This window comes from Buteo buteo, chromosome 16 (genome assembly GCF_964188355.1).
Source record: "Buteo buteo chromosome 16, bButBut1.hap1.1, whole genome shotgun sequence".
Lineage (NCBI taxonomy): Eukaryota > Metazoa > Chordata > Aves > Accipitriformes > Accipitridae > Buteo > Buteo buteo.
In genome coordinates, this window is record NC_134186.1 from 17,308,580 (window position 1) to 17,379,838 (window position 71,259).

Sequence of the window (71,259 nt, forward strand, 5' to 3'; positions counted from 1 at the left end):
TCGAGGAAGGGAATTGTTGCACCGCACGCCGGCATCCCAAAAGGCTCGCTGCTCCGCTGTGAGTTAGAGGGGCGCCGGGGAGGAGCAGCGGCCGGCAGGGCAGCCCCGGGGACTCGCCGCCTCCCGCCGGCTTCCGACCGCCGGGGCCCCGCCGCCTGGCCGCGGGCCCCGCCTGGGCGACGACCGCGCATGCGCCGCCGCGGTGGGGCGGGGCGAGCGGCCGTGCGCTCGATCGATGACTCGAGGGGCGACTAGCGCTGCTTGGCCGCTTCCAGTCCGGAGCGATCGCTGCCCGAGCGGTGTCCCCCCTCCCCCTCGCTGCCCCGGAGCCCGCGCCGCCGTCGGGGGAAGGAGGATGGTGAGGGGCGGCCGGGCCGGGCCGGTTCGGGACAGGGCACCCCCGCGCCGCCCGCCCGGGCTGCGGAGCCAGCCGGGGGGGGCGGGAGGGGGCAAGGGGGAGGGCGAGAAAGCGGGGAGCGGGCCCGTGAGTAAGCAGTTCCCGGGCCATCCGGCGCCGGGCCTGGGCCTCGCCGCCGGGGCCCGGGGCTGCCCGGGGAGGGGGGCGGCCGTGCTCCCCTCGGCGGGGCGCGGGGGCGGCGGTGGGGCGCGACCCCTTCGGCCCGGCCCGGCCCGGCGTGACGCCGCAGAGGGGGAGAGGCGGCTCGTGGCTGCCCTCGAAACCGGCCGGGCGGGCGCGGCGGCGGCCCCGGCGAGGGCTCGGCAGGGCTTCCCGCCGGCCGGGCACGGGCAGCGGGACCTCGCCGTCCCGCTCTCGGGGCTCTCCCGCCGGGCGTGGGGGGCTGGCTGCTCGGAGACTTCGAGGCGGTGCTGGCCGGCAGGCGGGCGCGCTCGCTCCGGCCCGGAAAGAACCGTGGCCGGAGAAGGGGCCCCGGTGGCCGGCCTGGGACCGAACCCTTCGCCTAAATGCCCTGTCAAGACACCGACCAGAACTTCGCTCGGGAGTCCTCTTTCTGCCTGCTTGTTAGTTGTACTAATGGACTTTGGTTTGTTCGTTCTAGTTTCGCAACCAGTATGACAACGATGTCACGGTTTGGAGCCCGCAGGTAAAATCTTTGTACGCTTGCTAACTGGCTCTTGACCTGCTTTTTGGTCTTCCTTCACTCTGGCAGCAGCGGTATCACGGCAGCGTAGACTGTATTCAGGTGCCTAAAGCTTACTGCTGTCTGCTCCCTTCTTGTTTTGTAGGCTGTAGGTTTCTAGAAAGCCATTAGCACATCTCTAAGCTTCTGGTGTATGAACCTGAGTGGTGCTTAGGTGGGCCTTGTTACCTCAAAGTACTTTAATTCAAAGTTGCTTTCTGAATGTACCTGCGAGATGTGAAGTAGATGCTGTCGCCCTTGGGGGTTGGACTAGATGATCTTTAAAGGTCCCTTCCAACCCAAACCATTCTATCATCGATTTACAGACCTATAATAAAAAGTAAGGTATGGAAGTGCATGAAACTGAGTTTAAATCTCCCCAGTGTTAGGCTACTGCTAGGTCACTCTCTCTTTTATTCACTAGCAAATGTTGGAAAGGAACTATTTGGTTTACAATTGGGAAGAACTTCTTTTTTTAATTAAGAGCTCTACTGTATTCAAATTGTTCAGAAAAAAATCGAATTATTAAAAGTTATTATTTAGTGCTTAAATGAGAATATGCTGACTTCTTCAAGTATGTGTGTACAAAAAGAGAAACGGGTGCTGTTATGCCATACTTGAAGACAACCTTGAATATTTGAATATTCTTTAGTCAATACCATGATAGCTGTAGATGGCTTTGAACTGTTCTCATCCTTCTTAATGATTGCGTTTCTCTGGAGGACTCTGTATCAGGACCTTTAGTTTTAAAAATTTTAATCTATCTGTTACTTCAAAAATTACTTTTAAAACTACAACATTCTCTTGAGACTTTTAGTAGATAATGTGAAGTCATCGACAGCACTGTTTTCTTTTTTTTTCATAAATTGCCTTGAAAATATGAATAGTGCTGATGTCTTTTTTATAAAAGACATTTAAAGTAGCTACTGTGTTGCAGTTAGCACTCCATACGTTCCTGTAGGTGAGGCAGTGGTATAATACCGTAATAATTCTTGGCATTGTTAATATAGGAGCAAAGAGTAATCATATTTTATTGGGGCATGTTTTCCAATATTGTTGTAAAGGAAAGGAAATACAAGATTAAAGGCTAGAAAGGGTTTCACACTTTTACAGCCTTGCAAGTCATTCATGAAAGTCGATAAAAGCATGTTGGAGAGGTCACAGTGATTCCATACTGCTCTTGGGCAGGAAATATCCTATGTTAGTGAAATTCCATTTATAACTTAGTCGATGGAATGGAACATTAGGGTCTTTTATGCATCTAGTGGACTTTGCATTTTTCTAGATAAATCAAATCAAAAACCTTTTAGCAGAAAAACCCCCAACAACCTAATAGAAGGTGATTTCCTGTAGATTATCCCCAGTACATTTCACTGTAACAGCTACTACGTTCCGCTCCATCACAACTGGTAGGATGCAACTGTATGCTTGAGTTAGTAATTCCAGTATTTGCACAGTAGCAGTGAACTGACTGACTGTGAATGCTGACTACTTGACATAAGCTGGCCAGGTAGAGTGCAGAAAATTAGCTACTTTGCCCTCAGTGGTTGCATGAAAAGGACATTGTCTCATTTTCCTGTAAAGCTCCTGGCCGCCTTTGCAGAACATGTGGGGACTTAATTGTCTTTGAGACCTTTACTCCTCTTTCAGACTTTACTGCAGTTGACTAAATAACTTGTTCAGAAGTTATTAGGGAATTGATGGTGAGGCACAACAATTGCATAAGACTCATTTCTTCAGGAAACTCGATTAAAAGTTAAGTGTCCAACTTCAGCTATAAGTTCTGTCTTTGAATTACATTGGGTCAAATACTGATTCCTCTGAAGACAGTGACAAGAGTCTTGTGATTCTTATAATGTCAAGGTTATTCACCCTTTCTTTTTAGTTTTCCTGTTTCTTTGTATGCAGTAGTGAGTGGCTCAGAGATGGATGGATTTTTGTGGGTTAATGGTGAGGCGTTTGCAGAGGATAATTGAGGAATTCTATCGGTTGTAGGTTTAAACTGTTACGCAGTAAGTGTACCGATTGGGGTGGGGGACTCGAAAGGTCTGAAATTCGAAAACAATTGAAAATTGATACAGAGGATTAACTTTAGAATGATTACATTTGATTTTATTCTGTAGGGCCGAATTCATCAAATAGAATATGCCATGGAAGCTGTGAAACAAGGCTCAGCTACTGTGGGGCTGAAGTCGAAAACGCATGCTGTTCTGGTTGCTCTCAAGGTAAATTCAAAACTGTGTTCTTGGGACAATAATATTAGTAGAAAAGTTTTAGTTTGGCAAATTAGTTTTGTGCAGTCTAAACTTTTGTGTGTAATGTAAATGTAATCCCAGTTTCGTTTTGCTTGAGTACCAGTATAGAACTGTAAATATTTTCAGTACCTATATAAAGCAGATTTTCACAAAATGGTGAAGGAAATGAGTGAAAGATTTTTTTTTTCCCTTTAAAAGATGTGTTTGGTTTTTTTGTTTGTTTTTCATCAGTTATTAAGGAGTAAAACTATTTATTTCTTTTCCCAAAGCTTGAGTGAGTGTCTGTTCTTTTTTTTGTTCTGATAGTTTCCTACTGAAGTGGAATTAGGTTTTTCTTGTCTTGTGTTGCAAGTTTATAAATATTTTTTTTATTGTTTCACGATCACATTCAGTTCTTGCTATAAATGTTAGCAGATTTCTCCACGGTGCTTGGCAAACTGTTCAGTTTCCCACATAGCTTTCTCCTTTTATGCATAGAGAGCACAGTCTGAGCTGGCAGCTCATCAGAAAAAAATCCTGTACGTTGACAACCATATTGGTATCTCAATTGCTGGACTTACAGCTGATGCAAGACTCTTGTGGTGAGTATCTTAGTTGTTGACATACACAGTTCTGCAATAATGAGTGAAAGGTCATTTGTAGACTCTTGCAAATGAAATTTTCTGGTCAACTAAGGATTAGTCTTGAGTTACTGCTCTGTTGTACTATGCCAAAGACCTCAGCGTGAAATTCTGGCAGATTTTTAACTAGTTGGCAGAAATCTCATTTGTTTGGCCCAAAATTTTGCTCTTTGGTTTTGTTACTAGCAAGACAGTCCTGTCTGGTTTCCTCAGTGTGATGGGGTTTCCAAGCAGTCAGAGAAAGTGCAGCACTTATTTCCCTCTAGCAGCTGCTTCTTTGTACACACATTTAAGAAACTTACTAAAAATACACACTGCTGTATGTGTTGGCTTCAGAGGGGCTTGCTTTTTACCTGCTGGCCACATAGTTTCATCAGTTGAGGTAAATGTACACAGAAGGAGGAGTGTTCCTCAGTTTGATAGGAAAGGAAAAAGAAGGCAGAGGAAGAATTGCTAAAATAAATCTTAATTCCTGTAATGTTAAAAAGAAATGTTACCATTTAATGGTGGCTTTTTTCCAGATGATCCATCTGTTGCCTGCATGAACTTCTACCTTCTTTGCATTTGTATGGCTGAAATGCTATAATACTCTTTCAAACGTGTGGTCAACTTTCTAAATAACAATTATAGGTCATGATGAAATTAAATTATGTAATGCCTTTGACCCTTTTTCTCAACAGGCAGAGCTGAAACAAAAGTTCTTACCTTAACAGACAAGTATTGAGACAAAAACTCATTGTGACTTTGATCTATGCATTGGTTTGATTTTTTTTTCTTATCTTTTTTCTTTTTTTTTTTTTTTTTTTTTCTTTTTTCCTCCTAGCAATTTCATGCGTCAGGAGTGTCTGGATTCTAGATTTGTGTTTGATAGACCTCTTCCAGTTTCTCGCCTGGTGTCACTAATTGGAAGCAGTATCCTTTTTTTTTATACTTCTAACACTTTTATATTTTTTTACTTGTTCATACTTGTTCATAAAATGATCACAGCTTAAAAGTCATATTAAATTGAAAAAGTTAATTATTCTTTATTCACATTGCTTGTGTATTCTTTCAGAGAATATCCCATAACATGCACTGAACTGGTAGAGAAGCAATAAAGTGCTATGCAACCTTTAACATGGCACTGTTTTTCTGTTACACAGCCTCATGCCTTTGGAGGTGGGGGAGGAAAAATGACTGCACTATTCAAAATATGATAACTTACTGGATTGTAGCTGCTCGCTCAGTTTTGGGTTTTTTTTTTTCCTCTCGCAGCTTCTATCTCTGCATGGAACACAGTGGAGGGCTTGTATTCTGTTATCAGGTGCCTGGAAAAAGTTCAAAGGGCTAGGAAAATAAATGATGCTGTGCAGCGTTAGGTGAACTGTTTGTATAGTTGGTTGAATGCACCCTTCAGTTATTTCAGGAAAGCTAATGGCTAAATTTTCTTTTGGTGAAAAAGAAGTTGGTATTCCAAGTAAGCCGTGAAATCCGTTTCATTTGAACATAGTCTTTACTCCTGCAGAAAGGTTTACAAAGACTATATAATGATTTTGGTGCATCTCTGCTTGGCTTAGGAAAACATTTTGGGTAATTAACATGTTATTTTGAGATTGTTTCCTTAGCTTACTTAAGAAACCCAGATACCAACACAGCGTTATGGCAGAAGACCGTATGGCGTAGGACTGCTCATTGCAGGTTATGATGTAAGCAAGCTGCACTAGTCACTATCGATCTAAAAGAAAATGTGCTTAACGCAATTTTATACAATAAATAGATGTTAAGAGGGGAATATGGAAGAGGTGGACTCATCAAAATTCTCTGAATAAGGAAATTATTTTCTGTATCTTACCTTGAAACATAACTTTAAAAAATGTTATTTAATAGCTTATGAAGTGTACGTTTGCAAAAATGAAGACCTAATTATTTTAAGGTGCAAAATGAGATACTGCAAAAATTAGATTTGTTTGTGTTTTAAGGGATCAAAATGTTGATCCCACGATGACAGTAATTATTTTACTATTGATTATGGAGCTCTACAAACTATTATTTTAAATACTTTTTGTAAAAAAAATGGATGTGGAAATCATCACTGGCCTCTCTTACTTCTTTAGCAGCAACAGTTTGCTTAATGCAGCACACACAGAATGTCTGCCCTCAAAAGTTTTGACATGAGGAAGGTTGAAGGAAATTGTCTTGCCTGAAATCTTGCATGGCATGGCTAAGTCTACAGCAGGTTTTTACTTCTGTGCAGATAAGGTGGAATGTGTGTAAAATATCTACTGTGAGCTATGAAGTAGGAAGCGTACATGAGCACAGTACAGCTTATGGAACAGAGAAAGAAACACTTTTGGTGCTAGCTATCCTGCCCACATAAAAACTGCATTTTAATGAACAAAGTGTAAAGAAAGAATTTTTTTATTATTATTACTGTTTGGTTTTTTTTACAGTAGTTTTGAAGGAATTGTATAAGAACAATGATATGACAAGCAATATAAAATACATTTATGTGTGTACATACAAGCTATGAGATGTACCATGAAACAAAACTGTTTTAGAAAATATCACATGTTCCAGAAGCAGACTTGGTATGAATTTATACATTTGTTTTACATTCTGTGGGCTTTTTTTCTCTCTTTGTAGGATATGGGTCCTCACATCTTCCAGACTTGTCCCTCTGCAAACTATTTTGACTGCAAAGCAATGTCCATTGGTGCTCGTTCGCAGTCAGCACGAACTTATTTGGAGAGACATATGACTGAATTTACTGACTGTGAGTAATGAAACTCTGTCTAATGGTATTCATCAATTATTCAGTTTATTTTCTGCTACTGCTCTATTCTTTTGCATTTAGCAAGGTAGGAAGATAAATTTGGGGAGCCAAGTTTGGCATAAGTGTAAATCTGCATGAAGACAAAAATTGTAAGGAAAATATTACAAATCTTCATGTCCAACATCTGGGTGCTTATTACATCTAATGAAAAGAGAATTTGTGCTCAGAAAAGCAGAGGAAAAAAAAAAAAGGCCTCTGCCCTGTTTAAAACAGGGAAAGAACAGTTCTGTCCATATCAGAGAGGGATAGTATGTCAGGGCAAGTATTTAGGTGGTGCACTTAAAATGATGAATTTATTTTTACATGAAATGGTCATGAGGAAGCTACTAAATGGCTTCTTGGGCAAAAAAAAAGTGTGATTATTACTGCACTGGAGGCAGGGCAGGTGCCAAAACCAGATGCATTTGACCTCAAATGTAGGGAAGGGCTGGTTTCTTAAGGTATACCTTTATAACCAGCTCTGTGATCAGTATCAGGAGTACCTAAGGAGAGCAGTTCTGTAAGTCAAGCTAGCCAAAGTGGTTTTTGAGTTGTCAGCTGGAGTGGGAAGGAGGGGAAATGAGTGTCTAGATATAATACCATATATTTAGTAAATGTCTTTCTGGTTTTATTTTAAGGTAATCTAAATGAGCTAGTTAAACATGGACTACGTGCCCTGAGAGAGACTCTTCCTGCTGAACAGGATCTGACCACCAAGGTAAATACAAGGTTTTCTTAACAAGAAATTTTACTGCCATTGTTATTAGAAATTACCACGAAAAAGATTTTGTAGGGTGTGGCTGGCACTGAAATTTGGAAGCTGAACAATGGTAGATGGTATCATCTTCATTTCACATGTCACCATTTTATCTACAGTTTCCTTAATTATCTCAGATTTAATTTTCTTAAAAAAAATTATACCTTCTTTAAATAAGACATTGTTTCCCTGGTTGCTTCATTCTATTTTAGACTTTGATCAGTGTTTAAGTTACATTACATGCAACTAGAATCACAGCCTTGCATTGTAAGCACAGGCAGTAATTCACCCAGGAGGTGAGGGAAGGTAATGCACAAACAGTTGATTGAGTATCTACAGCAGCAAAAAGTTGCAGAAACTTCTGACAATGAATTGAGGAGTCATTGAACAAGAAAATTCTAGGGATATCCACTAGTTGGTGTTCTGCTTGTGGCTGATCTGCCATTTTCCATGTTTAATTTTTTTCTTCTTAGCTCACCTTGGTTTTTAGAACTCTTAAAATAATGAAAATGCAAAATAAGATTAAAATAAGTGGTTTTGAAAAATCATGTAAGTTATTAAAAAGAAAACAAAAAATTGAAAGAAATTGAAATACTTGAAAAGTAGTTTTACTTACAAGATTTTGAAACATGATAGCTTTTGTAGGGAGTAAATCTGCCTACCTTTCCTTTTTTAGTACAATCTACCAAAGAGGAGTCTCAAAATTTCCTTTTTTCGTTAAGCAGACACAAACAGCAAAATGAGTCTCTTTGTCATGGGAGGAAACTTTCATCTGTTTCACAGGCGAAAGCTATAAAGCCACAGAGTTAGTAGCAGAAAAATGCTTCTCACTTCTTTCAAAACTTTGCTTAACAGAATGTTTCCATTGGAATTGTTGGCAAAGACATGGAGTTTACCATCTATGACGATGATGACGTAGCACCATTCCTAGAAGGTCTTGAGGAGAGACCACAGAGAAAGGTATGTGTTTTAGATATAAATAAATAGGCTTTGCTGAAAGACAACGTTACGTGATGAATGACCTATCACATTTGTGTTCACAGCATTTAACAGTGTACTATTCTAGTAGAGTTTTAGGAACGTGACTTTAAAATCTGAAGTTAGTACGTGAAAACCATATAATCTTAGCCACAGACTAAGATGCTTATTAAATCAGTTTATGCTGAACTGGTGATGGGCCTTCCAAAGTCATCTTTCCTTATCTATGATCAAGTACTGCCTTTCATTTTTTTGCAACTGAAGTGGCTACATGTTTCTCATGCCTGCCCCAGGATGCCTCCTTAGTCTCCTGGTTACCAGCTCTGTCCTGCTCTGTGCTTAATTTGGATAATGCTACTTTGTAAGCTGTTTGCTGACATGAGCTGCATTGATGCATTAGTGATGCTCAATCCAGGATAAAGCTGATACGTCATGTGTTGTTTTTTGCCCTTCTATAATATATATTTTTTTTCTCTCTTTAAGCCTGCTCCGCCTGCTGATGAACCTGCAGAAAAAGCAGAGGAGCCCATGGAGCACTAGTTGGTGGATGAGTTCCTCTGTGTTAATGTATGTCTAATTATACAGGAACGTTTATCCATTTGCTGGTAACTTTACCCTCACCTATATGCGTTTTCTGCTGATACATTCTGAGGATTACTCTTAAAAAAGAAAGAAACCAACCCACCTATCCTTAAAAGATAGACAGGAGGTCATAACTGGTTGTATTTTCTTTGACAAGAAAGGTGTAATCATTTTCTAAATAGTACATGATACTGTTTTTTAATGAAAAGCATACTGTCTTTAACTTGTAAGGACAAGTGGAAATAAATCACTTTCTTGGAATCTGCTGTGGGTTTGGTTTTTTTAATCTGAACAAACACCTGTTCAAATACTTCTGTCATATCAAGGTGCCAGCATGTGTTTGACCATTTGTCAATGTGAGCTTTTACTTATGGTATATAAACATGGTGCTCTTGGAAACCGTTGAACTGAGAGGACTTTAACATGCCTACAAAACTACAACATAGCTGTGGAACAAATAGGATGCAGCGTGTTTCCCCATGTTGTCTAATCATTGTCTCAAACTCAGCTTGAAAAGACATCATTTCTGGTTATGAGTGTTTACCAGAAACATCATATGCTGAATAAGCGTGAAGCTGCCAACCAGCTTGTGTTTTGGTTTTTTGAGTCCTCCGCTTTAGTAAACCCCAGCTCCTGTGGAACCAAAATGAATCACTTTCTTCCTTTAGAGCCATCAGCCAGCTGTGGGGTAGCAAAGGGCTTTTAGCTGACTAATGGCCTAAATTGAAGTAACGAGGGAAGCATGTAACATTCCTATTACAGGTCCCCTGAGCTATGGAGTTTCTGCATTGCTGCTGAACAAACGGGCTCTCCGGGCTTTGGTCCCGGCAGGTTGTTCTGCACGCTCTGACTGAGGGGTGCCTCATGCCCGACGGGATTCAAGCTGAATGCCCCAAAATTGGAGACCAACAGCGACTTCTGTAGGGATGTCTGGGAGGGAAGCCCGGTGAGTTGGTGCTTCCCAGGTGCAAAATGGGTGTGATGCTGTATTTTAAGCAAAATGAGTTCAGCGTTATATTTTTCATTTTCCATGTTGGATCATTCTGTTTAATTGTTGTCACTAATGAATACATTGCAAAGGACAAGAAACAAATTTTTGTGGTGGACTCGGATAGCGGCTTGATACCCTGCTCAATGTACTTAAAAAAAGGCCTAAAACTTGAATCTTGTATTTATTAATAAATAAAGCATGGTGCTGTTTTGAACAGGCTTTAAATGCTGTATTGACTCCGTGTAAATAGTTCAGTCTTGGAAGTATCAAAATAATATCATCAGGGCTGTGTATTTGGTTTTAAGCACTAGATAAGCTGGTTTTAATTTTTTCTATTTTTTCTATTTTTTTCTATTCTAGTATTATTTTCTCCCTATTCTTTTTCCATTTAATTTTTTCCCCTATTCTTTTTCCATTTAATTTTTTCCCTATTCTTTTTCCATTTAATTTTTTCCCCTATTCTTTTTCTATTTATTTCCCCCCTCCCTTTATTTATTTACTTATTTATTTGGGGGGGGTGTATTTTCTTCCTATCACTATTTTTACCGAAGCTGTCCCCAGGGTTCCTGAGCCCACCCTCCCGCCTGCGCGGGAAAAACCCGCCCCGCCGCAGCGCTGACGTTGCTTCTCACGGGGCCGTGACGTCAGAGGCGGAAGCCCCTCCCCCCGCCCTCGTGGCGGTCCGGCGCGCAGCCTTTTTCCCCCGCCCGCAACGGCAACGCGAAAGGGGCGGGGCCGCCGGTGGCGGCCCCGCCCCTTTCGCGTTGCCGTTGCGGGCGAGAGGCGTGTCCCGCCAGGGCCGCCGTACTATCGATGTGGCCTGGGGAAGGAGCGGCTCCACGTCAGCCATCGCCGGAGCGCCGCGGGCAGAGCTCCGCAGCGGGCCCGACTCGACCGGGCCGGGCCGCCACGCCACCGAGTACGGAGCCTTGCGCCGGGGGAGCAGCGGCCTCGCTGGGGTGGGGGGGGGAGCGTGGGGTGGGGGGGCCGCGGGGGTGCCGCCGCCGCCGCCCCGGTGGGGCCCGCAGGCCCGAGGCCTCACGGCCCCGCCGGCCAATTCCTGGGGGCTCTCCCCTGCGGGAGCCCCCAGCACCGCTACCGGGGAGCCGCGGGCCGCCTCGCCGTTTGGGGTGCCTTTGTGGCGGGGCCTCCCCGAGAGGTGCTGTGGTGTTGCGGTGTAGCTCCCAGAATTTGCATTCGGGGGAATGGCAGGCGAACGGTGGCATCTAAATATTTCAGGTTTTAACTCGTAGCTAAAAATGGCAGGCGTTTTAAGCGAAAAGTAGTCAGCTGGAAAATTAAGAGGAAAATCTCCCTAAACTGGCTATACATTTATTCGAAATTTTTTAATAAACGTTGGTACGTTTTGTGGTGTAGGTCGTGCATCAATAAAACTGTGCTTTCTGAGGGTTTTGGTTCCTAAGGTACCCCAGTTCATAAGGCTCCCCAAGGATGTAGCTGGAGAGCAGGTGTGGCCTTCTGTCTTCCTGCGTTGTATAAACTGTGTAACTTTCAATTTCCTGTACAGGTTCTCAGAAATCTTACTGCTGAAGAAGCAGAGTAGCACCTACTTCTGTGTCTGTGGGAATTCTCCGTAAGATTAAACTCTGATTTCAAGGCTTGGTGCCTTGCGAGGAGGAAGACCCGGTGGTGGTTCTCCCTGCCAAGTCTCCCAGCTCTGCATTTTAGGAGAGTTGTTTTTCACTGCTGCTTTTCAGAGCCTAAAATACACTCCATGTTTTCATGCTTCGGAGACCTGTGTGGCTGTGATTTTTGAGAGAATTGGAGCAGTTGAGATCTTTGTGTGAGTAAAGATACCTGGTCTACTTTTTGCAAAGATCTCCTTTATGGTCTGTGTAAGTCACTATTGGAGATGAAGCTGCTAGCTGCAGGGCGTTGAGGCAGGAGTTCTGGCCAACAGTATGGAAAAAGTATGCAAAAAGCTGCTGCTGAGGCAAGAAAATAGTTATATTTCTAAAAATGAGCAGGAGTTGTTTATGTAGATATTTGTAAGCAACGAGCTTGAAGGATCTGATCCTTAAATATAGAATTCATAACAGAAAGAGGTGTTTTTAAAAAAAAAATGTATTGCAATTATTTTTTCGGGTAGTAGTTCTGCTACTGTTTTAGTTGTGGTGTTCTCTTGTGTAGAAAGAGGCTGCAGCCCCTGTTAGCACAACTTACCTGCTCAGTGTTCAGCCTCAGGTTCTCTAGGTGCCTGTTGGATGAGAAAAGGGACTTTGGACCCAGGACCAGCTTGTGTAGTGTCTCACGTTTCCTTCAAATGCTGCAACTCCATGTACCGCCTTCCCTCTCTTTCCTCAGAGCTATTTGTGGGGTGGTGCTTTTAACCAGGCTGGGAATGGCTGTTTGTTGGTCGGTTGGATTTTGTTTGTTTTTCTTACTGCTTCAAAAATAAGGTAGGAGTGGAGAGTTTACAGGATTTGCATTTCAAAATTTGTTTGTGCAGATAACTTCTTAAACTGGCGTGTTATTGAAGGCTTTATGTCACAGAGGTATGGCTCTGCTTAAGATCATTGAATGTAGAGGAAAAGTGATCAGTGGTGAAAGCATAGCCTTGAGTTGGAGAGTTTAGTGTTTTCATCTTTATGTAAATCATGACCTTTGACGGGGATAACTTTTTTCAGTTCTGTTCGTTCTGTTATTAGTTAGTAATATAAAACAAGTGTGCTTTTACACGATATTTGACTGATGTGTACTATCATACTTTAAAGTAATAAAGCATCTTCCTTGTTTTAATGATTTGTTAAACTCAGTCGAAGACTTCCAGAAAATGAATAGCAATAAAAGCACAGAGAAAGTAATTTTTCTGTAAATTTTTTGACACATTTTCTGTAGAAAATACAGAATTGCTCATGTAACAGAGAGTAACAATTTTCTATACTGTGCTTGTCAGTATGGTATCATAGTATTAACTGAGCAAGCTCAAACTTGAGCGTTTTTCCTTACTTAAGAAATGGAGTAAAAAGATTGATTTGATCTTAGATGCCTATTATGTAAGGAACAAGCAAACATGAGAATGAGGATTGAGCTTAATTGCTAATTTCATTATTGGAACTGTCAGCCACACAGCAGCTTTGATAGAACTGTAGCTTTCTTGTACTTTTTATTATAAAAATACTGACTTTCCTCACTAGTGTTTAGTGGAGCAGTTAGACGCTAGAGTTGATCTGGTCTGAGCATCCTTGGCAAGTAAAAGTGCAGTCCTGCCTCCCTCTCCACCATGTTGTCTTTTCTCCCATCCTTGGGTTTCTGCTCTGTTGGATCTCATGCTCATCTTCAAAGCTTCCTTCATAGGCTGATTCAACTTGTTAAACAGGTCAAATACTCTTCCCTTTTTTTTTGCTGATTTTGCAGCTCTGGTCAGTTCAGCTGGAGGGAGGCACAGAACTGCAGGGAAGATAGTGGGAATATATAGCCAGGATCAGGAGCGGGGGTTAGTAGATGAGGGAAAAGCTGCTGCATCTATTGCGCTACAGTCAGGTGCCCATACATTTCAGTTATTTCTGATTGTGCCTAAGTAGTGGAAAGATTTCTTTAATTTACTTTTTTTTTTTGTCTTTGGGAAATTTCATGCTCTTAATTTTTTGGTACTAACAGGAATATTTTAGTGTAACAGAAAACGGAGAAGGCTTCTCAAGAAACCCAGCAATCCTTTCAAATCATTAAGTCAGTTTAGAAAACATTTTTGTGTTGTTTGTTAATAAAATCTGTTAACTTTGGGATAGCTTGCTTTGCTTGTTTTTTAGGTTGTCTGATATTTGTGTCAAAATAATTCTTCCACTGAGAAAACTTTTGTAACCAAGAACCATGACAGCTGCAGAGAATGTGTGTTACACGTTAATCAATGTTCCGATGGATTCAGAACCACCTTCTGAAATCAGCTTAAAAAATGACCTAGGCAAGTAATGGACAATGATTTGAAGGATACTCCATCTTACCTGAATTATTCTCATATTCTCTTATTGTGCCTTTCCTAGAATGTTATTTACATTTTATAAACTCAATCAAGTCAATTTGATGTTTATTTTGTTCTGCTTATTTTTAAAATGTGTACATTCCTCTGCTGTGTTTTGAGAAACTTCATGATATTTATCTTATGTGGTTTGGTTTCCTCCCCTCCCCCTCCCAGTCTGTGCTAAAATTTGAAATCTTTTTCTGTCTTTCTGTTTGAAGTAATATCTGTTTGGGCTCAGGCAGATTTAAGTGATGCAGTGATAAGCAACAAGTTGTCTTATCACTTGTTCAGTGCACTGCTGTATCTTGCTGGCAGAAATGTCAGTGTTAGTAATTAATATACATATGACATCAGAGTGCATTGTAGTATCCTGGTATAAAAGGCTGTTTAAATTTAAGCATTGAAACAGTCGTGATATTTGTTGAACTCAGTTAATTACAATACGTTGATCCTAGAATTAAGTCTGAACTCTGTGCTTATTCTTTCAATATCTCTTACTTCTTCTTTATCCTTTTAGTAGAAGTAAGGGTGTGAATTTTATTGATATGCTCTGTTGCACTCCTTCAGAGGGGGGTTGTATCTTCTGGCACTGAAGATCAGTACTCCTGTTAAACTAACTGTGACATGTTAGCCTTCCTGATTTCATTTCCTCCTCCTCTAGAAAAAGGAGATGTCAAGTTGAAGACGGAGGCCTTGAAGAAAGTGATCATTATGATTCTGAATGGTGAAAAGCTACCTGGGCTTCTGATGACCATTATACGTTTTGTACTGCCTCTGCAAGATCATACCATCAAAAAACTGCTGCTTGTCTTTTGGGAGATAGTGCCAAAGACCACTCCAGATGGCAGGCTTTTGCAAGAAATGATCCTTGTATGCGACGCATACAGAAAGGTAGCCCATTGTTTATTTCATTGCTTATATTACTATACTGGATCTTTCTAAAAAGTATATAATTTTGCATTATTTAATAAATCTGAAAATGGTTTATGCTCAGCATTTCCTTCCTAACCATTATGTCTCACTGCTTCAGAGCTGGATAATTGTAGATAACCAGCAGACCTACTACCAAGGAATTTCTATGTGTTCTTTTACTATTACGACTTAACAAAAATTTAGTGCTCTTTGTTTCCAAGTCAGTGGACCTCAAAGGTGAGGGGTAACCTAACTACCATCTTCATAGTGTCTTGGGACAAGCCATGGGTCATAAAAGGATGCTATTTTGGGGATGACTTCATTGTGGTGTATTTGGGACACTCCTTCACAAAGATAATAAGGCCCTTCAACTTCTTTGGGAATGGGTAGGAAGCAAATGAACTAATATACACCAGAGGTTAGTATCCAGTGTGCAGGAATGCCTGCAGGGTGACCTTTCACAGCCCTAGTAATCAGAGAAAACCCATACAATGCAGGAAAAAAAAATCCTTTGTAAGTTTTACTACACAGAAATAGAAGTTTTTAAGTATTGTGGGACAGCGGTGTTTTAAGAAGGTATTTCATAAGAAGACAGGGAGGTGTCATTGTGGATGTTGGGAACTGGTACCATGGGAAAGCTGAGTGTGGGAGAAGGCTAGCAAGTGCATTCATCTGAGCTTAACAATTAGGCTGAAGAGTCTGGCATTTCAAATATGTTTCTTGTTGATTTTAGGATCTTCAGCACCCAAATGAATTTATCCGAGGCTCTACTCTCCGTTTTCTTTGTAAGCTGAAAGAAGCAGAACTGTTGGAGCCTTTGATGCCAGCCATTCGTGCATGTCTAGAACATCGTCACAGCTATGTGCGCAGAAATGCAGTTCTTGCAATTTACACGATTTATAGGTAAATGCCAGAAACTACTTAAAGTTGTGAATGCAGAAGACCATGGCTTGCTTTAGTTATCTGGATAGTTTTTGAGGTCTCATAAACATTTATCAATCACTGGTGTGGTGTTTGGGGTTTTTTTGTTTGTTTGCTTTTCTCCTCATATCTAACGGACTTCTTTGGAAAAGCAAAAGGTACTGCTGCTGCATTCTTAAATATGACTGAGGCCCTTATATTGCAGGTTAATTTTTATGGGCAGATGCCTTTCTTAATGATCTAAACATTATTAATAATAATCATTGTCCACAACCATAAATACAGAAGAATCCCTGCAGGAATATGCATATATAAATTTATTTGAAGCAAGAGGTTCTTCATGTACTGCAATTATATGCTAAACATTATTGCAGTTGTTACCTGAACAGTGTGGCTGAATGTTACTGTTAAACAGAAATCATTGATGGGGTAATGTCTTAGCTGTCATGATAAGAAGTGATTTTTTTAAAGCTCCTTGAGTCTGTTCACAATTTCAAATAGCTACACAAAAGCTACGTATCACTGTTTTGCTCTTTTTGAATTTTTGTAAATGCTTGTCTTTAGGATATGGGCTTAAACCTTAGGTTCTACTCCTTACCAGTAGTTCTTTTAATTATGTGGTTTGGTTTTTTTTTTAAAGAAATTTTGAACATCTTATACCTGATGCTCCTGAACTGATCCATGATTTCTTGGTGAATGAGAAAGATGCAAGCTGCAAAAGAAATGCATTTATGATGCTAATTCATGCAGATCAGGTAAGGATACTTGTCCTCAAACTCGTTTAGTTTAAATACTTGAAAATGTGCCAGGTAACTAGCTGGTAGTTTGTTGGTAGTATAAACTATTTATATTCATAAAAAAAATATGTGGTAGTGTTAACCCATTTGTGGAATATTTGGTAACTGTAAAAGTTAACGTAGGTCTTTAGTGCTGCTTTCATATTAAAGGAGAATTTCTGTATTTGGTGAAGGCATGTGTTGGTGCTGAAAACTGTAGTTAGTTTTGCCAAATGAGCTTAACCAGACTGAGAAGTGCTCCATTACCTACTGTTTTATAGCTTTTGTAGTCATATGAGAAAGAAATGGCAATCTCTGTTTAGCATTTTGGATTATTTGCTCTACAGTCAATTGCCTTTTGTGCCTGATTACCGTTAGTTTTGTCTCTCTTTTTGCTATCTATAGACAGAATGGATTAATTTGTTCTTCATGTTTACAATGTTTTTGTAAATTATTTAAAATTTCAAGTTGAAGGGTTGAATATATGCTTGTTTGTATTTTGATTTTTAAAATGTGTTTTGAATTAAAATATAGCTGAGTGAGCAGACTCAGAATAATTTAGAATAATTTATCTTTTGTTTTTATAGGATCGAGCTTTGGATTATTTGAGTACCTGTATTGACCAAGTCCAGACGTTTGGTGACATACTGCAGTTGGTTATTGTTGAACTCATCTATAAGGTAAAAGGGAAATGTTGTGGCACATTTAAAATAAACGTACATGTTAGATTATATTAGACTGCTTTTTAAAAGGGATAGAATGTTGCTGGAAAAGCGTTACAGCTAGCATTTAGTCCATGTCAGGAATATGTCATTGTTTAGTAGAGCTGAATAAGATTTGTCTCTTGAAACAATAAACCGTTCAAGTGTGCACAGTATAGAGCAATATGTCTCACCTGATTTGCTGCAATGTGGACTGTGTATTATCAGACTGTTCTTCATGGGCATGAGCAGGGCATCTGTTACAGAAGCTAGTAGAGGCTATGCCCTTCCTTTTGATCTGAGATTTTAAGACCTTGTAGTATTGCATAGAATCCTCAATAATAGCTTTTTAATAGCTTTTGTAATTAGATTCTTACAACTGTGAATGACACTTCCTATCCTTAGAAAAGGTTGTCACCTTTTGCTTAATTTTCTCCTTGTTGTAAGATAATGGAGCAGTTAAGCTATATGATTGTTATTTTCTTGGTTTTTTTTAATGTGCCAACTATGCGTTGTTCTTACCTAGGTCTGTCATGCGAATCCATCAGAGAGAGCTCGGTTTATTCGTTGCATCTACAACTTACTGCAGTCATCGAGTCCTGCAGTGAAGTATGAAGCTGCAGGTACTCTAGTTACGCTCTCCAGTGCACCAACAGCAATCAAGGTATAAAAGTGATGTTTTCAGATGTTTCAGTAGCTTTTAGTGCTCTAGAATGAATACTGTATACTGTATGTTCATACTTCGAAAGAGTGAAGGCTTTAGTAATATGGAGTGTTTAACACTTCACATGTGAAACACTGTCTTAAAATATCTCTTAAAACTGGTCACAAAAAAAAGACTTGAGACTATATTTTGCAGACCTTCGGCTAGTGGACTTCATGTCGCTTTGGTGGGAGACAAGCTTGAATACTGTGCAAATTGTTGTACAATAGTTGGTACCAACCTGCAATCTTTTGGGCATACTTAAAGCAGACTAAAGCTGAAGATTTGCAGAGATTAAGTGACTTTCTTTACTCATAGATATTACTCTTTTCAGACCAGGGTGGAAACAGAAAGCAGTGAAGATTTACGTTGATTACTGATTGATCTTGGCTTCCTAGATTTATGTTTATACAGCTGATTATTTGAGATTACACAGAAATTTTGAACTTGTATGGAAATTTCAAAAATAGAATATGCAAGTCTAGATTTAAAGTAAAAGCAATGTAAATAGTAGTGTCAAAAGATCAGGAGGACTATTAATTCCAACATTCTTGCTTTAGTGTAGTCATTTTTGTTGAGTAGGAATATTGTTCACAGAAGCTGTTATTAAAACCATATCTAGATAGGCTAACGCTGGTAACTATTTTAAATTGGTTTTCATGCCCTGTTGTGTACTTAAGAGCTGACCCAAAGCATGCCAGGAAATTTATCTCTTTATGACTTTCTTTGAATTTGAAATCAAGTCTGTGTATTGTAAGTTGATGCCATTGTGAGCCTTCCTGTGTCATTTTTATAATGTGGTGGAATTGATGTCTACAGTGGACCAGAAAGCTTTGAAGTCTGTTCTCAGGTTCATTTCCGTGCCAACTCTGAGTAGTTGCTTTATTAGTAACGTAGAAGGTGTCTTTTCGTGAATTTCTCTGAAAATTTGCCAGTTTCTCCTCTTCATTTCTTAAAAAATGTTTTTGATCCTTTTAATTTTAGGCAGCTGCCCAATGCTACATAGATTTGATTATTAAAGAAAGTGATAATAATGTGAAACTGATTGTTTTGGATCGGTTGATTGAATTAAAGGAGCATCCCTCTCATGAACGAGTGTTACAGGTACGTGAGCTATCTCTTTTCCTGCAAGCTTATTGAAGCCTTTTCTTTCCTAAATGAAACTTTTGGGTGTTGTGATGTATGGAAAAATGTACTTCTGAAGTTTAAATCTTCTGTTGGTACATTTTTAGTAAAAACATATTGGATGGACTTTTATGTTTATGACTTGCTACTTCTATTGTGTGTATAAGAATTAACAATGGCAAGTGCTGCCTTAATTATAAGGCTAAATGATGTAGCTTGCATGGTAGACTTTCATGTAAATGTAGAATGTATTAAATGAACACTGTGAAGTTCCTATGCCTAGGATATTGTGCTTGTTTGTCAGTAGATCATATATTATGTATCTAGAAAGTCTTTGAAAATCATTGAGGACTGAAAATTAGAATTGTATGAAAAGGCAGTCATTTAAAGCAACAAAGTAGTTACCATTTTGTTGTTGTTTCAGGATCTAGTTATGGACATCCTCAGAGTGTTGAGTACCCCAGATCTAGAAGTGCGCAAAAAAACCCTTCAACTGGCTTTGGATCTTGTCTCTTCAAGAAATGTGGAGGAGGTAAAATATATATTACTTTTGTTTCATTACACTGTTTTTTATTCTTTGGGAAAATATGAGACTTTCTTCAAATTTATTTGATCTTTTCTGCAGCTTGTGATTGTTCTGAAGAAGGAAGTGATTAAAACTAATAATGTGACAGAGCATGAAGATACAGACAAGTATAGACAGCTGCTTGTTCGTACATTGCATTCCTGTAGTGTTCGGTTTCCAGATATGGCTGCGAATGTTATTCCAGTGGTATGCAAATGTTTAATTATATTGTCATTAAATATGTTCTGGCTATACCCAAAACTTGGAGAATAACTGAAGCTGAGGTGTTTCTAACAGTGGCCTCACATGAAGCAGTACAATTTTTAATCCCTAAAGAAATATAGGACTTTTGATGCTGTAGTTTTTTGTCTTCTGAGACTTTATTTTTAAATGTTTTTGAAGAACACGAGCTGAAGAGTACCTTTATTTAAAAGTGCAATAATTTGTATTGTTAGAAAACAACTTTGGGATTATGATAATTGGTAATTGTTTGGTGTGTACTTAACGTTGATTGACTTCAGCTTTGTTTAATGGGAGATATATGTGCAGTTTTATTTTTCTGAATGTAGAAGGAAAATACTATTGTACAAACTTAGCCGTGCTGCTGTTTGTCCTCATGTTCACTCTTTTGTGCTAGCTGATGGAGTTCCTTAGCGATAATAATGAAGCGGCAGCTGCTGATGTCTTGGAGTTTGTGCGGGAAGCGATCCAGCGATTTGATAACCTCAGACCTCTTATTGTTGAGAAGATGCTTGAAGTCTTTCATGCTATTAAATCTGTCAAGTGAGTCCGAAATATGATATGAAACAGACATTGGAGCACCCTGTGGCTTACTTGCATTGAATGTATATTCTCATTAAATATGTACCAAAATCCTTGCAACCCACATGCAAAGAAGAACTGAAGCTGAGATATTTTGGGGGTAGATGATTTCTAGGTACCGCTTCCTTCTTGCCTCCTTGTGCAAAAGATATATTGGGTGCTTGTTGCATTGAATGAAGAAAATAAATTCAAATTTCACTTTTATGGTGCAATTGATAATTGTATTTCTACTTGCTAGAAGCATTGTTGATGAAGTCCAACTCTAAAGTGATATATTTGTTAAAACAGAGTTACTAAGGGATTATTGCAGCAGGAATTTGCACTCGTAGGCAACTGGAAGTAGTTACTGTACATTTATTAGAAAACCTGTTCTGACATAGACTGCAATCTGCAAAGCTTCTTTAGTACTTTTCAGGGCTCTAAAAACTTGCTTTTCTGGTGGATATGCAAAGGTTAAGTCATATGAGAACTTCTCTGTAGCAAGACAACACTGTGTCATTCTTCCAATACACAGGAAACTCTGAATCCTATCTCCATTGTTATCTCATTAAGTGGGGAAAAAAAAAACTTTGAAGCTTTGCTGTTTTTTTCCCTAATATTCATTTATGTTCTTGTTTCTCATTTTCTCCTGTATGAAGGAAAAGTTAGTTTGTCTCAGTTAACTGGTGAAATTACAGCTGACTTTATTCACATACAGTAGTTATTTCATTATGATCATAATGAAATTTAATTTCTTGAATATCAGTATTAACACAGATGGGAATAAATTTGTAGCAGAGAATATATCTCATTTGATAGACTTGTTCATTAGTTTATTAAGGCTGAAAGGATGGTTGCTTTTGATCAAACTTGCTTTTTGTCAGTTGCCTCCTTTTAAGTTTGTCAAGACTGGCCTTTACCTCCTGACCATAAATCACTTCCCTTGATGCTGATTTTAGTATATCATGAAAGCATGACTCAAGTTACTGTTCTTGTCTTAGGATTTACCGAGGAGCTTTATGGATCCTTGGAGAATATTGCAGCACAAAGGAAGATATACAAAGTGTCATGACGGAAGTTCGCAGATCACTTGGAGAGGTGTGTTTACTTTGTTAGGCTAGCTCTTTGTGGTTTTACTTACTATTATGCAGTGTGTTTTCTAAGAGAAAGATTTTAAAAAAAAAAATCAGGTAAGATGCAACAGTGTTTTGAGTATGCATGATATGTAATGGTGTGTGCACAGGATATCTAAAGTAAAAACTATTTAGGGTTTTGCATTCGTTGGTTTTTTGTGGTTTTTTTTTAAAGCAGCATACCCAAAGCTAGCATATACTGAGAATAAGTGATATCTGTTAAGAGGGGAGATGAGAAATTCTGTATTTCAGAAAATTATGGCAGCTTTAAGATACGATTTAATTATATCCACTAACAAAGGAAGAGTGCTTTAAGTCTGGGTTGTTCTGAGAGGGATTTAAGACAACCTGTGCAATGTGAGCTTTATTGCATGGGTAGGAGGCTTCTGTATAGATTTCAACATCTGCCTATCTCCTCAAATTCCCTCAAAACTGTTGCACTGTAACTGACCTTATTTATAAAAACCTTAACAATGCAGATAAGTTGTATTAAAACCTTCTGCAGAACAAAAATATCTTTTTGATATTATTTGTAACAATTATTTCCTGTTTGTTTCTAGATCCCAATAGTGGAATCTGAAATCAAAAAGGAAGCTGGTGAGCTAAAACCTGAAGAAGAGGTGTCTGTGGGTCCAGTCCAAAAACTGGTGACAGAGATGGGCACTTATGCAACACAAAGTGCTCTCAGTAGTTCCCGACCTGCCAAAAAGGAAGAAGATAGGTATTTAAGATTTCACACTAGGCCAGGAGTGACTTGGTTAATTTTTTTTTAATTTTTTTTTTTTTAAGTGGTATTCTCTCTCACGCAGAGTTTAGTGGTTGAGGTAGTTTACTGTTTTAAGGTATTATCCCAAGTAGATGGTATCTGATAGGAAGTTGCCTAATTGCTTAGGATTTGTAATCAAAGCTTATTGCGACTCAAAAAAGACATTATTAATTACGGTATCCTAAATTCTCAGTGATTCTTTAATTTATACATAAAGTCCCCTCACAATTTTAATTGGATACAGAGATGTTGCCTTTAGATTAAAACTTTTTTTTTCTTAATATCACCTTGCACTATTTAATACTTGCTGTAATTTATTGGTAGCTAGAACAATTGCTGTATTTCCTTAATTACTGCAGATGGGCTGCTTCATCTCAACTAGTCGTTGTCATCTCAGAGCTACAATGAGGTTATACATTACACTTTTCACTTCCCTCCTTATTCTGTGTGGAAATGGCCATGTGACTATCTCTGTATCTGGAAAATTACTTCTAGAGGAAAAAAAACCCCAACAAACTTATGAGACCTTTCAAGCTTGCTTTTTTTGTACAGTATGGATGTTACAGTATGAAGATAAGTAGGCTAAAGCATGTCATCCAAAACTAGCTTTCTGATTATAATTTGTCTTTGCAGACCTCCGTTACGAGGATTCCTGCTTGATGGCGATTTCTTTGTTGCAGCTTCCCTTGCTACAACTTTAACTAAGATTGCTTTGCGATATGTGTCACTAGTTCAAGAAAAGAAGAAACAAAATGTAAGTCATCCATTGTGTTTTCACTATAGTTGCAAAAAAGAGCTGGTTGTTGCTTCTTTTCTTTTAAACAGATGCAAAGTGGGTTAAGTCCAAAGTGAAGTGCCAGTTATGTGATTGGATAATAATTTGGGCCACAAACAGGGCCTACTGATCTCCAGCTACTCTACCTAGATAGTCTTTAATCATGCTGCTTGGTTTTGTCCTGGTTTCGGCTGGGATAGAGTTAATTTTCTTCCTAGTAGCTGGTATAGTGTTATGTTTTGGGTTTAGTATGAGAAGAATGTTGATAATACACTGATGTCTTCAGCTGTTGCTAAGTAGTGTTTAGTCTAAAGTCAAGGATATTTCAGCTTCTCATGCCCAGCCAGCAAGAAGGCTGGAGGGGCACAAGAAGTTGGGAGGGGACACAGCCAGGACAACTGACCCAAACTGGCTAAAGGAGTGTTCCATACCATGTGACATCATGCCCAGTATATAAACTGGGGGGACTTGGCCAGGGGGGTATTGCTGCTTAGGGACTGGCTAAGCATCGGTCAGCAGGTGGTGAGCAATTGCATTGTGCATCACTTGTCTTTCTTGGGTTATATTTCATTCTCTTTTTGATATCTTACTTATTATTGTTGTTGTTATTGTTATTATTTTCAATTAAACTGTTCTTATCTCAACCCAGAAGTTTTACTTGTTTTCAATTCTCCTCCCTATCCCAACATGGGGGAAGTGAGTGAGTGAGCAGCTGTGTCTGTTTAGAGATCTTGTGATTTGATTAATGTGCACCTTTTTTTAAATAAGTCAGAAATACACATTTCTGTAAAGCTGTGTAAAATGCAATAACCTCCTTCCATTCACTTTCCTTTGTCCTCCTTCTCAGTCCTTTATTGCTGAAGCTATGCTGCTGATGGCCACTATCCTCCATTTGGGAAAGTCCTCTCTTCCCAAGAAGCCAATTACAGATGATGATGTGGATCGTATTTCCTTGTGTCTGAAAGTTTTGTCAGAATGTTCTCCTCTCATGAATGATATTTTCAACAAAGAATGCAGGCAGTCTCTCTCTCATATGCTGTCAGCCAAGCTAGAAGAGGAGAAACTTTCCCAGAAGGTGAGCTATTATAAGTGTGTAACAATAAGCACTTGGAGATTTTTATGGAAGTTCACATCCAAGCTGGTCCGAGAAATGTCACCATTTGACTCTGTAAGTCAGCCGTTATTTGGCTGTGTTTCTGTGCTAAGGAATGGAATTCATTGTGAATTCTTGAATATTTCTCTTCCTGCAGAAAGAATCTGAGAAGAGGAATGTGACGGTTCAGCCAGACGATCCTATTTCCTTCATGCAGCTTACTGCTAAAAATGAAATGAGCTCAAAAGAAGACCAGTTTCAGCTTAGCCTTCTTGCAGCAATGGGAAACACACAGAGGAAAGAGGCTGCTGATCCTCTTGCGTCCAAACTTAATAAGGTAACGTGAAAGTCGGTGTTTTAATTATATACACTTTGTGCTGCTTATGCACAGAATCAGCTTTGGGAATCACAGACTGGAACTGATGAACCAGGCTATGCTGGTTGATTGGAAAGACCCAGGTATTCCCTGATTAGGATCAGGAGAAAGAGAAAAGCCCTTGTGCTTAAAGTTGTTACCTTTTTCATGTGGGAGAGGAAGAATAAGGAGGAGACTTGGAGACTGCTGAGCTTGTGGGATGTGGAAAAGAACTTAAGATAGTTTGCTGGTCTGAAGAGCACAGTAAGGTTCACAGGGAGGAGAGAAGGGATGTCACAAGTGATTAAGAATTCCTTTCTTTCTTTAGCTGCCATATCCTATTGCCAAGTGCAGTGCATCCTTGTTTCGCCTCTTATACCTTTTTTGTTGCTGGATACCAGGACATGCAGAGACAGTCCAAAGAGAAGAAATACCATGATTCATTCATTAGTTAGAGTTAAAAAAACCAGACTTTTATTCTTTGAAAGTCTGGATGAATTCTTTTTACTGTTTAAAGTTACCTTTTCATTTTAAGTCAGCATTTCTTTGTCCTGCTCATCTTTTTAAAAATAAATAGTATTACAGTCCATATTTTTGGAACACATGAATTCAGAATACATTTAATCTGGAAGGGTTTTATAATTGTAGTGTGTATGCAAAAGGACATGTGAAGGAAGTTAAAATTTATATGTATGAATAATACAGACAGTCACTATGTGTTTAGCTATAAATCAATGAAATCTGTTTATTTTGGAAGACTTATGCATTAACTTTAGACTTCCTAAACATCACAACTTCTTTAAATACTATTTTCCAGACAAAACTTGTGGTGATTTTTTGCAGTGTTATTTCCAATTTTCTTTTTATTTTTTTCCTTTTTTCTTACTAGTAAGTTCAGTGAAATTAAAAGCTCTTTGTACACCTGCTTGATTTGGAGGCTCATATTAGAGTAATGGACTTAATTGTACTTTATTCTTATTTTTTGTCATTGTTTGACATGATTCCATGTTTTAAACTGGTTTATGAAAAGAAAAAAACTTAAAATCTTTTCTTTCACAGGTTACTCAACTGACAGGTTTCTCGGACCCTGTCTATGCAGAAGCGTATGTCCACGTCAATCAGTACGACATTGTGCTGGATGTGCTTGTGGTCAACCAGACCAGTGATACTCTGCAGAACTGCACGCTAGAACTAGCTACGCTAGGTAGGGAGTACTGGGGAAAAGAAAGCAGCAGTGAGGTGCTGGGCATTGGCACCCAGTTGTAAGGAGTTTCTGAAACACTTCTAAATACTTACAAACTTATGCCAGCTAGTTGCTATTTTGAAAGGATGTTTTTGAATGCCTTTAAAAATACATTTTTTTCTTCCAAAAGATGGAAGCCTCTCTACTGGCACTGACAATACTATCTGATGATGTAAACCGTAGTCAGATTTTTAATTTTTTCATGCTTTTTTCACTGGAAAAATAGCATTCCATTTCCCTTTCTCCCTTTTTCCTGAAATATAGACAGGTTTTTTGATATACTTGTTCCCCATTGTGCTGTTATCATAGAGCAAGAGGACAAAACCCAAACTGGTGTGGAGCAAATGTCAGGCAACAGAAAGCCATCTGCCCTAGGTGGTTCTTGCATTCAACCTGAAGTACTTAAATACTGCATTTACTCAGCTGAAACCTTTCCCTGTACCAACAGCTGTACCAGAGGCTTGCTTGAATAATATTGTGAACAATACTGAGGCTTCAGTAACTTCTTTTGGGGAGGGATAATCCAAGCTGATGATCCAAGAACAGTAACCAGATTCCTATTAGTTGTCTTCTGTTTTGGCAGTTAGGAGTTGAAATATATTTACAACATACTAGGAGAACACATATTACATACTTTTAATTGATGTAAATATGACTGGAGGGGCATAACCTTCCTCCTAATCTTCTGTAAATCATTTGATCAGACTAATGATGGAGATAAAATGAGTATATTACTTAACAGGCTGTATTTTTCTATTTATCAGCTCAGTAAAGTGGAATTCTGTATTTCCCAGTGGGTGTCTTCAGATATATTGCAAAAACTGACTTGATGCATCACTCCTGTGTGTAGAGCTGATGCTGTTCAAGCTGTGTTCTCAAATTGCACAGTTTGATAGAACTGAGGAGTCTTTTAAAATTGTTTGCTAAAGGATTAGGAAAAATACATCTCTTACTGTTTCCTGGGAGCAATTATATTCAAAATCAAGGTGATACTTTGACCTGTTTATAAACAAGTTAGTGCATGTAATACTGGACGTTGAACTTTGGTTTTGAGACACTTGACTGTAGGATTAGGTATTATGATGTTGTCAGAGATTAAAACACAAGGTAGAATTAACTGTTGCCAGATTGTTAAAAATTTAATACTAGACTCAATCTGAAGCCCATTTAAGTCAGTATTTTCATTTGTTTTCAGTGGGGTTTGGTTGAATGCACTAGTATTTTAACTGACATTTTTAACGTAAGGTAAATTATTTTGTGTTGCAGGTAGCAAACTGTAAAAAGACCAAACAAAGAAAATTCCAAATCAGCTATTACCTTTATGGTGGTATTTAGTGTAACTCTGTAGACATTAGAGTTGATTGACAAGAAAATAAAAAATGTTACAAAAGCTAAACTCGTTGTGTGCTGTTAATGTTCCCTGATCCCTATCTCCCAATTTCTTTACGCAGGTGACTTGAAACTTGTGGAAAAACCATCTCCTCTGACACTTGCTCCACATGATTTTGCAAACATTAAAGCTAATGTCAAAGTTGCTTCAACAGAAAATGGAATAATTTTTGGTAATATTGGTAAGTAAACAATTCAGTGTGCAAAATTAACATTAATGTGTAGCTTTTCTTACCTGCTTAATGAGCTCAAAAATAATTAAAACACTTCATACTGGGAGAGGAAATTTAAAATAGTTTACAGTGTATGAATATTTTGTGATGATTCTTAAAAAAATTATGTTGCTTTTACTTAAAATCATAGTAGAACATGCTACCTTTAGAATGATTGCCAGCATGATACTTGAACCCAAGTCTCTCTAGGCAGCCTTGCCTGAAAGACCAATACACTTAACTCAAAGTTCTGTGGCAACTGGTTAAAGCGCCTGAAGAGGACAGAGGTCAGCAATGAGATTGAGCAAGTGTTGACTGTTCTTGACTGGCAGGTGGTAACTGAGCACCCTATTTAGTGCAAATGCACTTTTTTAAACATTAAGGTGGTTTGTGTTTTATATTGCAGTGTATGATGTCTCTGGAGCAGCCAGCGACAGAAACTGTGTGGTTCTCAGTGATATTCACATTGACATCATGGATTACATCCAGCCTGCTTCTTGCACGGATGCGGAGTTCAGACAGATGTGGGCAGAATTTGAGTGGGAAAACAAAGTTAGTTTTATTTTTTGTGTGTTATTTGGGTTTTTTGTTGATGAGGTATAATTCTGTTTCTTGTTCTACATCAGCATTGCCTCTTGTATACAAATCTCATTCAACATCCTCATTGGATGTTGGCCTCAAGTAACTCATTCTTATTGCTATCTTATCTGTTTCACAAGCTTAGTTATGCAATAACTAGTTTTTTTCTTACAAAAGAGATATGTGCATTGAGCCTTACCTCCTGTACAGAAGATGTCCAAACTGATTGGCGATTGCTGTGTATTTTGGCTCAAAGTGGGATAGCAACAAGTATAGGTTTATGCTGAGACTGCAGAATTATTCACAGTGCTTAGCCTCTCCAGTTCTGAATTATGTTGATTTAAAAAAAAAAAAAAAAAAAATAAAATCATGGAATCATAGAATTGTTTGGGTTGTAAGGGACCTTTTAAAGGTCATTTAGTCCAGCCCCCCTGCCATGGGCAGGGACATCTTTCATTTTATTACTTTGCAGTACAGCTGTAGCATACAGTTATGGGTGCTACCTAAGACCAACAAAATGGTGGATACACTTAATATTAGAGGGTGCCCAAACTGTTAGTTACAGCCCTGTTATAAAAGGGTTTAAGGGAGGTGATCTCATACAACAGAGCAACATAATTTAAGAGTAGAATAGAAATATTAAAACAGAATGGAAGATATTTTACACAAACTGTAACCTTGTTTGCTACATGTATTTATGTGTATTCACTTGAGATTAGATTTCAGTGTCTCATAGGGAACTTGTGAACAGTAAATTTTAATACATGATATGTGAAGCCATAACAATTTGTAAACTAATCAAATGATGTGCTAAAACGCAATTTAAACAAGACCCACAATATTAAATATGAGGACCCCAAGGCAGCCCAGAGAACTTTGTTGCTAGAAGGGAAAGATAAAAGTAATTTTTATCATTGGTTAAAAGCAAGCTTTTGGAGTAGATACTGCTTTTTCTTTTTCTGGCAATGTATAAACTGTATTCAGACTAGAAGTCCACTATTTGCTGTAGGGAGTCTGTATGTTCAGCAGAGTATCATATTCACCTAATACCTTTTAGAAACCATGGTAATAACATAAAATTCTCACTTGTAACAAGTGGATGGCAGGAGATGAAGACTTCGTATGATGCCACCACATAATGGGAAGTGCAGCTAGCTTACTGAATGTGGTGTTCCTCAAGGAGAAACATACAAGTAACCTGCTTTATAACCCTTGAAGAAGAGATGATTTCAGAAATGCGTGAGGTGCTAATTAAAGTTATTGCCATTTTTTCCCTTCTTGAAGGTTACAGTGAATACAAATATCATTGATCTAAATGAATACTTACAGCACATACTGAAGTCAACTAATATGAAATGCCTGACTCCAGAGAAGGTAAGCTACTTGCTTGGAGACTTTTAGACACCCTTTTTAGTTTGTGTGCTTTATTGTTTAATTTGTTTAGCATTTGTTAAATATTAGTAGAGATGCTCGTTTGCAATATGAAATAATACATATACTTCAAAGTTTTTAAATGAGTGGTCTGAAAAGAGTAAAAGCAAACTAATGTTATCAAAATTCTGTGTTGCTTAATCACTTTAGCTATTTCTTGCCCAATTAGAAAATCAGAATGTCTGTTTTAATTCATAGTAGCTAAGCTGTAGTATAGATTTGATGGGACCATCTGCTCTTATAAAGGTTTTTTTCAGTAGCTCCAAGTTTCTTCCTTCTCTGTCAAAATTTACCTTTCTTTTGCCAGTTTAGCCTTTTCGTTGTAAAGCAAAATAAATATATAAAATAGCTATCCGCTATTAAGATATAATATATATAATAGCTTTTAGTTAATACATGTATAGTAGCCAAAATAAGTATAGTAGCTATTGCCACTATTTAGCTTCTTTACCATTTTGCCGTTCATTAAATCAGACCATAAAATGCCATCCTACCTTGTCTTGATGAATACTGTGGATTGTATATCTTCCAATATTAATTTTAGAAAGAGGCCACCACTGCTTCCCATTGCATGATTCTCACATTTTACAAAATGTTGTATGTGAAGAAAGAAGTTTAAACGTTAAATACTGATATCTGCCTAGCTAACCTAGCATGTAAAATGTGTTTAAAGGATTTTGGCCTTTCTAAAGAGTTCAAATTTGCTTTCTGTAGGCACTTTCTGGTTATTGTGGCTTCATGGCGGCCAATCTTTATGCACGTTCCATATTTGGAGAAGATGCACTTGCAAATGTCAGCATTGAAAAGCCAATTCATCTTGGACCAGAGGCGCCTGTAACGGGTCACATACGAATCCGTGCAAAGAGTCAGGTAATATGGCTTATATTTAGAGCACTGTTTCTCCCTGTCATTTTTAAGAAGATTTATGAAGCACTCTAAAAACTTGCAAATTTTTGGATGTATGTTAGTTTCTAGTACTAGGTAAATGAGGACATTTTTAGGGAAGATGAATATAGGAACTTTAGCCTTAGTTTTAAAACTATCTTCTACAGATTTTGTGAGGAAAGAATGTCTGTCTTTCTAATGAGAGGTAATCATATCCTAAAACCATGTTATAGGTATTTTCTCCCAGTGCATTATCATAAAATAGGTCTTTGGGCCAAGATTTACTTATTTTATCTATAGTGCTGCAAATAGGACGTTATATATTCTATTTGCTTTTAAATAAAGAGCAAATGCTCCCCAAGGCACCGTGATCTGTTTCTTACTAAATTACACATTTCAGTTTCTCACAGCAAGGAATTTTATGCATGTAATCACTGTTCACTGGTTCTTTTTAAAAACAACAAAACAAAACCCGAAGTCTTTCAGTAAGATTATTTTCTCTAGGTACATCTGAGTCTGCTTTGAATTTTAGAACTTCTACCTCCCAACTAAAAAGAAGTACAAGATTTACAACCGTTTAATAAAAAAAAACAGGGTACCAATAAAAGTCTTTTAAACAGCGTGCAATAAGGGACTACTTGAGAGTTTTCACATTCAAAGAAACCATTTAGTTTATCTGATGTCACTGTAAAGATTTTGGAGTGGATTAAATTAATTAATGTTTCTGATATGTTTACAGTGGCATTTTTACATAAGACTACATTCAATTATATATGCCAGTTTGGTTTCATCTCGAAATCATTCTGCTATTGATTACGTGGATTTATTCATGGAGTTTCTTTTGAGATTTCTTCAGTTTCTATGCAATATTAATATGGTTCTGTGATTAAATTATTTCCTACAGCTTTAGTGCATTGAGTGCTAGCACCAGCACTGAGACTTTCAATAGTTGAATTTTAGTAACTGGACTGATAATTGTAATTTCTCCAGTGACAGCATACTTCCAACTGCCGTGAGGTCAAAAGGCTTAAATTTTTTTTGTGTTCTCCCTTTTGTGTTGATAACAGATTTAGCAGTTGCTAGCTCATTTAAGTTTCATTGTTTCAATAATACATGTAGATCTAGCGTTTACCTAGTGTTAAGAAAGTATGCACTATAATGTATACAAATAAATGAACAGTTAGAAATACTTTAATTTCCATGCCACTAACTTCATAGCTTTCTATATATGGAACTTCCATTTTAATATAGATTAGCTAAAGTTATTTTGAAGTATCTGTGTCATGAGTGTCATCTTTCTTTTCCTTACAGGGAATGGCCCTGAGTCTTGGAGATAAGATCAATCTGTCTCAGAAGAAAACAAGTTTATAAATTTTACCTAGTGTCTTTTCAGGTCTTTTACAATTTAACCTTAGGTATGTGGCTTTTGGGATCCAGAACATCTTATATTCTTCAGTGTTCTGTAATTGTAGAAGCCAAGCTTTTGGGCTGAAAGCATTCCAGCAGATAATTTATAGGCTCTCCATGATTGATACTGAGCAAAACTTTAAGTCTCCAGGTTTTTTTCTTTGTCCTGGAAGTCATGTTTTCTTTGTCTCTTAATATATACTGATGCTCACAGTACAATAAACAAATTATGCCAGTACTGTTTTGTCTGTAAATTATAATCTCTGTATTATTTGATCAGTATTGAATATCTGGCTGGGGTACTTTGATACTCTAAGAAAGTGGGAGTGCGTAATAGCTTAAGTGTTTACAATAATGACTAGGCCTGAATTGTGCGAATGTGTTCATGACTCTTAAAATACTCTGGTATACCTAGGAGAATATATATTTGACAACTAAATCAAAGGCTGTATGTTCTAGATGGTTGGTGTAGTACAGACAAGCTTGTAGTATCAGAAAGGTGATTGTCAAAATTTAGCTCTTTCCAGCAAGTAGTAAACTTTGTTTCCAAAATGCTTTCCTAACAGTGTTATCATGAGTTACAACATTGCTGGTGGTGTTCTTATTTTTTAGTTAATACAGAAAAGACAGCCGAGTGCAATATTAAAGCTGTAGCAGCGTAAGCAGTATTTTCAGTGAGTGCATCCATTAGCCACATGTGTAAGCTCAGGAAGGAAGGATTCAGACTGATAATGGTCTTGCAGTGAAGTGAACCAAGTTGAGGAATTGCAGAAGAGGAATAATTGGAGTGAAGGTCAAGTCAGGATGTGGAAGTGAGTTAATGCCATTTGGCTACTAAATGTTACGCAAATTAGCAGTAGATTAAAACATATAACCATTAGATTGAAAATACTTTTAGCTGAATCTGGTAAGCATTAATTCTGAATTTGTTAAATTGTTGCAAGCAATTAATTCTACAGAAGAGTCTCCAGAGCCAACAGTACTCTTCCAGTTGGCAGAAAGTCCTGCTGCTGAAGTTGAACAGCTGTGTCCTGCTCCAGTAGGACAGAAGAGAACTGAGTTAGTATCCCGAGTAGCTGATTCCCAAAACATTTAAGGCCTCAGTGATGAAAATACCTGTTTTCTACTCTGAATAAGTACAGGAAGGAGCACACATGTAAATTCTGAAATGAAAGAGTCTAGGCTGCTGTATTTTATTGGGCTAAAGGATAGCCCTAGAAGTACAATGCAGAAACGGAGCTAATAAGTGACATTCATATAAATATTTCATTACCTGTTCCTCCCAACCTACTTCTTGCCATCTAGCTTTAGTCTGTTCTTAAAAGCATTAGGTTCACTTCTCATTCCAATCCTGTTCTTAAGCTTAGGTGCTAGAAGAAAATAGTCTGCCCATAGTAAAAAACGGGGCAGATCTGTCAACAGCTGAAACTTTGCACTGATGCAGCTGTACAATTCTGAGGTTTTAGTACATAAAATCATAAAATCAATAGAAGTCTGCTGGCAATAGTTATTTTTCAAGCCATTAGCCATCAAAGCCATGCTGTATCTAACAGTATCAAAGTCTGTTACTGTACTCCAGTGTGCACACCTCTGTTACAGGCAAACCTGTACACCTGGTAAAGCTATGTCTTGCCTTAAATATTCTAGATTTGAAATACGTGACTTCCAAAGCTATGGTGTGTTTATTTTACTATTTTCTCACAGGCACACACCTCACACTTACTACATACAATAAGAAAAAGGAAAGGGCCTTAGGTAAGCAAAGGCTGTTGCCTTGAGTTTGTCTGTGCAGAGAAAAAACACTTGAAAGTAGCTTCTGAAGTCTCTGATTACCTTGTGCACCTCTGTGAGCATTGAGTATGGTCATGAAATGTACAGGTTGCAGTAATGTATGTTTCAGATATAAATAGTAGATATTGTTGATGCTTATGACAATGGGTTTTTTAAAACCTTTACCTGCTATAGTGGGGGTATCCATCTCTTGTACTCCAGTAGATGTTAGAGGTGTTAGAGACAGTAAATCAGTAAGATAGTGCAACATGGTTTTGTGGAGGGACCTGTTTGTTTTGCATGTTTTGAAATCCCTTTTTTGTTCTGCCATTATTGTGCTTTTTAATAAAAGCTCCAAATCCCACATCATATGATGCCAGCAGGAGCCGAAGCTCTGGATATGCAGGTCTGCCTTGATAATGAAGTTATGTCTCTGCATGATCTCACAGCAGTTGTATTGTCTTCTGTGAAGTTATGCCAGATTCACAAGGATACAGTAATCAGATTGTGATCTTAATTGCTTAGTACTTCATAATTTGGGGGGGGAGGTGGGATAGAAGAAGAGTAGGAGTATGTTTTATGTGCTCCCCTGTGAAATTCCATGGATATTGGTATGCTGCTTGGGGGTGCATGGAGGGGATTTTATTCTCCAATCGCTTTAAGCCAAACCAAGAGAGAAGAAAATCCTAGGACTCTAGTGAATGGTTTCATGTCTTCACAAAGACATTGGGATTAGTAGGACGCTAACAGATCGAGTCATAGCTGCGTGTATGCTGACTGGTCTGAATGAGATGGATTTGCTGACCACAGCCAAGGAAAGGCTGTCTTTGGAGGAGAATGACTTCCAGTATCTGTCATCCAAGCCCTGTTTCAGTCACAGTCTGCTATCCTCATTGGAGAATAGAAAAACATCCTGGCATGTGCAGATACCCCTATTTCATGTGACTCTTAGTCAGCTGGGAGGGGCACATAATTTAACTTTGTTTAGGATATCTTTTGCTATCGGAAGTTTATGCAAGGATATGAAAACACCTATTCAGCAGAAGCTGCCCTGACTTTAGGGTTCATTTTCCACCTGTTGTGCTTTTCAATAGCTCTCCTGCAGAACTGGTCTTGTACAGATGTTTTCATTGATAGTGTGTATTTTTTCAGTAGTCTGAACACTTAAAAAAAGTTAGATGCATGTTTCATGTCTATACTTCAGAGGTAAAATTCCTTCGTTTTTATATGTATCCAATTGTGTTTTGGCTAAGCTTTTGCTCAGTAGCTCAGACAGTAGACTGATTTTGTTTCAGAACACCTCTTTTTAAAGTAGCTTTTGTGCCCTACAGAGAGAGAGACTGAGAGATTTTCTGTTGTCTGCCTGTGTACACAAACAAGATTCTCAAGTTGTGTCACTTGAGGGTGGTGGTCGACTGGTCTTCAGCCACCCCTGGGCAGGCCTGTCACTGCTTAAAAAATCTGTGCTTGTGACAGCTACCACAACCACTTACAGGGAAAGGAAATAGGAAAGTTTGATGTACGATCGTTGTAGTTTCCACAAGGATTAGCAATTGTAAGCAAATAAAAGAACCGAGAACCACAGATGCACCACTGATCACTTTAAAATTGCTGTTCTAAGGAGAACGGGAACTCTTAAGTAATTGCTATTGAAGTATTTGATCAACATTAATGGGGTGCAAAACATTTCCTAGATACTAGAGAACTGTTCTGCATATACAAAGGAGTATCTTACGCAGACTGTCCTACTTTTGGATCCACATACAGCTTTTTCATTGCAGCAAAACTTGGTAAAAGCCTAGTGTATAGCTGTGGCTATGCTGTATTGTTCAAAACTTTGTCCAAGGAGGTTACTAACCTGCACAGCAACAAGCAGATATTGCATACACTATGCTTGAGTAAGGTGGTGTTATTCCATAACTCTGATTTCAGAAACTTGGATAAGAACAGGAATAAATTCACAGTAGGAGTAAATAGAGGAGGAAAACTTGGTGTTTTTCCATTAAAAATTTTAGAAAGTCATTGCATGATGCAGTACTGGCATAGCAGGACGCCAGTTTCTCCTGTGCCCTTGCTCGTAATGTAGAGCTGCTGTGAGTCAGGGCCAGATTTCTTTATTCAGGGTCCAGTGAGGATTTATATTTGTGTTCTATTTAGATGATAACATAAGAAGCAGGAATATATATGACAGACATGATGTAGGCAACTCTCAGTTATCTAGGAGAGGAAGGGGTCATCCCAAGAAAACATGAAGGTAGGCGATAGAAAAGAAAAATAAATCAGGCCAAAGGGGAACATGGTTTTGTATATTGACCTTCCAAAAGATTTGTAAGTGGTTTCTGTAGAGACAGCTTTATACAAAACTCAGAAATGTGAAGCCCTATGTGAGGGGCGTTTGCTCTGTATCATGCACTTTTTGGCACTGAACTGCAGCTGGAGCATTGAGGAAAGACCCAGCCGATTAATCTGCATCTTGGGTAATCTACACAGTAATACCTATCAGTTAGCTGCACCTGATCACAAATTAGGCTATTTTATAAAGTTTTCATGTGTTGGTACACCAGGGGGTGCTGTCTCACAACTGATATGGAATTATGAGAGTGTTTTTTTAAAAAGTGCTAAGAGGAAGAATGTAAAGGATGTGCTGCAGGTTTCGTCATAAAAGCGATACAGGGTGATTTTTGGCCCACTCTTGGGGTCGCTTTCAGTTGTGTTTTGTGTATTTTCAGGTTGCCTAGCTACATAAAACCAGTGCACAGTGATGCTGACAGTTCAGGGTACTGATACAGTACATCTGTTTGAACACTGCCTTTTCTGTAGAGATTTTACTTTTCTAAAGCATAATGAGATAGGTTTGGCTGTATACAGCTGGCCTAGGGAGGATCTCCTGTTTGAAAGGCATAATAATGAGTTCATTGAGAGGTGAAATACAGGAAATTCTAACTGTGACTTTGCCTGTACATTTGTAATACTAATCTAGGCAATTTTGTGTTTGAGCAAAGCCATAAATATCCATCTTATTTCACTAGATATTTCTTCTGATTTTTTTTTTGTGCATTCTGTAGCTTGTAATTTTAACCTTTTCCAAACTCCATGTATAATTTTTTGATTGCATCAGTGCAGTATATTTCATCAGAATGATCCACAATTGCCAAGAATAGAATGGAGTTGCTGGCAAAAATGCGATTTCTTTTGTTTTGAAAGATCGGCATAATTGTTCTAGCTATAGACTGTGGACATTTTATAATTGAGTTATATAAATTTGGATGTTGTCAAAACCAGTTATTTTACATAAGTATAAAACCTGCAGTTTCTGTGGCTTGCAAGTCCCTGTTTCACTCTTTCTTTCACTGGAATTTCATTTAGAGGAAGCAGAACAAACTAAGCTTGTTGTTATCCTGGCCCCAACAAAAGAGCAGAGTTAGTGGGTCTCAGCGTTCCTACATCTTATTCATGGTGTTTTTCAGGTTTGATGTTTCATGTTTTCCCTGTAATATCTGATCAAAGGTCTAGCCTTTTACAACAGGTGGTCACACTAGCGTCTTTTCATTAAAAACATGGTCTCTTCTTTTCCTAAAGTCTTACAATACTGTAAAGACTTGTAAGAATTTTATCACGCCGCTAATTTTAATTACTTCCAAAGTTTGGAAATTATATCTAACTTCTGTGTTTAGAAAGGTTAGGAAGCCATTTTCTTTTACAGTAATGATCATTTGAATTTCAAAATCTGGTCTTTTGGAATAACTGCTGTCACTGATATTCAGACCTTAAGCTATATGTTCTATGAGAATACATAAATATGAATGTGTAGAAACTTCACTCTAGATGAGATTCCCCAGGACCTTTACTTTTTTCCTTCCTTGATTTTAAATATTTATGTTACTAACAACTGTAGATCTCATGTGTTGTCCAAAACTAACATGATGTGTTGCATAGACATCCCTGCTTTTAATTGTTTTTCAGATGAAATTCCATAATTCTTTCCAATATCCATTCAATTCAGTGGTGCCAGTGGGCCAATTTCCTCTTTGAGCTATGCCTACTGAAACACATGAAAGGGTCGTTCCTATGCAGAAGCATATACCGTCTGGCAGTAAATTCTTTTTTGAGACCAGGAGTAGTGAATGAACAGGGCAGGTGTGCATAAGCCCCTTCAAACTCTGGAGGGTACCATTGTCACTTCAGAGGTGTCCTGGCTTGTTGCAGGGTACTCTCTTTTTTACCTGTTAAACAGAAGAATGTGGGACCTGTGGGCACAATGAAAATCCACTGGGTTCATCTGTTTTAATAACGTAGTGTATGGTTTTAGGTGTGAATCTGCTTTGCATCTATAACTAGTCTTGTGGTATACACCTGAACTTAAAGCAATTTTCCTCCTGGTGGGACCCGGGCTGAAGTTGTGAACCAGGGCACTATCTCAGTGCCTCGCTTGCAATGGGGCTGCGAGGACCTCCAGCAGTTAGGTCTGTACGCGTGTGTGATGTGCACCTGGGACCAGGACCTGGTGCCAGCTTCGTTCCTAGTTAAGACTAAGTTGAGCCTGGACTGGCAGTACCAGAATGGCAACAGGTCAGATCAAATCAAAGCTGACCTCCAAGTTGGTGTCCGAGCTCCACCTCAGCCATTAACTTAATGTCTTTCCTGCCTCAGTCAGTGGCTGCTGGCAGAGTAGCTGTCTGCTCTAGGCATTATCCCATGCTCAGAGATCTTTCAGGCTGTTCCTGTGCCTGTCAGTAGGAGGCTGCTCTCTCAGCTCTACATGATGAGACATCTTGTTACAAAGAGCAAATATACAGTTCTTTGTACCAGATGGGAGTTATGCTCCAGGCTTCGATCTATTAGGTCTTAAAGCAACATCTCTGCTTGTTTACAATATTCTAATATCTGAAAACTGCAGCTTGAAACGGTCCACTTAATTTATTGTGTGTTATGCACAGATCTGATACCAGCCTGGAAGGCAAGTGTCCCAGTTTATTTGGTTAGTACAGCTGATGTCACCATGTAGAAAGTGATGGCGTTCCCTGGCTCTTTACAATTAGATCAATATTGACATGTATTATTTTCCTAAGGAGAAAGAGTGAATTCTTGTTCTACAGTAGCTATGGTTCTTTGAAACGTTGTCATCCTCAAGGACCCTGTAGCTCACCCTTCATCCATATTGGAGCTAGATGGAGAAGAAAAGGCCACTTGAATCTCTAACTGGTGGCACATGCAGCAAAGCACATATGGCTGGCTGATTCAGACTGTCTGCAAGGTCCTGCACGTCTGCACAGGGAGAGTCCTGCTGACTGCACCCGCTCCGAAAACACCTGTTTCTATAGATCTGGTCTTTCCCAGTTTACTAGGTTGCATTCAGACAGGCATTTACCTGCTGAGGTAGCACCTACCTGCTAGTAAAAACCCTGTTGTAGTAGCATTCTGCTTCTCTGGGTCATCTGACATAGACTTGATAGAGATTGTCTCAGAAGAGCAATTTCACCCTAAGTATGGTAGCTGGCTCCCTGTGCAATACTGTACTGTCCCACGATACAAGTGGCTATATCTCTCCTAACTTTCTGACACACAGACACCAACAAGGTGATTGACAAAACAGATTTATTTTTTTTTCTTATAGTTTACCTGTATAATATAAAAATTTCCATCATGGGAAATAAATTCACCTTTTACTCAGATTAGCAGAAATTGCCTTGGATTCCTATACGAGATTATTTTTTTAATGCCATATCAAACTTTCTTTTTATAAAGGTGCAAGAAAATAAGCTATTAAAAGCTTAAGGTGTTTGACCTGTCAATACTTTAGTGCTTGTATTTTAAAGCATGTAATGCTATGTTAATGCATCTTTAACAAGAGATACAGTTATTCCAGGATTTGCATGCCTGCTCCATAAGTAAGAACAGGTGTTTTTTTTCCTACGCCTGTTCTCACTTACACTTCAGGCGCACAAGTTCAGCAGTGGTACTATATCCAGCCTTAATAAATGTGAACGTTGCCGTAGAAACACTGTCACTTTGAGAGAGGTATGGAATGCCAAGGAAACCTGTTCTCACAGCATGCAGATGCTAAAAGCAGATGAAGACGTTTATCAGTTAATCAGTTAAGCTTATTATTTATGGAAAATACAGATCATGTGAGTCTATGGAATGCATTTGTTAATTAAGTGAAAAATCAGGAATTGCGGGTGTTCCAGCTAATTCCTCATGTGTTACTGTAGAGCATGAAGATACAAGCCCTAACAAATATATATGTATATTTCTGGAAGCATAAAGTAGGCCCTAACTTCCCAAGTTATATATATTAAAGCACACAAATAATGAAGCTGCAAATATTGTTTAACCTTTGCTTTTTTGTTATCAATGTATTTTTGCATTACTGGTTTTCTTGGAAATTATTAGGGTTTGTAATTGGGGCAACCATGTTTTCTAAAGCTTATAACTGATTTTTACAGCAGTATTTAACGGATGGTACATGGGAGTAGGTTTCGAGAATGAAACAGATTTCAGCGATTTTTCTCATATGCCCAGGAAATCACCTTAGGGCCTCAGTTTCATAGCTGTGAAGCAGAGCTACGCTGTCAATGTCGTGAAGTGCTCTGAGATGTTGGTGAAAAGTTCTGTACGAAACCTCAGTTGCTGTTCTGCTTCTGAAAATCTAGTCAACAGTCCCCACTTTCTTCCTAGTCAATAAATAGGTAGGTAACTGAGCTGAGTCAGGTTTCAGAGAAAGCTCTGGGTGAGTGCATCAAGACAGAACTGGGAACTAGATGGCCATGCACATGTTGCAAAGAAGTGCTGGTAAGCAGCTAGCTGTCAGAACAGAGACTTTGCCAGATCTATCCTATAAGTTACACTTTGCCATAGTTTAATATGAAGACAGTAAGCTCTCAGCAAAGCAAGACTAGGTTTTGACATGCACAAAAGCTAATAAACAGTTGAGTACCTGAACTGTTCAGCAGTAGCAGGACCAATCTGTGAGAGGGACAGCCTAGTGTATTTCAGATGACCTTTCCAGTGAGCCAAGGAAAGGGAATTGGTAAATAATTGAAAGCTGGGGTTGGCAGGCTTGTCCTGCTGCTGCCATGCAGCCTTTAGTGAAAAGAATTGTGCAACACCTTGTTTATTATAGTGAAAGTTTATTTTCTAGCTCCATTTTCCACTATGTCTTTTCTTTAACCGATACAGGCACAGCAGCTTTTGAAGGGCAAATGTGCTAGTCCTCCTGTCATCTGCTAGGCAGTAGTCTTGGAAGCTCCTTTTCTAGTAAGACTGTTCATGTTAAATCACGTGCAGATTCCTGGATGCAGAGGGCCAAATGTATTTCTAGAGGGCTGTATCAAGTGCCTATCTCGATCCCTTTGAGGGACCCCCGACCCTCCTGGAACACCGTTGCCGCCACCTTGCCCAGGGGAGCCCAGGCGCGGGATGAGGAGGGGGCTGGAGCCCAGGCACACGAGGGGAGGTGGAGGGCAGTGCCTGTGCCCAAGGGGCAGCAGAAGGGCACAGGGGAGCGATCCCCAGGAAAGGGGCCCTCAGCCCCCCGACCCTCCTCCTCCTCCCACTTGAGGACATCTTTCAGGCCACAGGCCCCCCGGCTCCCAGAACAGCCCTATTTGGCCACATGTTGACACCACAGTGGCCTCCTGATGTCATGAGCTACCTCATTGTTCTGGACCCTATAAATACGGGGATTCCGGCAGCTGGCCCCCTGTTCGCTGAGCTTCGAGGTACTCGGATTCCGACCATGACTGGAAGAAAGAGGACCCACAGCAGCGAGGCGAGTGGCTGTCCCCTGCGCGGGAAGGCAAAGAGGTGGCTGCAGGAGGGGTGGAGGAAGAGGAGGAAGCGTTGGAGGGGGGGCACCATCAGCCGCAGGGTAGCGGTGGCCGTTGCCCATGTGGCTGATGGTGTGGAGCCCATGGAGGTGGATCCACCGGAAGATCAAGAAGAACCGATGGAGGTGGATCCACCAGAAGATGAAGAAGAGCCGATGGAGGTGGATCCACCTCCAGCGTCGCTCCCCTGGCACCACTACACCGTGCCAGGGCTCCCCTCCATGACGCCGTGGCAGCGGCGGCGCAGGAACACCCGGCCAGCGCCCTACCATCGGCCCAGCCACCGCACCCGCCGTTAGCCGGGAGGCCCACCCTCCTCGCCTGGCCGTCCTGCGGGCTCACCCCGTCCATCTCCGGGCATCAGCACTTCTGGTGCTGATTGCCATGGGTAGTGTGAGCCCGTCTTTCCCATTCCACCCCTCACCCGCGCCCCTCCTGAAGGGGTGCCATCCATCTCCTCTGCTCTGAGCCCCACGAAAGGGGATGAGATGACCTGGCTTCCACCAGGCTGCTGTGCCGGGGCGACAGGAGCTGTCCCTCAGAGGACCACCGAGATCCCTGTGGCCTGGAGGTGGGCTTTCTGCAGTCTGAAGACAAGAAGGTTGCCGGATGGGTGGCTGAAGGTGAAGCCAGACCCTCTGCGGCGGTGCACGAAGAACAGCAACAGATCAAGCACAGGAGTTATTTAGACAACTGTTCCTTTGGCGAAGCAGGAGACTGCAGCCCTGCCAGGAAGAAGTGCTGGCCTTCAGCATGAAGGTCCCTTCTAGGTGCTTCAAGAGGAGCTCCTTTCAAGGTTGGGCAGTAAACAATTTTAAACAAACCCGAAACAATAAACCCAGAAAACAACCGTAAAAATGCTTTCCTCCTCTCTTGTTTGGTACTTTGGCGACTGCGTCTGGACTCCTCTGTCCCCTCCTGGTCTCCCCAGACCAGGAAAGACACTGACGCCTGGGGTGTGGGCCCAGCCCAGGGCCTTCGAGATGGTGAGGGGCCAGGGCACACGGCACACGAGGGCAGGCTGAGGGTGGGGAGACACTGGAGCAGGTTGCCCAGAGAAGGTGGGGATGCCCCATCCCTGGCAGTCTTCAAGGCCAGGTTGGCCGGGCCTTTGAGCAACCTGGTCTAGTGAAAGGCACCTGCCAGCCTCACCTCTGTGCCTGGGAAGACCAGGAACAGATCCTCCTAGAAGCTATGGCACTTGGAGGACAGGGAGGTGCATTGAGACAGCCAGCATGGCTTCACCAAGGGCAAGTCTTGCCTGACCAAGCTAGTGGCCTTCAGTGGTGGAGTGACTACATCAGCGGACAAGGGAAGAGCTACTGATGCCATCTATCTGGACTTCTGTAAGGCCTTTGACACAGTCCCCCACAACATTTGTCTCTCTAAATTGGAGAGTTATGGGTTTGATGGATGGACTGTTGGATGAGGAATTGGCTGGATGGTCACATCCAGAGAGTAATGGTCAATGGCTCAGTGTCTGGATGGAGATCAGTGGTGTCCCTCAGGGGTCCATACTGGGACAAATACTGTTTAATATCTCCATCAATGACATAGACTGTGGGATCGAGTGCACCCTCAGCAAGTTTGCAGAGGACTCCAAGCTGGGTGGTGCAGCTGACACACCTGAGAGATGGGATGCCATTCAGAGGGACCTGGACAAGCTTGAGAAGTGGGCCCATGTGAAGCTTGTGAGGTCAACAAGGCCAAGTGCAAGGTCCTGCACCTGGGCCAGGGCAACCCCAGTATAAAGACAGACTGGGGGATGAAGGGTTTGAGAAAAGCTGGGCATGAGCTGGCAATGTGTGCTCACAGCCCAGAAAGCCAACTGTATCCTGGGCTACATCAAAAGAAGCATGGCCAGCAGGTTGAGGAAGGTGATTCTCCCCCTCCACTCCACTCTAGTGAGATCCCACCTGCAGTACTGCATCCAGCTCTGGAGCCCTCAGCACAGGAAAGACGTGGACCTGTTGGAACAGGTCCAGAGGAGGGCCACAAAAATGATCAGAGGGCTGGAACACCTATGAGGACAGGCTGAGAGAGCTGGGGTTGTTCAGCCTGGAGAAGAGAAGGCTCCAGGGAGACCTTATTGTGACCTTTCAATACTTAAAGGGGCTTCTAAGAAAGATGGGGACAGACTTTTCAGTAGGGCCTGTAGCAATAGGACAGGGGGTAATGGTTTTAAACTGAGAATAGATTCAGACTAGATATAAGGAAGAAACATTTTATGATGAGGGTGGTGAAACACTGGAACAGGTTGCCTAGAGAGGCTGTAGATGCCCCATCCCTAGAAACATTCCAGGTCAGGTTGGATGAGGCTCTGAGCAACCTGATCTAGTTGAAGATGTCCCTGCTTACTGCAAGGGGGTTGGACTAGCTGACCTTTAACAGTCCCTTCCAACGCAAACTATTGTATCATTCTATGCTTCAGTATGCTCCATGAAGCTTCAGTTGCTTCAGGCTACAGAAAACCAAGCTGAATTAGAGAAGTCTAGAGGACCAGATCTTTCTATTTTAACAGGAATCTGCAGATTGACATATACTTCACCCAAGGAAAGACAGGAAGGCTTTGAATCATTGAAAAAGAGAGGAGCAGTGGAGTTGTGTCTTCTTCCAAAGAACTCTCAAATGCCTCTGTGCTGGGTTTGCGTGCCAGGTGGGGCTACAGTCGTGGCTCCTGTGGGAAGGTGCTGGAAGCTTCCCCTGTGTGTGTTACTATCCTATAACTACCTTCATAAAAAAGGTTAGTATCCCTGAGTTGTTCAGGAATCCTTTAGTGGCACTATCCTCCGCTACTGAAGTGCCCAAATCTTATCAAAGCAAGGGAATATGTACTTTGCTAGCCTAGAATATGTTGTGTCTGATCACTGCAATTATTTCGATGCCAGTTGTGGCTTTTTAACTTCCATGTTTTGCAGTATACAATATATTTTAGAGTAGCCTGAAATTGCATTTAATTAATTGAGAGCTTGGAAATGCGATGACATCTAAAGAAATGATGCTGTGTACTCAACTCCTGGTAGTGCTCATTCACAAATGTTTCTGCCCTAAAACACTACTGCATGGAGAGTGTGAATGACAGTGATAACAGAGTTATGTTGTGGAGTGGGTCTCTATCATGTAATAAAAACTTTCCTGGGTGATGAAGGTAATGTAGTTGCTACAATCACTTGTCTCTTCATGTTTTTTGATGACAGTCTTAAATGTGATATGGCTCTAACGTTATAGGTTATCATATAAAGTTCAGTCATCTGAAAAGTGTGTTGAATTGGTGCCATTCACATAGAGGAGGTCCATGTAGCCATTTCAAAATCCAGCTGAATCATGAAGATTGCCCAATGGCAATCCAGTGCATTTCTGTTTGACTGCTTGTATATATGTTATGTTCCTGTGGCTGAAATTAATTCTGGTGCTTATGACTGGGCAAAAGATGCCTGTCTCTTTGAAGTTCCACTAAACTGCAGCTTTCATAACTTAAGCAGCTACTTAGAAAAACGGGCCTTGTGTTAGTTCTTTCCATGCAGAATTTGAGTTACGGGATGAAAACAGCATCTGAGCTTAAGAATAACTGACTGATGATCATCTCTGCCCTGCAGTTTGGATCCAAGGAAATATAAGCTCATGCACAGCTACGCAGCAATGTCAGCGGTGCAGTAACTGCGTGTTAATTCAAGTTTCTTCAGTGCTAGATTTGGGATGAGTACATCAGATGATTGATAAGGCAGACAAGGAAGGTTGTCATTTGCTACAGGTTGGTCCTGAAGTGGCAAGGAAGCTTGCTGGTGTCCCGGTTGGAGACAGCTTAGAGCTTCGTAGAAGCATAAGCAAGATGGAATCTTGAACCCTGGAGCACGAGAGGCTCAGGACTGGCTGGGGCTGGGCTGTTGCTCCCCACAAAAGAAGGACAAGGAGGAATGGATCTGAGGGCAGTGGGAGGGTTGTAAATGGTTTCCCCTCTTATGTGTTCATTATAGTATCTACAGGCCAGCTACTACCCGTGATTGTAATAGCAGTTATTACTGGCTCTATCGGTGCCAGGGCCTTAGCTAATATCCTTAGAACCAACCTTTGGTACCGCTTGCAAATTTGCTAAAGAGGGTTAGTGCAGGGTTGAATGTTAAATGAATATGTTTGATTTGGTTTAGGAGTGTGTTTCAGGAGGGTATAGTGGTTGATTTGGTCTGGAAAGCCTGTTTTTAGACAAAAGCATTGCAGCCCTCAACCAAAGGGGCTTAGGGTTCTCTGCCAAGGACTGTGTTGTATTTTGAAACCCAGGTACTCTATGTTTACTTCCACAAATGTTCGCAACTGTACATAATGTAGCAATATATAACGGAGAGAAGGGTGGCCCTTGATTCTCTCCTACATCAGTAAAACCCACAGGGAGGTGCACTTCCCCACGCACACGCAGGCTCACGTACTCTCAGAGGATCTGGAGCTTTTTAAAAGCATCTATTATTCTAAATTCCTTGAAAACTTCCTAAAAATTAAAAATCAATCCATTTTCTCAATCTCTGTCAAGCCAGTAATCTTATGGAAGTACTTTTTGTCCCCAAAGTAAAGGACTCTGACAGGAGACAAATGCTGTCATTTACACTGGCAGATTCATTCTCTGCCTGACCTCACCCCAATGGCATTTTGAAAGTGTGGGTTCATTATTTTGTTCAGGTGAATCATTCAAAATTACCATTTGTCTGAAAGAGTTTATCAAATACTAATGGGATTTTGCAAAATAAATGGCTTTGCAATTCTTCATCTAGAAGATTGCTGGGAGATGAAATGAGTCTCTGAGATATTTATTAACTTCTGTTGGTAGCTCTGAAAATAAGGCAGGCATGTGTTTTAAACTTTTCTAAAGGAAGTCTTTAGTTATCAGTGAGGAGTTTTTAATGCACAATGAAAATGCTAATCATGCAGTTGTTTGCTGTTTATAATACTGTTTGTAATGACAAAAGATTATTTTTAATAAAGAATCCAAATTTTCTAAGAAAAAATTCTAAAAATAATTTCTAAAAATAAGAATTTTTAGAAAATTATTTTGAATACCATTTTCTGAATAATTGGTCTTTTCTAGCAGCTCAGAACACTGGTGAATGCCTAGTCCCTGAGAGTGAGAAGACTTCCTCATGTAGTTGCTCAGCGATGGACTTGGAAGAAAGTGGCAGCTATGATGCTCATCCTTCTCTTAAGTTTTATCAAGCAGTTAGGGTACACCATCAAGTTTTGATACCAGATGTAATTATTCACTAAAAGCAAGTGTATATTTAATCCCGTAAGGTAGGAGTGTTAAGTAGGCAGGATAGAGTTCGCACATATGGAATATTGCATTCTTTAATGATGCTGGCGCAAGCTAAAGCTTATTCTCTGCTTTTGTATCTGCATGTCAAAGCGTGAACCCAAATCAAAATCTTTGTTGGTACAGATCAGTCACAGGTCCAAATGTGCAACCGCAATTTAATTAGTGCAAACTATGTCAGCAAAGGGGAACTTGCCTTTCCCAAAAGGTACCCCTCAAATTGTGCTTTAGCCAGAACACCGTGTTAACTAGATGAGCTCTTCCCACCATAAAATTGTGTTTTGAATCTTATCTAGATTGTTAGATAAGCTTTATGGAGACAGGGATGGTATGTATGTAACATGTGACAGACATGTTTAGACCGTAACATGCTTTGCCATCAGTTATGACTGGGTTATCTGAGTGATACCATAATATAAGCTTCAAATGATTTTTGCCTTCTCTTTACCTAGTGTTATGTATGTTCTCATTCTCCAAGAAGCAAAGGATTGTGAGAAAGAAACAAGGGAAGATTGTGTGTAGGAAGGGAAATTCCTTCTAATGTTTTGTAATTCTGTAATTTTCCATAGTCACCTTAGTGGTTTGCTTATACTTTTTTTTAATAAACACTTAACAGGCCCAGAATAATAGCAGATAAAAAAGGAGAACACAGTACCACTGAGAGATTATTTTAATTTTGATGGTCAACAGAAAGACAGATCAGCAGTGCAAGGGAAAAACAGATGGAAGCAGCAACTCTAAAATCAGATGAGGTTAAAATTAATTTTTAGCAGAATATTTCATGTGTAATAGCAGTAACATCTCTTTACATCATATTTTAAAGGCAAAGTACTTTTAAAATAATTTTTTGTTCAGCATTCTGCAAATGGGGAGAGTTTGAGGATTTTTCAGAAGATGATTCTCTCTAATGAAGTGTTTTATGGCTAAGACCATTGCTGGCATAAAACCGTTGGCTACTTCTGCCTGCAGCTTCTACATCTAAATCTTATATACATTCAATAACTCTAGCTTCCTCCTTTCTTACAGGTCTTATTCATTAATGACTACTGTGGGTTCCTTTATTGCATCTTCTTCATCCTAGATCATTATAGGGTCACTAAATGTAATTCTTCCCTGTGGGTATATACTAGCTGTTCCTGCTCATTTCACAACATCATAATTATGGAGAAACCAGAGGTTGCAAATTATGAAAACAATTTAGTTTAATTTAGATTCAGTGTCAGCTGTAGGGGAAAATCCATTTATGCACCCACACTGTTGGCTTTATTTTTTGCCTTGTTTTTAATAGAAAGGGACCTGGTATTACTGATCCAGTGTGTCACAGAAGGTAGGAGTCCCATGGCAGTGTTCCTTTTCCATAGCCAGTTGGATTTGAGATATTAGTACATTTTAAAAGGAATTATTCTTATTTCACAAGGCACCTGAGGTCCTGAGCAGCGGCAGCTCTGGAGTCAGTGAATGCGATGGTCAGTTCCCTGGAGGACTGTGCTGTGCGCGAGGGTACTGTCTGTGCGTGTGAAAGAAACGGAGAGTGCTGCTGCTTCAGGCCTCTAGCTCTGTTCGGGTTTTTCCTCTCCTGTGCTTTGAGCTGAGCCAGATCGTGGCACAGGGCTGGCTGCTGCCAAAATTACTCATGTTTCTCTATTTTGCTGTGCATGCTGTCAGTAGAAACAGCAGCTTTATGAAGAAGACAACTGACTCCTCTTTTTTTTGAAACAGGTACTTCTTTTCTAATCACACTGACGTGGAATCGGTTTCCCATCAATGACAGCTTAAGCGTGCACTGCCCATGTTTTCCCTCTAATTTTGCAAAGTCAGGGGCAGCACACCTTACTTTACATGCACCCTGCCCATTACAGCATACGTTCTTGTGCTGCTTATATTCCTCTGGATGTCCCTGGGAATACATAGTTGTGCTCTTGAGAGGGATGGTTACCAGCAGATGCAAACACTTTATCTGATTCTGAGAGAGATCAGGAGAAGGATAGATAAACATCTTTCACTGGTCAGTGGTAGGCATGATGCACTCTAAGTTTAGTATTACACGAATCTCACTAGTGTAGTTGGCATTTAAACCCAAAGATGACAGGTACTTCGCAGCACTTTTGCCAACAGACAAAGCAGGTACCGAGTACAGATTACCACACAGCACTGCTTTGGAACCTCAGTTATTTCTGCCTACAGCACATCCATTATTCCAGTCCGTAGATGCTGATCATCAGGAAACAGCTACTGCGCGGGCGCTGCAGTAAGAACAAATCCCTGAAGTGTCTGAGGGCCATAAGCCTGTTTCACCTCTACCCATGCATCAAATATGAACTCCTGCCTCCAGTGACTTAACTTTCTGCACCACCGGTCTCCAGCCCTCTCTGTAATGCTCTTATTTCTGTATGGCTCACAGGGGAGCCTCTCAGGCTTTTAATCGGTAGCTTATTGTTTAAAGATTTATTTGTTTTGCGAGACTACTGCCAATGTTGATCACAGACTGGCATCCATGGAAGGAAGCTGGACAACTGGCGGAGTGTCCACTACTTCTCCAACTGGGTGCCTCATCTGTGATGAGACTGTTTTGAAGGATTCAGATCATTTGCAAATGTCATCTTAAAACTGCAGATGCTTCATTTGTCTTGTTTACGGTGGAGATATGTGAAAGAGAATGAGGTGTAACCAGCAAGTCCCTTGATGTTGCAGAAAAGCCTTTTTTTTTTTTTTTTTTTTTGTGTAGGAGGCCCTTGTTTCCATGGCTACCTTTTGTTAAGATTCCTGCTGTTGGGATCAACTTTAATTCTGCGAGCACCAGAGGATGCCCAGCAGTGGGACGGTTTGGTCTCAGACAGGGGTGGGGGCAGGATACTCACACACGCCTTCAGCCCCTGCACAAACCAGCAGCGCCTGGTTTCTGGGCTCTGCTAATCCCTCCTCCTCCTCCCTCATTTTAAAGCAGGCAATCTCATGTTTCTTTCTCTGCCTTCTTTGCCCTCCAGCAGACTTCCCCCACTTTGGGGACACACTGCCATAACAGGGAAATTAATTATGCCCAGAAACCATAAAGAAAATGCTGATCTTTCTCCCTGCCGCCAAATCAAGACGGTATAGCTGAGGGAACACTGGAGTTCTTGCCCCAACCCCTCTGCTCACCCAGTGATCAGCCTGTATCCTGCTAAAAAAAACCCCAAACAAACAAACCCAAACCAACCTCTGTCTCCTGGAATTGCTGTTAATTTCAAATTGAGATATTAATGTTAAATGTTTCTGTCTCAGATTTTTCCCATTATTTTTTCCTTTTCCATATTCCCCCTCCCCCATGCAGGCAGCAACAAGTCGATGGAAGGAAGTGTGAATTATTGGTCCTTAGTGTGTCTATACTTGGATGCCGTGATCTCGGGAGTGTTGGGTTGTAGATGAAGTAGTAGTTTTCTACTTTTTCACAGATCTACCTGAAATAAAAGGAAAAAGTTTCTGAAAGCCTGGTGGTGGTTTGATAACATTGGTACCTTCTAAAAGTTTGCTTGGGTGTTTCTGTGAGTTTTTAAGTGTGTCACGTATGGATCATTTGCTTCCCTTTCTCTCTCATCTGTGTTGAAATTGCATGTTCTTGTCAATGATGTGTATCCAGAAGCAGCAGACTTCAAACCTATTCATGGGTATTTCTAATTTCTCATTATCTTTCTCCCTTTGGAATTGATTTAATGTATCTGGGGCTTTCTCTCGTGTCACAAAAAGGAGCAATGCTGCTTGCAGCCTTTTCTCCTACTTATCTATTTTTGTAGCCATGAGGTACAAGAGAAATCTCAGCTTCTATTTTCTTCAATTTTCCGCTAAATTTCCTTTGAAGGTTATCTTTCCTGGAGGCTTCAACTGATCCATTTTCTTTTAATTCCCTTCTCTTTTTTTTGGCACTGCATAATGTGTTTGTGTAAAGAAGAAGAAAGGAGAAGAGAAGAAAGTATACCTCTCTGTTGACATAAAAACTCTTTGGTTCTTGCTCTGCTTCTGGGCTCTCTGCTTGGATATCCTAAATACAGCCGCGCATCTCTTCTGTGCTATAAAAGGGAATGCTGCTGTGAAGAACACTATTTGAAATTACTTTCCTTACGGACTTCGAATCAAGCCCTTTTGTAGCAGATCTGTTGTCCATATATATTCATGTAATCATAGCTCTTCGCTTTACTGATTTAAAGTCACTTTTAATTATTCCTCATTTTTTTAATTCATCTGGAGCCAATGCAGCTAAAACATATTTATCCTATTTTGGAGAGGGTATGAGGTTTGGAGGGTTGTTTCTGCTCCATAAAAATGCCCCTGGCTGCTGCTTTACTCTAGGATGGGGGCTCTTAACACTCCTGCGAAGGTCTGTGCGAGGACAAAGTGCTCGGGTGAAGAGCAGAGCCGTTCTGGTGGTGAGAGTTGCACACGTGGATGTAGCTGCATCGTGTGTGCCCTTACCTCTGCTGCCAGGTACAGAAATTGAGCATGCCTGTGTGCTGGTAGTGTCCCAGACCCAAGATATTGGAATGACTGTCTCTTTTCCTGTATCCGTGCAAGGCAGTAAAGATTGGTGTGTTTGCCCTGTTCCCTCTCCTGATACGGCTCATCTAGAAAAGTTTAGAAGCCTTCCTCATTCAGAGAATTGCTTGGTGGCATCTTTTCCTGAGCATGCTGTGCCCTCAGCTTTTACTTATGCCTTCAAGACTTAACACAGAACTTTCTTTTCAAGCAAATTCACCTTTTGACAATTTGAGCCCACTTTCTCAGCAACTCTTCTGAACTTTTTAAATACTTTCTGACTGTTTCTGAGTGTGTCTGTGAGCTGCCTGGGAGTTTGGTTAGTATTGAAAAAGTATTTATTTCCACATTTGACATTCACAGCATGTAAATAACAAAATCGATGTTGGGTAAGTCCCAGTCCATACCTCAGAACTAATGGAGGGAGATTATTGCATCTCTCCAATTCAGAACCTCTCTTATCCAAAAAATGAACCTCAGACATACTTAAAGTTGTTTGTGTTAAAGGAAGACTGGACGTGTTGCATTTCAGATCAGCCCTGCTCCTGTCACATTTTATCTTCCTCCTCCTCGGGGGCTGTAGGATGGCTGGCACCAAAAAGTCTCCTCAGACACTGGGCGCTCTATGCTAGAACCTCTGTCTGATTTAAAACCGCACTTGATATTGCCACCAAATTTCCTTAGCAGGATGAAGGATTTGGCCTGTTGGTTTCTCGGTTGGAAAGCATAACCATAAAATCCCTGAGAAAAGCAAGTTTTCTGTTTACAGCAGAGCTAATGTAGCTTTCCTACTTATTTGTGTACTGTATCTCCACCACCTGCTCATATCCACGCTGCTTTTCCTTCTACTTTTATAAGACTTTCTAGTTCCCTTTCTGTATGTCTTTGGGCAAGCAGCAGTGTTTTGGCTGATTTAGAGCTATGGATGGGCTGACTGGCAGATCAGTATTAATGTGCTTCGTTAGTCAGCTGGCTGCTTCTTCATTGTATCCATTTTTCCTCTCTATGTGGCTACTCGCATAGGTTTTTACCCTCCATCGAGCTGATTTGCATGGAGAAAAAAAATAAGTGGTATGTCAAATTTGGCTGAGATTGCTATTAACAGGAGTATCAGTTTGCTTCTTATGCAGAAAAACTTCAGTGTGCTGCTATTTGGCCCCAAGTCATCTTACATTTTATTGAAATATTTGCCCACTAGCCTTAAAAGATACCAATAATTGAGCTTTCATTCTCATTTTTTTCTGTGGAATTTTATTTATTCATGGGGCAGCAATCTTACAGCTTATATAGCATGTAGACCATCAGTTATATGAGTTTAGTAGAAGGTCATTGTGCAGAAGATTAATAAAGTTATTTGGCTGTGTTGCATTTCCTCTTTATTCATTGTATGAGCAGTGTTGATGTGTGCAGTACACTGATACAGACTGTACTGTTTCATCCAAGTACACACAGTCCTATTCTCCCTATTTTTTGCCTTTAAAGTGAAGCACTTGTAGTTGTGAATGATGCGATTTATTTTATTAATGGTATCTTTGCTGCAGGCTGTAGCATTGAGTCTCTTTGTCCCGATGAAGTCTTTTTTATGACAATGATAATATATGACTTACTGTTTGTTTCAGTAACAAGGAGACAACTGTATTTTGCTTGTACTTTTTTTCAGTCTTGAATTCTTTGGCCATTCCTAAAATAGACAAAATGGGCTAAAGCATATGCAAAGATCCTCATTTCAAATTTAGCATTATCCATTGGCACATTATTTTTAACTGGAGACAACAGCTCGAGAAAACCAACCCGTTCCTTAAGCATATCCTTAGGTGTTATTGAAATCAGTGAGATTTCAGACCAAGTGTAGCAGCCTTAGTCTGTTAGAGTTATAAAGTTAAATAGAACTGCGGATCGCCGTGGTTCTGTACTGCATTAGATCAGCACATAAAGAGAGCCCAGGGACCTGTGTGGGGTTTGCTAGCAGGGAGAGTCCGTGTTGCCTTCAGCTGCAGCTGCGGCAAAGCATTAGGATGCAATTGCACCGCCTGGACTTTGTCCAGGGTATCAGGAAACCCTATTCAGAGAGAAAGCCGCCTGGCGCTTTTATTGACCACGCATCACCAGGGCTGCCCTTTACAGCCCTCTGTAAGAAGTGGCAACGCTGCCAGAGCAACTCCTTCCAAACCTCGTCCTGTGGTTCTGGCTCAGCGCTGGATCGAGCCCAGCTCTCATCAGCATCGCTTCCTGCCCACGTTGGTGCCACTTGGAGACCTTCCACTGCAAATATTGATCCAGCTAACACTGCTTAGCTTATCAGACCTGAGGAGATGAAAGTATTTGGCCTTGTGGCTGCAGGCTATTACAAATGATTACAACGTGAATCAGATCCTCCGCCTACCTGCGAGGTACCGAGTCTGGGATTCTTTTCCATCCCCTGCCCACGCAGTCTTTAGCCCAAAGAGTGCTACCTCTGTAGGGAAATATGCCACTGGAGGGATCAGGCTGGCACACTGCCTCCTGGTTTGTGTTACTGTCTCAAACACATCATCTTTTTCTGTTCATTATATGCTTATGATAAAGTGTTGGGTAGAGTGGAAATGTTTGGAGGTCTTTTGGCTCCAGCCATGTCACTGCTTGTTCAGCTCAGTGTCGTGATTCACAGCTCTGCATTCTTTGCACTGAATCAGACGTTAGAGATGCAAAAGGTCTGTTAGGTCACCTAGCACGCCCTTTGGTGACTCTTCCTTTCAGGATGTAAGTCTAGTTTTTGTTCTGGTAGGAGAAAAAAGGAAGCAGAATTACACAGTGTCTCTGCAGGTCTGGATTGCTGCATGAACCTGTAGCTCTTTGGTCCTTTGTGCTTGTGGAGAGCTTTTGGTGTTTATAGATTCAAAAAATCAGTATTATTTCTTTTTGACTGATCACGTGTAAGGATGCAGCAAAGGCAGAATAAAAGTCACAGCACAGCAGATAATCAAGGGAGAAAACTTTCTAAATAGTGGGGTTTGGAGATTTGTGCCACCTGCTTTTTGCTGTCACTCAGGGACAAACTGAGCACATGAGTATCTTTCCTCGCTTATTTGTCCTGACATTTCTTTTTCTGCTACACTAAAAAGCATTGTTAATATTGATTCTTCTTTGATGTGCGTATCTAGCCAAAAAATCAGGACCTTGTTGATTGTGTCACTTAAGAGAAACGTGAAAGAGAAAGGTACTGCTAGGAACAGGTCTTGTTCATTTGAGAAGCCAGTCGTGCTTCCTTGAGCACAGAACCACTGGAGCAGAGACTGTCACTCCGTGCTCTCACAGCCAACACCCGCCTTCGCTCACTGAGGTGGTTTTCGTGATTGTGCTGCCATGCTTGTTCAGGGTGAGCTTCCTTCTCTCTTTGCTCTGTGCTCCTCTTTTGCATTACCCGTGTGTGCATGAGTGCCCAGGGACACGCCACCCTGCCCACGGCAGGACTCGGGCAAACGCCTCCTCCATACTCGGGTTTCCAGCTAGGCTTGCATTTCTGCTTGGGTTTGTGTGCTGTATTTTGGAGATTATTATTTCAAGTATCAGCTCTTAAAGAGGAATTTACCAATTTCTTGAAGCATTTCAAATGGGCGGTGTTTATGTCCCATTGTTCTAGTGAGGTATATCCCCAGCCACAATCAAACTAGCTGATTACTTGTATTTCAGCGAGACCTGGATGGAAGTTTATCCTGCTGGGCTCCGTACATACACGGTGGGAGACAACCTCTGTGCGGAGGAATTCACCATTTGAGGAGACACTACAACAAAGGCTGAAAAAAGAGACAGTAAATGTAGCAGCTTGAAGGCAGGAAGAAAACTAAGCTGAGAGCCTGACTTAGAAACCCATCTTTTTTTAGGTGCTGTCTAAGGCCTAATGTACTCCCCGCCCTGTACTTCCCAGGTACTCTGTTGTATAATTTAAAAGGCATTGAAATCAGTGAAAAAGCTGATGGCTTTAAGCCCAAGAAGCAGGATTCTCATTTCAGTTCATTTCATACTGAGGAGACTTACTAAATGAAAGGTGAAGTTACCAAACCTAACACAGGAGCCTTTCTTTTCAGTGGAAAAGGGAGTCGCTGCCAGCTTGTTTGGATAACAGCAGCTAGCCAAGCCTGTGCCCTGAAGTGTGCTTTAACCCTCAGTGACTCCAAGTTCGCCAGCTGGTTTGCGGCAGGCAGAGCTGCAGCGCAGGTTTGCAAGAGCTCCGCATCTGACCTTCTCACCAGCCATGGCATGGTGGCAGCCTGGACTTCCCCTCCCTCAGCGAGAAGCACATCAGAGAAATAGGTGTAAATTGGAAGCGACAGATTAGGGTTAATTTGTATTTCATTTGCTGGATAGCAAGACAAAAAGGAGAACAGTGAGGACCCTTCCTCACTTTCCTAAACAGGTCTTATAAATCCTCTCAAAGTGTCCGACTTAGGGGAAAAAAAATCCCTTCTGAATCTCGCTGCTCAGGAGAGGCAGCTGTGATTTCAACCAGTCTCTGCCCTCTCCCAACCCCAGAACAGCCTGACGATGCTCTGAAGCAGAGGGGTGCTTGCAGCCGCCCTCGCACGGGTTGGTCTGAGCCAGAGGTGCTCTCTGCGGCGCCCGAGCGGGATGTGGGCCCGAAGGCAGGACAGTGGGCAGCGGGGTTGTGGTTGCCAGCGTGCAGGATAACAAAGTAATGGCTTTTGTCCCCTCGCTGTTGTAGCTCTGCATCTCCCTTCCCTTACTGCGAGGACACTTTAACCCCACCCTATTTCTCTGAGTAGGTGATGTGTAAAAAATGAGGGAGGGGTTGGTTTTGGTTTTAGTCAATAGTGGAAGGTTTTTTATGTTTGAGGGAGTAGAAATTCACACCCAATTGCTCAGGATGGGAGATCTTGCCAAAGTTGTTCTGGTCACGCCTCAAGGCTACTTGGGAATTCAGTTATTGAAGTCCATGCTAAAACCTGAAGACCTATATGTGAGAAATGTTTGCTATGGTTTTTATACGTCTATGAATCTGTCTTAATGTTTTGGGGTTTGGTTTAAGACAAGCAATTTTTTAAAAATGGCAATCTTTCCCCAGATGTTGATGACCTGCGTTAGTAGTTACGGGACCCAACAGTCACTGGAAGACAGGACACTTTCCAGAGGTGAATGCCCAGGTCTAGTGGTGACACTTCTAAAGGTTGCAGTTGCTCTGCTGCAGGTTTGTTTGTTTGTTTTGTTTTATTTGCATTTTCCTTACTAATGCCTGTAAAGCAGTCCTAGGGGGTTGTGAGAAGTCATAAAATGTTCCTTACTTCTCAGAGGCTAAACAGGTCCCATCCAGGGATGCATCCTACCTGGCCTATTTAAGCATATCATTCACAGAAAATGCAGGGTACTCATCAGCTCAAAACCCCATGATTTTAGTGCCTCCACTTGATTACATCTAAAATAAGTAAAATAATAAGAACTAAAAAAAAAAAAAAAAAAAAATTTCTGGAAAATGTTTGGCTTGGAGTTCTTCGTCTGTTCATTGATGTCAGTCTCAGAAAGGGCAGATGAATCTTTCATTTCCAAGAAGACCATAAATATAGAGCAGTGCAGTCTCATTTACTAATATTATGAAGCTAATTTAGCTGTAAATTCAATCTGACATCTATCTAAACCATCAAGAAAAAAGTCACCATGCTGGGAGACTGAGTTCCCAGCAAACATCTAAGCAGGAGCACAAGTCTCCACTCTTCTCTTCTTGTCAAATCACAAAAATGGTGTCCTGAAGCTTTGAAATGAGAAAATCTTTGTAGATTCAGGACCTACTGTTGTCTGAAGGCACCTTTATATGTTTCCTTTTAATTTCTCCATGGCTTGTGATCTCTATGTATTTAATGCTTACTGAAATTTCGTGCAGTTAAAAGCAGTGTCTCCTTAGTTATTAATTAAAAAATATATATATTTAAAAAAAGAGAATCATTTGATAATCTGCCTGGTCCTTTTCCAATAAATGAGTGATAATATACTATTCTAGATATCTCAAGCAATTCATTAAGCCTTTCAGCACTGAGCAGGCCACTAATGGATGCAGAATATCCCTTAAGTTCCTACTAAAATACAATAATCTTTACTGGAAATGGTAAGCCTTTGACAGTACACTCTAGTGTGGGGTGGCAGGGATCTACATGAGGTGGAATTTGGTGGGACACACAATTTATTGTCACTCACTTACAGAATGTTCCAGGAATTTCTTCTGATTCTCTGAGCTTTCCCTCACATCACCTGACTTTGACTCAGAGCGCTGACTGCAAAATGTAGTTTGGTTTATGAGATAAGGTTTTCAATTTCAACCTTAACAGAATTAAGTATTGACTTGACATTTACACAGATTCTGACTTGTGGGATGAGTTGACTGATTAAAATGAGGACAAGCAATCTACCAGAGTATGAAAAAATGATGAATAGTGAAGAAGGAATGGTTGATAGTAATTAGGGAAGATTATATAATGTCTGTAGATCTATAGGACCTCATACTGAATGAACTGCAAAAGTTATTTAGAAGACCCTTCAACAGAAAAGCAGAAAATTCCAGTGAACTTCATAAATGTGGTTGACTTGAGAGTTTGTTTAGTGCAGGTCTTTTTACATCAGGTGAGTGTGTATCAGCAGTGTACAAGACAAGTTTCCACCTTTCTCCTCCAGTGAAGAGGTAAGGGAAAGGCTCACCTGCAAGTCTGTTTCAGATTTGAACTCTATCATGCTTTTTTCATAACCTTTAATATTACTTTCCACTATCTAACTCTTGAGTGACTCCTGCTGAATAAAACCAAACAGAAATAATGAAAAGACCCCACGGCAAACTGCACTGTGGGGACCATTATCGCAGCTTTTCGAAGACAGAGGGTGAGCAAATAAGGATCTGTGTTCTCAAAGTCCTGGTTTCCTGTTAGATTTCATTCACTTTTTTGTTGCCTGTTTTCTTGCCTACCCCATCACTCTTTTCTCTTTGGTGTCTCCACTGTGTCAGAACTGACTCCTGGACCGGGAGCTTCTGCGATGAAACTATCATCTGAGCTGGGCACAGGATTTGGCTACCATTTTTTTGTTCTCTTATTAGAAGTGCTGAAATTTGTGTTATTTATCTCTGTGTTGTGTTCAGAAATAGACTCCTAATTTCTGTCCGATATTCCTAGGCAGTACGTTAATTAAAACAGTAATCTGGCAGTTGTATGGAACCTGTCAGCAGATGACCTGAATGTTAACTTTCTAGAACCAGATTTGTCATCTTTTTTAACTCTCTATAAAATTTATCATGATCTATCCGTAGCCCCAGACTACACCAAGTTCTTCACTGGAACTGTGAGGAGGCACCATGAGGGAATACTGTAAAATCTCTCCAAGACAGCAGATGGGGGGAGAAAACCTGCTTTGCTCCCAAAGGCAAAATATCTGGGCACAGAGACAAGTATTGTTTATAGCAAGAGCTGATTTTTTATTTTTTTTTTTTTTTAACTAACCAGCTTCCCTCTGGAAAATGCTACTTGCTTGTAATGATCTCTTTTAGTGAAACTGGGAAAATAGTGAAACAGTTCAATATTGAAATGGACACTTCATTTAGAGTTTCTTGTCTCCTTTATACTCTTCCATTTCTTTTGTTCTGGTGTCTTCGCTTTATTCCCACTATGTATATGATAGAAATTATCATATATTATATACTGGAATATTTTGATGTTTGGAGTTCATTTTTTACATTTCAACTCTATTTTTATTCACGTTCACTAGCTTTCCACTCTCTGTTGTTTGGGGTTTTTTTACTTAAAATTACTTTAATCTATGACAGTATTTCCCACCTTCTGGTCCCTTCCTCCATGACTCTCCTCCTTCATTTGGCCCTTAACCATGCTCTTAGTGACATCCCAAACTTTAAATCTTGTTGTCATGTTTGACAATCCCTAAGGAAAGGCCCTGGGGTACAGATTATGCACGAATAACAGTGTACAAGGAGAAGCCCCCAGACACTTTCATACTTTTCCGATGCACAGTACCTTTTTTCTTCTCTTTGCTTAGGGAAAACGAGCTACTACAAGCCTCAGATGACATTCCCATCACACCTAATAGCTATTCACCTTAACTTATGGGATAATGGGATCCTTTTTTGTCCTCTTTGTGCTGATGAACATCAGGAGAGCTCAGTGCAAAATCTCACTCTGAGGGGCAGGCAGACAAGTGTAACCTTGATTACTGTCACCTCCATCTTTTATCCCTGGCATGTGCTACAGCTCTTGAAAACTGCCAGCAATTATCTCTGTGTTCCTTAGTGTTCTTGCTATTTCCGGTTTCACAGAAGCATCAAACATAGCTTCAGGACACATTTTAATAGACACTGTATTAGACTGATAGATGACCTCTGTTCTTAGACATTTATGATCTCAAAAAACCTTCCATGAACTGTAATTCTGTCTCCAAAGTGCTTGAACAAAAGGCAGGAGGCCAGCAAAGGAATTCCTTGTAAGAAATGACTCCAAGACAGAGTGAAGAGGAAGATGACTTGCTGTTAGAGCTCTACTGTGACCAGCTTAGGGCGAAGTAAGGAAGAAGTGTTGAGAGGTTTGGGAGGCCATGGAGGGAGGTCAGCAATAATCCTATTGAGTGGTGATGGAGCTTTTGCAGTACGGGATGTGTCTGGTGGGATTTTAGCTGAAGAAATGAGTGCTAGTGAAGCGATGCATTAGATGCTGTGACTCTTGACGGTGGGGAGAATAATGAGTGGCAAGGAAGAGAGGAATAAGAAGTAGGTGGAAAGATAAATAGAATCTATTTACTAGAGATTTGTGACAGGGTGGGCATGAGCTGCTTTTTATTGAATAAATTACTGTCACTGCAAATACTGTGTAAGTGAATCCATTCTTTATCCCTAACGTGTATATTAGCTAAGTCATGGCTGTCTGTTCCAGGATTTCAAGTGAAGGCAAAGGGCTATTACAAACCAGACTGCAGCTCTGCTTTCCCATTCGTTCAGCATTGTCATACGTGCTGTGGGTTTATTCTTTGCTTTTCTCATTCTATTGATTTCTGTTTCAGCTAATGTTGGGGGTGAGAGGGGAGGGCGTTATTTGTGGTGTTGATGTTTGTTAAATGTGTTATTTAAGGAAGGGCAAAGTCCAAGTTCACTAGTAACTAGTGCAAACTACCTTCTGGGCAGGTGCTGTCTGGTATTAAAAGGCTCAGGAGGCTTTGCCCTGTAAGGAGGTATGGACTGAATCTCAGTCCTTGTGCTTCACTTCTCCTGGGCTTGGCCTTTACAAATGTTAAATAAATATAGATATTGGTTGCTGGACCACAGAATACCTCCTGTCTTGGGTACCTGTATTTATCAGTATTGGTTTTTTATTACTAGTGAAATAAATCCAAACATGTCATTGCAATGGTGAAGTGTGAATATCACTTCTAAACGCTGGAACCCAACCTCTATGGCAATGCCAAAGGAAGGTCCTGGGGACTCTCTAACAGGTTCCATTTTTGATGACTAAGATAAGGTAAGTGACACCGTGTCGCCTTGAAGAAACCTTCTTTTGCATGTGACCTGTGGCTTGCTCTGCTGAAGTGTAGTGGAAGGCTATCTCAGTGTAAAGGTGAAAGGGAAATTTCTCTTGTTTATCAGCTACAGAGAACTAATGCACTTTGTGTGAACTTACAGATTACTTTCAGATAAACACTAGGACACTTAAAAATTAAATTTATTTCCTATTTCTTCATGTGCTCTCCATAGTGACTGCAGGAGCCCTTTTTTCTGTCATAATTTATAGCCCACAATTCTTACTAACTCTGCGGTAAAATCCTCACCAATTTCAATCAGTGCTGCATTAATCCGGTAACAAGGGATAGATAAAACGGCACTCTCGGCATGAATTGCTCAGTACTTTACTTATCTCGCTGTGGTTTCCAACTTCCTTGTTCATTGTGCTTTCTGTGGATACTCTGAGCTCAGGAGCCCAGTATTGAGACCAAATCAAATTCATCTTAATCTCAATGTAGTTTATCAGTAAGTGGTACAAATACGTGTTTATCATTCAGTAGGGAAAAATCTGGGAAACTGTAGCCCATTACTCTGATTTGTTTCTACAACTGCTTTTCTATTGCCATGTATTTTTCTTTTAATATGGTAATTGCATGGTTAGAAAGCCCAGTCAATAGCTTGTTAGTAGTCACACGCGTGCACTCGTGTATTTTTCTGAAAAGCATTTCAGTGCCTTGGATGGGTATCCAGTGTTTTAAGCAGGTAATTGTCCAATTAGGGATTCATTGTCTTAACTTTTAGTGTTGAGAAAGCCAGACTGACATACAAAAGACAAGTACATGCTGAATGCATTGAGATTTTACAAAGGCTTTATGAACTTATTTTAAAATACTTGCTATGTCCCTACTATGTAAGTAAGTGCTGAATTGAAACTACTAATATAAGAAGCCACTTCTGACATTTCCAAGGGAAAAAATAGCATTGACTGGAGAAACGAGTAAACTATACACGTGAGTAAGGTGTGTGGCAGGCACACAAGGGTTTCTTCTCAATGCTGGGTGTGGATGTTCTCATGAGACTCCTGGGCCATAAGAACATCCTTATGGCTGTTCTTAGGGCTCGTGATGGAAAAGAGAGAAGATAGAAGTCTGTCTGATTCAAATTCCCAGTAGTGGGATCCCCCTATTTCCCCTGGGCTTTCTCCCTCAAAATCCAGCCTTCTCAGGGGTCTTGCTAGCAGTCTTCTCTTCTCACCACTTGCCACAGACCATTGCTGTCCTATGTTGAACGCGTGCTGAAGGACACGGGAGGGCATGGCTGTGACTGGCAATGTGCGGTGTTGGCTTAGCTGCCTGGCGAGCGTGCAGTCTGCTGTACTTCCCACAGCGTCGGGGGTCTTGTTAGTCATTCAGTGAAGGTAAACTGCATTTAATGAAGTTCACCCTGGTATTTCAAGGATGAGAGCTCAAATCAAACTCATTCTTACAGAAAAAATAAATGATCTGTTGAAACAATTAAACTAAGAAATGCCACGTCGTGCTATTTTGGCAGTGATCTGAATCATGACACACCTTCCCCCATTTGTGTGGGAGAGATCTCAAGTGGAATGCAAGATTAATTATTTGGTGACGGTTGGGTTTTTTTCCACCGGAGATTACCTCTTTGCATAGCTATGAGCTGCTGTTGGTAGTTCCTGTCCATATCCCTAATAAAAGCGTGACCCTTTATCACAGAACCAAGTTAGAGACAACTATCAGCTACAGCTTCATCTGCTGCAGTAAATAAGGCTTGTTTCTATATATGCTGCAGTTTAAGCGGCAGTTCTGAATTGTTCTTATTTAGTAGTTCCCACATGAACTGCTGTGTTTGCTCAGAGACCAATCTGATTTCAGGAAGGCTCTGTGTAGTCACTGCAGCCTGTCTTGATGTTATCAGCTGAAAGATGAGAGCCATAGATCTTAATTCTCACTGTTAAGGAGTGTCAAAAATACGCAGCAGGAGCCCATATGTTATGTGTACATTACTTAGACCTGCCTGTTATCCCTAGGGCAGATTTTTTTATGTACTGAAACACAAAAATAATACAATCATGCTGCTTGTGGATATAATGACTATTACTGTGTCCAATCCATTCCCAAATGGTGCGAAAAGACGGTCTTTGCATTATGCCCCTCCTTATTAGATCCAGACTGACTCGAAGGAAAAGTGGTGAGGATGAATCCCTGCTCAGATATACACCATATTAAAAGGTCAACAAAGAACAAAACTGAAGTTTTGTCTACATTAGACGTTGTTCTGTTTCTTTCTGGAAAAAAGTCTCTCTCTCACTCCCCACCCCAGAAAGCATTAACACTTCATTGACCAATTATCCAGAGAGGTTCTCCAATGGTAAGACAAGTGCCAAAAGAAAAGAGTCTAAAAAGCCTATAGGGCATGGATGAATGACAGGTTTGTTTTATGACTTCCTACAATGAAATGAGAACTGACTTTACTTTTCTGAGTGGGAATTATAAAGAAGCTTGGTCAAACATGTAGTGTGAAATCTTGCTTTCAACAAACTGAGAAGCATTTTCAGCAAAGGTGAAGGCATGGCTTGATGAAAGTATTTGGAAGCCAAAGTCTCTTTATCACTTTGGGCTTAAGTGTAAACAGCTTAATGCCAGTACTAAGGCGAATCTCTGTCATTTCACTAGTATCAGGTACATCCAAACAAAATGAACAGACCGCACCTTTTGGCTGCATCATCTAATGACTTCTGGTGATGTGATTCTCATGTTCCTCTTGAGGACCAAGCTGGGCTTGCTTCCTCCTGCCTTGGGCACAGTGCTGCTGTGGAGGCTTCTTGGCCACAGCCAGCCAGCGATCCTCGCTGCTGCGGGCTGCAGCTGAAGCCACAGACTCGCCTGCTCCTGGTCCCCTTGGGGATGGCTAATACTCCTGGCAATACTCGGTCGGACTGTGCTTGTGATGTGATCTGGTGCCAAGCTGTAATTAGGAGTCTGCTTGTTCTGTCTGATCATGGGGCTGTATCACTGTCTTGTCCTTGGTTTATAATTTCCTTAGACCAGCAACTACATTTGTGTTTTGTGCAATGCCGGGCATCAGCTGCAGATATATATGCAGTTTGGCTTGGAGTGCTGGTGTGGCTCTGCAGTGAATGCCCTCAGTTGTCCCCATGTGCTGCCTGTTGGTTTGGACCACAGAGCAGTTCTGGTACATGCAGACTACCTCCTTTCTAGAGGAGACCAAACCACCTTCAGGTGGGTACTTACTGTGTACCTACTCCTAAAACGTTCAAAGCAGCAAGTGGGCCACACCATCACAAAATCCTCCAGTGTGGACTGAAGTTCTCTGGGAGATCCTGTGACACCCTGAGGTGCTTTTCAGGATGTACAAAGGCCCAAAATGTGTCAGGCTCTTCATGTTTCCTGCTGACTGTTAGCCCCCTAACCTTTGCAACTCACTTCTTCATCTTCCCTAAGACTTCCCCTGCTTAATCTTTTCCCTGCTGTCCTGGTTTCAGCAGGTATAGAGTTACTTTTCTTCCTAGTAGCTGGCATAGTGTTATGTTTTGGGTTTAGTATGAGAAGAATGTTGATAACACACTGATGTTTTCAGTTGCTGCTAAGTAGTGTTTAGACTAAGTCAAGGATTTTTCAGCTTCTCATGCCCAGCCAGCAAGAAGGCTGGAGGGGCACAAGAAGTTGGGAAGGGGACACAGCCAGGGCAGCTGACCCAGACTGGCCAAAGGGGTATTCCATACCATGTGATGTCATGCCCAGTATATAAACTGGGGGGAGTTGGCCTGGGGGGTGCAGAATGCTGCTCGGGAACTAACTGGGCATCGGTCGGTGAGTGGTGAGCAATTGCATTGTGCATCGCTTGTTTTGTATATCCCAATCCTTTTATTATCATTATTGTCATTTTATCATAATAGTAATTATTATTATTTTCTTCCTTTCTGTCCTTTTAAACTGTCTTTATCTCAACCCATGAGTTTTACTTTTTTTTCCCGATTCTCTCCCCCATCCCCCTGGGTGGGGGGAGTGAGCGAGTGGCTGCGTGGTGCTTAGTTGCTGGCTGGGGTTAAACCACAACACCTGCTTTGCTTGCTGTACCTTCTGTTGCGGTTCCCCCTTGCTGAAACACCTACCTCTTTTATCTCTTTTTTTTGGGGGGGGGCTTTTTTTTTTGTTTGGTAACATCAATCCTTCTCTTCTTCCAGGAAAGCCAGCACAGAGCAGCCTAGAGCTTGAAGGGAACAGCATTGCAGCACTAGCAGGAGGTTGCCAGCTGGGAATGAGAACAAGTTCAAGGTGTCCATGTCCTTGAAGACCTGAGGAAAGAACTGTGCAGGGTGGTGACATGGCAGCTGTTCCCCCCATGTTATGATGTGGTACAGACACCTTGAACACATCTTCCAGTGAGAGTACACCACTAAATCTGACACTGCTTTGGATATCCGTGCTCTTGACAGACTATACAGGAGAATCTCAGGGAGAAGGTATCCTTTGGATCCCGTTTCTAGACCCCACAGAGTCCCCCAGAGAAGACAAATCCAGGAGACCTCTTCAGCCCACTCCTAGACCCAGCCTGCATCAGTGATCCCTTGTGCCAGTACTTCTCGCTCCAGCCTGAGTAAGTAGGCTGCTTTTCTACGAATTTTTTGAGCAATTGTCTAGGGGGTATGAGTTGCAGCTTCTGCCAGGAGAGTTTCTGGCTCCCTCTGGAGCCACTGAGTTATGCTCCCAAGAAGTGCCAGGTAGGCCAGTTAATGGAGCACAAGGAAGAGTAATGTCTGCTGTGTCCCCCTCTCTTCAGAGACCTCTTTAGGTGTAGGCTGAGAGGACACAAAATGGCATCAGGCTCCATACCACATGGTGACCATTGGGGCATCTCCTCTTCACAAAACGGAGAGGCTTAGTAACATCTGGGGTGCAGGTGGCCTTTTGTGAGGTTCAGAAAGCAGAGCCACTCCATGAACAGAGGAGTTGGCCAAAAGCCCAGGTAAATGGGGAAATGGCCAATTTCTCTAGAGACAAAAAAGGGAGAGAACAGGACAGGACCGAAGGTCTTGTGTGACTGTGGACAGGCGAAAGGGTGCTTTTTTTGTCCTGCAGGATCCAGCCAGCTGGTTCCACCCCTTGCCTTACGAGCCCTTATCAAGTCTTACTGCCCCATCCACACGAGCTGCTTACACAGCGTTATTCCCTCTGCCACTCTCCTCACTGCCTCCCAAGAAGCAGACAGCAAGCAAAGCTCTCCTCACCCTGCCCCCTTTCCTGAGCTGCACGGCACAGCCACTTGTCAGCCGCATTTTTCTCCAGCAAAACACGTAGCCCTCAGCCTGTGATGTTTCCCGAGGGTTGTGGAGGCAGCAATCACAGCTGCATGCCAGAATGCTCAAAAGGTCAAAAAAGACATAGAGGGCCAGGACAGACACAGTCAAAATAACCATGCTTGCCTGGAAGAAGTGTGGATTGAGGTCCCCTGGGGAATGAGTGGGTAAAGCAGGCAAAGCTAAACTCCTCCTCTAGGAAACAGAATGAGATAGAGAAGTTAAGTGTAGTTAATTGGACTCCACCCTAACCTGCTCAGTACAGCCCATTAATGAAGGCATGGTCAGACATAGGGGGTCATCTGGCTTCTCCAGCTACTCACAGACTGCAGAAGATGGGCATAAAGCTGCTAAAGAAACTAGACCTTGTTCTCCTGGCCCAGATAGAAAGGCTCAGCCAATTCCTTGCAGAAGCTGTGGAGGACACAGCAGTCATCAAGGCTGCATTGATCTGTGCAGCTTGTGCAGTTTGCACATTTGTGTCTAGTCTGTCAATCAGGACCTGCCATATTGTAGTCAAAGAAAAAAGCACGTTCTGCTTATTCATACCATTTCATAGCATGTGGTTAAACTAGCCCTGTTCTCCACCGTTGGGTATGGCTTCATCACCCAACAGCACAGAGGGGTTTCAGCCTCTTCCACCTTATGCAGTGAATGATCCTGCTTGGAAAGAAGCTTTCAGCATCCCCTCTGAACCTGATGCTGGAGGAGGGGAAAACACAGATATCATGAGGCCTTCTAGTGAAGCCTGCCAGGATGTCTGTAAATCTGTGCTGGTGGGTCCACCGAGGCCTACTGACAACTGAGTGGGAGCCCTTCTGGGTTAAGAGGTTGCAGGTGCTCTGGGACGGGCACTGGGTGGGAGAGTGGCCCTTGTCAGATAGGGAACCTGTGAAGAGCGGTGGCCTGGATGTTTCAATGGTACATCTCACTCGCGCAGTCCAAAGCGAGAAGGTTTGGAGGATGGCCTTGGGATCTTTAATCCAGACTGGATTTGTCCGCCTCAGCCTGCTTGGCCGCTGGCCGGTGGGACTCAGAAGTCACGAGGCTCTGAGGGGCAACCACAGTGCAGCGCGGTGGTGGTGCCAGCGGGTTTCATTTTGAACTTCTGCATCTCACTGCTGGTTGACCCACTGGGCCGAGCTCATCTCCCTGGCCCAGAGTCTTCAGCTGACAAGGGACAAAGCAATTACAGAGACAAAGACTTTCAGAAACTCAATGCCTTTGTCTTCTTCCCCAAGCCGAGGGTTGTCCAGGAAGAGCCAGTTCACCCTGGGTGTCCTCCCAGAGCAGCTGCCGTGACTGCAGTGTGAAGCCTCTCCTTCTGCCTCAGTCTGTGACCGAACTCAGCGCTGGGAGGAGGGCTGGACAGCAGGCCTGCCGTGTCACCTGCAACAGGACAAGGAACGGGTGAGGCAGGAATATGATCAGAAGCAAAAGCTTGTGCATGGGAGGCCTCGTGCTGGAGAGGGTGGCCGGGGTGAGACGTGGCAGGTGGAAAGACAACTTGCAGGACGGCAGAGCTTCGAACCTCACGCACGGTTTTTCAGTCCAGGGAATGAGACCACATCTTGTCCGAAGCAGTACGGCAGCACATACCGCAGTTGTAGGGACCTCAGCACAGTTGAATTTAGTCTCCTGATCCACTCCTATTTCACTGCGTTCCTCGTTAGCAGGCAGTGCTCAAGCGAGAACTTAAATGTTTTCATTTGCGGGGAGCCAAGTGCGCAAATATTTGCTTGCGTCTCATGAGCAGTTCTGAAGAAGTGCAAATCTAACGCACTAGACTTGATGCCAGAACCCAGGAAAGCTGCAGGTCGCTTCCTGCGCTTCCCCGCACAGCTCCCCGCCGACGCGATAATGTGAGAAAAAGTTGCTGGTTTCCTGCGCAAGCTTTGCCACGGCCAGGGAAGATGTGCTGACCTCAGGGTCAGATATCTGACAAACACTCTCATCACCACCAAATGTGTTATTTAGCATTGTCTCTGCTGATTTTCATTTTCACCGCTTTCCTTTGCTTTTTAAAACATTGCTGGTTAAAATCAGGCCTTAGCCTTGCCAATGCTTTTGGAAAATGTCTACGTACAAGTTCTGCCTGGGGAACCAAGAAATGATTTAGCTGGGTAAGAGTTTGCTGGAATATTACTGATTAGCATTCATTTACTACAAGGTAGTAAAGGAAAGCGCCATTTTAAGCACAGGAGTGAATTCAGTGAGTGGTGAATGCCCACATTTCAGTGGGCTCACAGTGTAAGCTCCTCAATGTGACTGTTTATTCTATGTAACTAATAGGAAGGTAAATTTAGATTTAATGGTAGGTTTAATGATTATTATAATTTGTTCCACTATTATTTTGTGTGATTACTACTTTTTTTTTTTAATATCTTTTCCTTTAATAGAAGATTTGATAGTAAGCCAAAGCATCTTAAAAATTTTGCTTCATTGCGTTATGGACTTTTAAAAATGGGAGTCGGAGTTGCTAGTAACAGAAAATCCTGGAGATGTGTTTGTTCAATTTTTCTGAAGGAAGTTATTTAGCAAGTAGAATATTTGTCTTGCACAATGCTTATCAGAGAGGACAGAATTTAAAAAAATTATACATTGAAAAAAATAGCGTCTGATTACATACAACATGTTCTGCCAGATATTCTGAGACAGCACCAGAAGGCACCACATTTCAAGTGGCAACAACATGTCATGGAAATATCTGAAAAGTCTCCTTTTCAAGAAAATGTCTGTTTATCATGCACTTGTTATCAAGCTGGCCTGTTTGTTTTTACCTTAGTGTCCCCATTCTTCAATTGGTAGGTACATTTTCACTTTTCAGATAGATTCTGATTTTCAGTGATTTAAGAGCATAAACAAGCATAATATAATTTTTTTAAAAATACATATATTTAAAATTCATTAATTCCTACAACAGATATATTGATCTCATTGATTCTTATTGACTTCAGTCACTTGTTCTCATGTACATAAAAAATGACAACAAAAAGAAAATCTGTTTAAACAGCTTCTTCACCTGTGGTGCTGCTGGTGGTGAATTAATAGGCTGATTTTAAGGAAGATACAGAGTGTCTGGAGAAGAAGTAAAGGGCTTGTGTTGTTTATTCCCCACTATGGCTCACTTGACTGATGTAGGCTTTCTGCGTATCCTCAGGCATATTCCTTAGCGTGTTCATGCTTGAATGCCTTGTCTGCGAACAGGATAATATTTCTTCTGTCTATTTAGATGGTAATTTCCATGTGACAGAAACTGGGTTTTACGACATGTTGGTACAGAATCCACCAGCGTGATCCACTAATGCAGGTTCTTTAAATTGGTGGTAAAAACCAACTTGTGCAAATATGAAAAATTAAATGTTAATTCCTCAGCTGAAATCTCAGTATAAGCTAATTTCACATATTTGAACAAGTGCTTTTCTTCTTCTTGGCAATAGGCCTCACTGGTCAAAATATGACGGATTTGGCAAAGTCTGCTAATATCACCTTTGAACCAAAAGCTCAAGTGCCTCTGGAGCCAAACAGAAGGTGTTTGGAATATAGGGCACTCTGCTACGCATATAGGGTTTCCTTGAGGTATGTAGATTGGGGCAGGAGGAAAAGGAGAGGAGGAAGAATTGCTGAAACTCTGAAACAGCCTATTTCCTCACCTCCAGCAATTCTTCCACTCCTATTTCCCCTTACCTAAATTGGGCAAGCCAGCAGACAACAATTTCACTTGGGTAGTGTATGTCTGTTGAGTTTTGGAAAAACACCCTTCCACGTCTTTAAGCTGCCATTCAGCAGTACCTCGGAATACCCCATATCCTGAGAAGGGGCTCCTTGGCCTGTCGATGATGGGAAGAGGGTGGAAAGGGAGTTGACTTCATTGTGTGTTGAGATGTGCAGGGGGTGTGATGAGACTTGCTAGGCTGCAGGACGTGGTAGAGGAATCTGAGTGCAAGACTGGCAGAGGCAATCAGTAGAAAGGGAGTTTGCCAACAAGGAGTTTCCCCACAGAATGGGAAGAAAAAACAGGAAGAATGGTAGACAGGAGGAAAAGACATATTTTACAGGATTTTTACATTGGCATCTCAGTTCTCATGTGCAAAGAAAATGAACTGCTGAACCTTCTCCCGTTCACCCACAACTAACCCTTACATGATGAAATGACAGTGCTGAGGCAAATTGTTGTAGGCTGAGAAAACAGTTTCACTAAGCAATAGCAGTGACTTCAGCAAGATGTGACATTTGAAAACACAGACAGACTAGCCTGTCCTTTATTTACTAGCAGTAGAGATGCCCTGTTATGTTTAATAGGCAACAGTGGTCAGTAGCTTAAGGGTCGACCAAGATAGTAAGGGAAGCTTCAACTGTTGGGGCATCTTGGAAGTATGAAGAAACGTGGCACTTTGGTGATAGGATGCATGAAAAACAGAGTGGGGACAGAAAAAATATCTCCTTAAAAGAAATTCATGTCCCCAAGCAGCTTTTAGCCAGAGAAAGAATAATATTTATGTATCTGTGAAACTCTTTACAGACAGGACCTTGCTGTACAAACCCCATTGCTAACAACAGTACTGTTTTAAGACACCACCTAGGTGAAGAATCCATGCTGCCCTATTTTTAGCGCTGGAAATTTAAAAGATGATGTGAGTGTTTTGAAGGACAGCTCTTCTGGCTAGATGCTGATCCCACATCATATGGATTTTTGCTCATTTCAGTCGCCGAGAGATCAGAATGTGACATCGTGAAGAACCAAGGACTGGGCAGCCAACAACAGAGGGTTTGTCACCACCAGACCAGTTCTGATGGCTCAAGAAAGAACGCCCCATTTCTTATCAATGAAAAGCAAACCTTTCACTGTCCTCAGGATGTAACTGCATTGCACGTGTAAGTGCACACTGTAGAAGCAGGGTGGGTAAACTAGTCTGGCCACCAAAGTCAGGGATCCATGTATAAATGTGCTTGTTTAAATATACCTCCAGTATCTCTATCCTATACTGCAATCTCAGTTGTTTAAACCACTCTGAAGTACTGAATCTTTTAAATCTCATCATTTCATAGTCTCAGACATCTGGTAAACTCCATCTGTGCTATGGAACTATGCTATTTCAAGGTCATGCATTTCAGTAAATGATTCCTAGTGCATTTTGCTCCTGTGTGGATTTAGAGTTCTCAGAATTAACCAGACGGCTCTCTGCATCCGGCTGAGGTACAGAAATACTGGGACAACGAATTCTA

At 41.1% G+C, this 71,259-nt stretch overlaps 2 protein-coding genes across 3 annotated transcripts; both read left to right on the plus strand.

Annotated features, from left to right (window-relative positions):
• Positions 1 to 212: 212 nt before the first annotated feature.
• On the plus strand, positions 213 to 9,344 carry PSMA1 (proteasome 20S subunit alpha 1). Its single transcript, XM_075048021.1, has 10 exons — positions 213 to 358; positions 1,020 to 1,064; positions 3,224 to 3,325; positions 3,833 to 3,936; positions 4,799 to 4,887; positions 5,590 to 5,660; positions 6,598 to 6,727; positions 7,405 to 7,484; positions 8,379 to 8,483; positions 8,985 to 9,344. Exons 1-10 carry the CDS (start codon positions 236 to 238, stop codon positions 9,039 to 9,041), a joined length of 906 nt encoding a protein of 301 aa, XP_074904122.1. The 5' UTR covers positions 213 to 235; the 3' UTR covers positions 9,042 to 9,344.
• A 1,513-nt stretch (positions 9,345 to 10,857) lies between these two features.
• COPB1 (COPI coat complex subunit beta 1) lies at positions 10,858 to 32,063 on the plus strand. 2 transcript variants are annotated; one of them, XM_075048023.1, is made up of 23 exons: positions 10,858 to 10,993; positions 11,603 to 11,878; positions 13,845 to 13,996; positions 14,715 to 14,944; positions 15,699 to 15,868; positions 16,527 to 16,641; positions 17,250 to 17,342; positions 17,890 to 18,027; positions 19,051 to 19,170; positions 19,616 to 19,723; positions 19,817 to 19,963; positions 20,394 to 20,539; positions 21,559 to 21,655; positions 22,251 to 22,411; positions 23,090 to 23,210; positions 24,079 to 24,306; positions 24,482 to 24,661; positions 25,739 to 25,883; positions 27,374 to 27,493; positions 27,930 to 28,075; positions 29,387 to 29,476; positions 30,248 to 30,403; positions 31,730 to 32,063. In XM_075048023.1, the coding sequence occupies exons 3-23, from the start codon at positions 13,906 to 13,908 to the stop codon at positions 31,787 to 31,789; spliced, it is 2,862 nt and encodes a 953-aa protein (XP_074904124.1). In that variant the 5' UTR covers positions 10,858 to 10,993; positions 11,603 to 11,878; positions 13,845 to 13,905; the 3' UTR covers positions 31,790 to 32,063. The 2 variants fall into 2 exon arrangements, with proteins under 2 accessions (XP_074904124.1, XP_074904123.1); XM_075048022.1 differs by lacking the exon at positions 11,603 to 11,878.
• Positions 32,064 to 71,259: the final 39,196 nt, after the last annotated feature.

Bases quoted from the DNA above. Each gene is read 5' to 3' on its own strand.
- PSMA1 (XM_075048021.1), top strand. From the start codon at position 236: ATGACTCGAGGGGCGACTAGCGCTGCTTGGCCGCTTCCAGTCCGGAGC. The intron at 5,661-6,597 runs GTAAGCAAGCTG...CTCTCTTTGTAG, and splicing joins TGCTCATTGCAGGTTATGAT to GATATGGGTCCTCACATCTT. The intron at 8,484-8,984 runs GTATGTGTTTTA...TCTCTCTTTAAG, and splicing joins AGGAGAGACCACAGAGAAAG to CCTGCTCCGCCTGCTGATGA.
- COPB1 (XM_075048023.1), top strand. From the start codon at position 13,906: ATGACAGCTGCAGAGAATGTGTGTTACACGTTAATCAATGTTCCGATG. The intron at 18,028-19,050 runs GTATAAAAGTGA...TTTTAATTTTAG, and splicing joins GTGCACCAACAGCAATCAAG to GCAGCTGCCCAATGCTACAT. The intron at 21,656-22,250 runs GTGTGTTTACTT...GTTTGTTTCTAG, and splicing joins TTCGCAGATCACTTGGAGAG to ATCCCAATAGTGGAATCTGA.